This window comes from Myotis yumanensis, unplaced genomic scaffold (genome assembly GCF_028538775.1).
Source record: "Myotis yumanensis isolate MYYU_CA2020_CCGP unplaced genomic scaffold, mMyoYum1.0.hap1 SCAF_4, whole genome shotgun sequence".
Classification (NCBI taxonomy): domain Eukaryota; kingdom Metazoa; phylum Chordata; class Mammalia; order Chiroptera; family Vespertilionidae; genus Myotis; species Myotis yumanensis.
This window is the reverse complement of record NW_027223755.1, coordinates 56,894,650-56,966,738: the sequence shown is the minus strand read 5'-3', so window position 1 is coordinate 56,966,738 and position 72,089 is coordinate 56,894,650. Positions and strand designations below refer to the sequence as shown.

General features: G+C 36.3%; 1 pseudogene; it reads left to right on the top strand.

Annotated features, from left to right (window-relative positions):
• Positions 1–15,186: 15,186 nt before the first annotated feature.
• Positions 15,187–56,456, top strand: LOC139009429 (myotilin pseudogene; annotated as a pseudogene).
• Positions 56,457–72,089: the final 15,633 nt, after the last annotated feature.

Below are 72,089 nucleotides of genomic sequence, written 5' to 3'. Positions count from 1 at the left end.
ACAAACACAGGCACATAGTAGAATTTATTCTAAATGGATACAATTTTACAGGCACTGTGCTGATACATTTTTTGTGGATTATCACATTTATTTCTGGCAATAACTGTATGAATCAGTTAATATTATCATCTCCATTTTACATAGAGGTAAATTTAGACTTTGAAAAGGCATGGAGTTCAAGGTCATGACTAAAGTGTGTTACAGCTGGCATTTGAATCCAAGCAGTCTGACATTAGGGTGCTGACTTCTAGTCATGACACTGAAACTCATTCTTTCAGTTTTGGGAAGCATGGTAATTATATGAGATAAATCGGAAACATTTCATTTTGTTTTATGAAAGCTTTAAACATGAAAATGTATTACTTATTCAAAGAAGAGAACTTGATTAGCTCTAAAAAATTATGGTTAATGGCATCCATTTAGACAAAGTGAAGAAAAAAATAATTATTTGCATAATATAGGAAAGGAAAACAGTTAATTTTTTTGAAGTTTATGTCATTCACTGAAATTTAAACATATATTTCCTCTAATCTTTCTAATAAAACTGTTCACTAAATGATGGTTAAATTGATGTTGAGAAAGACATAGAAATGAATCTAAAAGAACAGAGCTTTCAAACAATGACATTGGGATTATATCCACATTTAGCCATATGATAATGGTAATCCATAATCAGTTTACTATCCATACTAGTTATGAAAATAGAAGGTACATTTATATGCAGAATTCAAATAAACTAGATAATTTCACTTGACTACTGGAATGTTAGATAACTTATTTATTGTGTTTTGGCCAAAATATTCTATAGATAATATGTATGTCTATATAATCATGTATTTATAATCTCTACTGATTACAAAGTTACTTAGAGTGGATATACTTGCAATGCCAATGCTCATTTATTTCCAGGAATAAGCATACAAAAGTCTTCATATTTTTAACTCACTTAATTTTTAAATCTATGAGATAGTTATCTTTGATAGCAAAGTATTGATGCAAGTAACTCTTATGTTATAATAATGTAACTTTAATATATATATTTGAAGGTAGTAAGTTCCCAAAATAATTTCTATGATTGGAGGACAACATAATTTTTATTAATAACAAATAGGTCATGAAATATACCAACACCCAGTTTAATTTATAAATAAATTCCTCAATTGGAATATGTTCTATGGCCCTACTATAAGCTTACAGTTCCTTCTGCATTGACAATTATCACAATTATCAGCCCTTCTGCATTCATGGTTATCAGATAATGAAATCACTCTAACTTGGATCTTTGGAGTACTTTTTCAGCATTTTGCCACACGATGTCAAAAATTTTGTAGAATTTTTAAAAATTGGTTAAATTTAATTGGAGATATTAAAATTAGAATTCAGGAATGGTTAAAAGAAATGTTTTAAACAGAAAGGAAAAAACAAAATAAATCTTGGAATATCAGTAAAGGAAGAATAAAAGGGCAAGCAAAACTCAGGGTAAAGTAAATGTTTTTGCATCTCTTCGTGAGCTTTCTAAATGATGTTTGATGGTTCAAGCAATAATTTAAATACTCTGATATGATTCAAAATGTATGGAGAGATATGTATTAATATATTTGCATTAAAATGGGGGAAGATAAAAGTATATAAAGGGAGGTAAGATTTTGATAATTTACTAGAACTGGTAAAATGCTGACACCAGTAGACTTTAATTTATATATATATATATATATATATATATATACATATATATATATATATATACATATATATATATATATATATTATGTAAACAGACCATATATACACACACAAATGTAATACCTAGAGTAATCCTGAAAATGCTATATGAAGTGATACACTCAAAAACATTACAGAATAATAAAAATAGAATTCTAGCAAACTCCTGCCATAAGCAGGAAAATAAAACAGAAACAAACAAAAGTAACTAACAAAACAAAAAATTACACACTTAACCTCTAATATATCAATAAATAGGTTAAAAATACATGGTCAAACTGCACCAATTATAAGACAGAAATTGCCAAAGTGAATGAAAACACTATTTACTAAGTACAAAAAACTTATTTCAGATATAACATAGGCAGGCTGAAATCAAAAGAATGAAAACAATCTTACAATGTTTATAGTGGCTATATAATTATCAGACAACGTAGACTTTAGAGTGAAGATTGGGACATTGTATAATGATAATGCATAGAAATTTGACAGCTTAGCAGTGGTTCTCAACCTTCCTAATGCCATGACCCTTTAATACAGTTCCTCATGTTGTGATGACTCCCAATTTCATTGTTACAAATTGAACATAATTAAAGCATAGTGATTAATCACAAAAACAATATGTAATTATATATGTGTTTTCCGATGGTCTTAGGCGACCCCTGTGAAAGGTCATTCAACCCCCAAAGGGGTCGCAACCCACAGGTTGAGAACTGCTGGCTTAGATCAAATGAATCAACAGTTTAAGAATTAAAAACTACTACAATTCATGAATATGAAATAGGTAATTCAAATAGACTCATAATTATTAAGGCCAGGTATAGCAAGTGGATGCTGGAACCTGAAATGTGAAAGTCTTGTATAGAAGATAACCTGGAAGGATGATGCAAACTTTTGTTGAATCGTGGCCAGCCTAAGCCAATACTAGAGGAAGGCAGCCAGAGAAACACACATCTGGTGGTGCTTATTCCTCTCTTCCATCTACTGATGTTCTGCATTAGCCAAACACAACAGATAGAGTACAGGGTCAGTTGATGAGCACATATAGGTCTGTCTACTGTAGCAGAAAACACATGGGTAAATGGAGGTATTTAGTAGACTCATTGAGATAAAATCTAAATATTATTTCTAATTTTGCTTCCTGTTGCCAGCCCACCATTCTTTTATATGATGTCCAATATCAATAGATACAACAACAATCATATGATGAACCTATGCTCTTGCTCACATGATTATCCTATCTAATAAAGAGGGAATATGCTAATTGACCCTCAGCTTTCACAAAGATGGCGGCACCCACAGCCAATAAGGAGGAAATATGTTAATTGACTGCCCACCCTCAAAGATGGCAGTGCCCACAGCCAATAAGGAGGGAATATGCTATTTGACTGCCATGCCCTCAAAGATGGTGGTGCTCACAGTCACAAGATGGCCAGCAGGGGAAGGCAGTTGTGGGTGATCAGGCTGGCAGGGAGGGCAATTGGGGGCGACTAGGCCAGCAGGGGAGGGCAGTAAGGGGCGACCGGGCCGGCAGGGGAGGGAAGTAAGGGGCAACCAGGCCAGCAGGGGGGGCATTTGGGGGTGACCGGGCCAGCTGGGAAGGGCAGTTCAAGGTGACCAGGCTGGCAGAGGAGGGCAGTTGGGGGATGATTGGGCCGGCCGGGGAGGGCAGTTGGGAGAAATCGGGCTGGCAGTGGAAGCAGTTAGGTGTCGATCAGGCTGGCAAGGGAGTGGTTAGGGGGTGATCAGGCTGGCAGGCAGAAGTGGTTAGGGGCAATCAGGCAGGCAGGCAGGCAGGCGAGCGGTTGGGAGCCAGCAGTCCCGGATTGTGAGAGGGATGTCCGACTGCCGGTTTAGGCCCTATCCCAGTAGGGCAGTCAAACATCCCCCGAGGGGTCCCAGATTGGAGAGGGTGCAGGCTGGGCTGAGGGACACCTGCCCCCAGTGCACAAATTTTGAGCACCAGGCCTCTAGTATTAATATAAAATTTATGTACAGTAGAAATATTTTTCTTTGCCAAAATAAAATGTTTTGGCCAAAATAATTATGATTATGACTTTTTGTAATAGTGATTGTTTTACACTATGAATGATTTAGCTTATTGCTCAGCATAATAAACAGACCATTAAATATTGCATATAATTCAATATAAATAAATTGCTCTTTATCCAGGTTTCAGTGGGCTAGCATAATTGGCTTTATTAACAAAGACAATTTTTTATAATAGTTAAGGATGATGTGTATAACCTAATTTTTCACCATGAATATTTAATCAATGTTTTAATTGAATATTTTGATTTAATGATAAAATAATTCAGGAAAAATATATAATTATAAATATGCAGGTAAAAATTAAAATAACAGATGACTTTAAGTGTTTTATTTTATAAAATATGTAATTAAGTGGACCTCTGAGGAATTTTTGCATTAAAATGCACTTAATTATAGATGCAGAGAACTGACAGAAGGTAAAGGAATAGTAAATGATGAGAATAGCCTGCACATAGATTTTACAGTAAAATCTATGTAAATAATTGGATGAGAAAAAAAGTGTACTTATTAGTGTCTGGTCTGCCCAAGTTTAGGTGGGTGAAGAGGGCATGACATGTGAAAGACACTTCAATTATTAGTGAAAAAATTCTAAGGGCTTCATCTTGTAGTATTGTATGTTGTAAACAGTATCACTCAATCAACAAACTGTTTTATAAATTCTCTTAACATAAAAATGTTTTTTAATGATAAAACTATTTTTAATATAATACTATCAAAAGTAATTAATAATTTGAATGAGTTAATAATTTCAAAGTCTAGATGCAATGTGGCTGATACACTAAATAACAAAAGATGAAAGAAAATGACAATGATAAATATAATATGTTGGGAATTTTAAAAGATATGGGAATAACATGATTTTCCAAAAATTTGAGCTTCAGACATACATAAGTTTTATTTGGTATGGTTAAAATATATTGAACTATTATGCTGACATAAAGGCCTGCTATTTACTGTAAGACAGCTCTTTAAGAGTAGGAATCATAGAGTTGACATCTAATAACCATCCATCAAGTTCTAATGTGACTATCATTAAAGCAGACTTACTTTTTGGTATATGTAGGTTAATGATTCAATTAGTTTCAATTACCAAAGCCTGTCAGGCAACTAATCAAACACATGGGAAAGACATTCTTATTTTATCCCTAATAATTTTACCTATGAGTCAGGACTGAAAGAAAGTTTGTTCAGATTCTAAGTAAGCAAAACGATACAATGTATATATAAATACTGATGAGAGTATAGCTTTTAATCATTATTTGGCATATTTGATAAGGCACTAGTAGATTACTTATCAAAATACAGGGCTTATGCTTTCATAATATTGACAAGAGATACAGGACCATTGATATATGGAAATGAGAATTGGATCAGACAGAAGAATGAAGTTCCACTCCCAGCTCTGTTTAATTGTGTGATAAGGACAAGTTCATTTAAGAGCAGTTCACTTATCTGTTTGGACTTTGGTAGAGAGAGAGAAAGAGAGAGAGAGAGAGAAAGAGAGAGGGAATGAGAATGTTTGATAATGTTTTTTATTCTCTTTGGTCAAGGTCCTTTTAAGGAATCTGAGGAAATACTATAGGCCATCTGCCGAGATACCAGTAAGTACACCTATGTAGAGACACAGTTTTGCCTATAATTTTAGGAGTTAAAGGATACCAACAAGATTGCCATAGGTCCCAAATTTTTTAAAGTCCCTGAATGAAATTGTAACTTTCAATTGGAGACTTATAATTCTTCTTTTAAAACATCTAATATAAATTTATTAATAACAACTCACAGGCAATTTTAGTCAGTTATGTTAGATATTCTGGTGTTATCTGAGTCTATTTCATGTACATTAGACTTTAATTTCTGACTTTATAATACTAGAGGCCTGGTGCACGAATTCGTGCACAGGTGAGGTCCAGCTGGCCTGCCCTGATCAAATAAAAATATGACAACAGCCAACACAACAATAGCTGTCCAGCATGAATGAATCAAAACGATACTTATTTTTATCAGATCTGCCAAAAATATATATTTTTTCTGTGTTACAGAATTTTGTGAATTAGTTTATGTTATGAGATGAAAAATATTGAAAATCACTGACCTAGAAAGTTACCAAAGCAGGTATTATGAAAGCAGGGAGCAGTTAGAAATAATTGAATGGAAACATATTCTAATTTACAAAATCATTAATAATTAAATGTCATTTTAAATATGCTTGCCTCCAAATATTAGTTGAAGTAGAATGGAAAGCCCGGAATAATATTAAACACCATTTTTGCCTATATTTCATTTATTAATCCTGAAAGGAAAAAAAAAAAAAAAGGTATGTTCTAGGTTTGGGAAAACAAATTTCCATTAAGCAATCATTCTGTTGTTATTGTTGTTTACAGAGTCATGAAATTCAAATAAAAAAATATTCAGTGAATATGCATTTTCAGCATTGCCACATGCATAATTTTTATTGTTTTATTTTGTATCTCTCCTCTATCTACACACTCAATTCAGTTTTTAGACCTTACTCCTCGTAACTCCAAATAAACTATTAGAAATATTATTACTGCCCTGACCTGTTTGGCTCAATGGATAGAGCGTCGGCCTGCGGACTGAAGGGTCCCGGGTTCGATTCCGGTCAAGGGCATGTACCTTGGTTGCGGGCACATCCCCGGTGGGGGGTGTGCAGTTGGCAGCTGATTGATGTTCCTCTCTCATCGATGTTTCTAACTCTCTATCCTTCTCCCTTCCTCTCCATAAAAAATCAATAAAATATATTTTTTTAAAAAAGAGAAAGAAATAGTATTACTTGCATGCCTATTTTGCATTAAAGGTATTAGCAATTAATTTTTTTCTTTTCTTTTTTTTTTTTTTTTTGCCTTAAGATGATGTTTTTGAAAACTATTCATGCTGCATTGATGTTATGGGCACCAGAAGAGATGTTACCAGACAGTCCCCTGAGGGAGAGTGCTGTTCCCTCCTGGGTTCTTTCTTGTCAGTCTCCTAAGAAAGATTTCAAACGAGTGACAGACAGACAGCAGCAACGTAGCAAAGCCAGCAAATTTATTAAAAATACACTTAGCATAAAGCAAAAGAGGGCACTCATAGGCAGAATCTAGGTTAATTATCCCCACATCAGTCTGTCATTCATAAGCTTTTGAGATGGAAGTAGGGCAAGGGGAGTGGGAAAGCAGGTGTGAAAATCTCTTGAGTTGGAAGCTTCTGTCAACCAAGGTAGATCCTCTGGAGAAAAGGGCAGGTGTGAAGATTCTGGAGACTAATGACCCTCGTAGCTGTGGGGCAAGTACACAGCCCCATAAAGGGGAGATGGTAGGGCATCAATGCCGACTGCTGCAATTAGGTTGTTTATTTGCATTTTGCACCATTGTAAGCATTCTATATCTAGCTGGGGAACTGCAAAACTACATTTGACTGAAACCTGCTAAATAACACATCAACTGTTGAATCAGTTACACTTCTGCCAGCAGTGTATGATACCCACAATTTCCTACAACACTGCCTGCACTTCATATTATGCAAATTTCTAATTTTGAATTATATACTGAGTGTTAAATTAGAGTATTTCATTATGGTTTTTATTTTTCAAGTAACTACTGATTTGAGCATCACTTCATATAGATATTGGGTTGGTTACCTTTCTATTAATTGCATGTTCATATTTTGATCATATTTTTCTTTCCTTTTTAACTAGTGAGAATTCATTGTGTTTGTATTAATTCTAGATATTGAAGGCAAGAAAGGAAACATAATTATTGTGTCTCCAATCAAATATTCAGATGGCCATCAGTCAACATAAGATGTGTAAGTAACAGAATATCAGCACCATTGTTGATTTCCTTTTTTATTTGGGATTGATATTGCTATTTTTGAAAGTAGAAAATGTCTCCGCATATCCCAAGTTGAACCTGGATTGTATCTTCTCATTTCCAAGAACTAATGACACATTTTTCTTTGGCAACAGCAACAGTGTGCGTTAATATATAGAGAACTTCCTTCAGTCTAGAAATGACAGGCTTTGACTAAAAATAATATATAAACTTTTGTACTTGTATGGCTCAAGCATTTGCAATAGATTTGTTGACAATGTAGCAATTCAATTCTTTTAAAAATTGTCTGATGGATAACTCATTTTTACAACAAGTATTTATTAGGTAGAAATATGGTATTAGATTTCTTTAAAAAACATAGCAGAAAAGCAAAATGCCTTCTGTCCAAACTTTTCACTAATCCTGGACTTTTGAAAGCATTGTTTGAATATAAATTAAGTATACATTTATACAGCAAGGTATTTTCATTGCATTCTACATGAGAGCAAATGGGGGCTTAGAGAGGTAAAATCAGGCTTGTAAGATCAAAGTTACTTTGAAACCTAAATGTATCTGGTTCCATAGACTGTCCTTTACCACTGCCCTGGCGTGCTGTCCTCTTCTTTCAGAAGTCTGAGATGTGTAGGTTCTGGGTTGGCGCAAACACGGTTCAGAAAGTGATTCAAGGAAGGGAAATCCATTTCATCACTCTTTCTCCTTTGGGATTCAGACTACTGAATCTTTATAGTTTGAGCAAAAAAATTTTTTTTTTTTTGGTCTCAGACAGTCTAGGTCAGTTTTTATTTTTTAACTTTAAGGCAACCCATTTCCTTGTCACAAATTCAGAGCTGGAGCACAGAAAAAGTGTGAATACTGTTACTTCTTTCCATGACAATTGCGTAACTCTGAAACAATTCTGAGAAAGAAAACACATAAAAGAAAAATGTAGATCTCTTTTATTATTTCACATTCCTAAATAATCACATCCAGCTCAGCAGAAATTTTGAGAGATAGTTAACTATATGATGGAATAGAATGCAAGAATGGACCAATATAAAGATCCTATCTAATAAAGAGGGAATATGCTAATTGACTGTCATGCCCTCAAAGATGGTGGTGCCCAGTCTCCTCAGCCTCCCAGCCACCCAGGGCCGGCCTGAGGCACAGGTAATCAGGGCCAGCCGAGGCTTGCGCTGCTGGCAGTGGCAGCAGCAGAAGTGTGATGGGGTGTCGCCTTCCCCTGATCGCTGGGTCCCCTCCCACCCTTGAGGGCTCCCGGACTGTGAGAGGGGGCAGGCCAGGCTGAGTGATCCCCCTCCAGTGCATGAATTTTCATGCACCGGGCCTCTAGTATGTTATAAATCTCATCTAATCTTTATAGATGATTCAAAAAGTATTTCCAAAATATGTAAAAGAATTTCTCCATGATGTAAAGCTAGGGTTAGTTATATTTAGGTAACGGACTGGCAGGTGTCTCTTCTGCTAGAAATGTGATTCCTCCGCTTCCTCTGGCTACCTCAAGTTTATCACAAAATATGTTACCAATGGGAATTTAGACCTGATTAGGATTGATGCTTCTTTTCAGAGAAAAGCTCCCTAGGTGGAATCAAAGTGTCATAAGGGAAATAAAGCAGTAACAGAGCAGAACTCCAAAGAAAGGAAGAGAGAATCACAATTCAGGCTATGGATTGTTTGTAAGAATGATGATGCTATTTTCTAATTAGATTTGACTTTCAAAATTTGTTTTTAGAAATGAGCCATGAATTATTATATTGAAATATTCTAATCTCAATGATATCAGGCTTACAATGAATTTTTAAATGATACTTTCTCCTATGTAGTATTATAGCATAAATATCAATATTAAGAATAATGCCCTACACTTATCTAGTATCTTTAATACAAAACATCAAAGTCACTAATCATCAGAGAAATGCAAATCAAAACGACAATGCAGTACTATCTCACAGCTGTCAGACTGGCTATCATCAACAAATCAACAAACGACAAGTGCTGTCAAGGATGTTGAGAAAAAGGAACCCTCATGCACTGCTGGCCCCCTTGTTTCTTATTAATTTACTTATACTTTCTTCCTTATCATCAGCTCAAACTCCCTCCTGTCTAAAGTCCTTTTTGACTTTTCATGTCAGGATAAATCTCTCAATTCATAGTACCTTGTTTAACACTTATTTTATTGTAGTAAAATTAAGTATTGGTCTCCCTCACTTGTCAGTTAGAGCCCACTGCAGTGAGGTGACTGGTGTATTGGATGGCCTTTTGTTCCAGACTGCCTTCTCAAAGATGTTTTTATCGCAAACAGCCTTGGATAGCAGAGCTAGTGTCTACTGACAGAGCAAGGGCATGTGTTTTTACTCTTCAGGATAATAAAGATAATGTCTCCCTCCCAGGCAAAAGATAAATTTGCTTGTAGATCATTATAAGAGATTTGACTCCCCTAAGCCCAGGGTTCCTCAGCTGTGATTCAGACCCATAGCATACACAATATCGATCTGGACCACTTCATGTTGTCCCTAATGGGACTGATACAAATATAAAGTTAATGCAGCTCTCTGTGCCCATGAGTAAGAATGTGCTTTGGCTCAGTCCTGGGAATCTGTCTCTTCTGACAGCATCCATGAAACTGTAGCCTGCTAGCTTATTAACATTCAAGTAGAGTAAAATCTCACACCCTGCACACTTATTGGCATTAAATACTCAGTAGTTGTATGTTAAATGTGCTTCATTGAATTATCGATGGTAAAAGAAAAAAAATAACAGCCTAATCAATCATCCAGTCTACAACTCTCCTTACTCAGGAAACACATGAGGAATCTGAGGTTCGAAGAGGTTAAGTGACTTATTCTCTGAGGTGATGATTAAAACATATTTATGTAAATACTTAATCCATGGGTAATTACTAAATTTTGTCATTGTTTGTTTTTATTTAGAATATTTAATGAATTTTGAGATCATATAGAAAATGACTATATATGCATATTGCATGGCATGCCAGTGCTGGTATTTACTATTTGCATTTACAGTCACATTGGCACCATGATATAAATCTTTAATTATTAAGAGGGATGAGACATGAAAAAAGGAAGTTGCAGTATACATACTACATTTATAATAAGATAAAACCAGTTCTGTAGTATTTTAGTATGAAAAAAAGTCTAAGAAATATTTTTTTCAAATAATCCCTGGTAGAATATACATACACATTTTGCCAAATCTGTATTATCCAACACATTAAATCCATGGCATTGATTTAAATTTTATTGACTTCTAAATTATGATAATGGTCGCTTGTTAATTTTGTGTTTTTTGCTTTTTTTTAGAGTTGCATGATCTATGATCATAAGATACTTATACTTATATTTTTATATGTAAGTGATATATGCAAATAACCTAAATTAATAAGGGGAACTCACAAGAAAATTTTCTAAAGAAATCTGTACATGTATATTAACTTATACTTTAGAAACTCTGCTGTAAGCTATAAAGCCAGTTAAAGACAAAAATATAGATTATATTAAAGCCAAGATCTTTCTCATGTCATTTTGATCTCCTTATTCTTTACTGTTTCTCTAAAGAAGAATAATAGAAAAATTTTCCTCTTGTTTATTAAACACTAGAGGCTCGATGCAGGAAATTCATGTAAGGGCTCAGCCCTCGCAGCCATGGAGGCTTGCCTTGGCCCGCGCCTCGGCCCTCGCAGCCCGTACTTCCTCTAGAAGGTTGTCCAGAAGGATGTCCAGAAAGTCGTTCAGCTGTCCAGTCTAATTAGCATTTTATGCTTTTATTATTATAGATTATTATTATAGATTGATGAAGTGAAACTTAATTTCAGAATCTGAAGTTATTTTGTTCTAAAGGATAGTAAGTGATCTGATAATTTTTGTGATTCAAATGTTTGACATTCTCTTGACAAAAGAATATGGCAAAACTATAAATCACTGCCTTATTATTACTTATTCTGTATTGCAATGTACTTGAATGCAGATTTGTGAAAATAAACATTAGGCAAATTTCGTATGAAGTATTTTCTTGCAATAAAATCATAACAAACAATATTCTCCCTTCTCAAACATTCAAATGTTTAAAGTTAAAAGTGATGGTTTTGGACATAATCTGACCTTCTAGTAATGTCCATATGTTTTTCTTTGGTTTACTTATTTAAATTATTGTTTATCATGAGTAGATTAATTACTTCATGTTCACTCTCTGATAATAGCTATTTATCCTCATGCCCCTTCCTGCATATGTCTGCTGTCCTCTTCTTACCTTTTATTTTTACTTTACTAGGAGATGGCAGAATATAGTACAACATCCCTAGGACCGAGTCTTAATTAACATAAAATTAATAAAAGTATATTCAAGTTCTGTGTATTTTAAATTGAATTTACATTTTTATGTCGTTATCACTTTTTAAATTTTTTTCTTTATTGATTAAGATATTACATATGTGTCGTTATCGCCCCATTGCCCCCCCCTCCACCCCGCCTCTCATGCCCTCACCCCCCTGGTATCTGTGTCGATTGGTTAGGCTTATATGCATGCATACAAGTCCTTTGGTTGATCTCCCCCCCTTTCCCCCACCCTCCCCTACCTTCCCTCTGAGGTTTGACTGTCTGATCGATGCTTCTCTGTTCCTGGATCTGTTTTTGTTCATCAGTTTATGTTGTTCATTATAGTCCACAAATGAGTGAGATCATGTCCACTCATCAGCAGATGAGTGGATTGAATTTACATTTTGAAATTTAACTCATGAGGTGTTAACATGACTTGTCCCACAATAGTGATGCCAGAAGGAATTTTGCTTTTTGCCAAATGTTAAAGTTTAAGATTTATTTTCCTAAAATGTAGTAACATTTCATTCCCAGTAATTAAAACACTTTTTTTTCTTTTAAATAATAATACATTTTAGGAGTATAACCATGCCAAAGAAGCCTGAATTGACTTCGTGTTTTGTGGAGAATTATTCTGACACTTGTTACATTGAACTAAATCTGGCTTTCTTAAGGATCTATGTATTGGTATCAACCAGAAGGCAGTTAAAAGGAACAAACTACACTTTTTGTGTGAATAAGAATGATATGATAAATTAACAGCCTCAAAGTTTAATTTTTGTGACTCAAAACCTATTGAGTGGTCCTTATTATTGTGGAAATACCTGCAATCTAGTTTCATCAGGAGTGATGGAAATAATATTTAACAATCTCAAGTTCCTGGAGGGGTAAGGGGTGGAGGAAAAATCTGAATGGCCCTGGGGCTGGCTCAATTTCTTTCTCATCTGGAGAGTTTAGTGGAGAACCTGCTCAGTAGATCTGAGTTAGCTCAAGAGAAGAATAGGCTGAGACTAGCAGTCCTGTTTACAGGCTGACCTAGTCTAACCAGGCTGCTTTTTTGACCAGGAAACTTCCATTGTCACAATTTACAAACATTTCTCCTTTCCACCTTATTCCTATAAATGTGTAAAACAGTATGGGAACAGGATTCTTCTCCACTAGGGCATTGGCCATGATGCATGTGGATTATTTTTGCCCAGCATAAGGTATAAGATAGATTTCCTGGATGTGCACTATATACTTACTTCTCTGCTCTCTGTTTTATTCTAATCTGCGCGCACACACACACACACACACACCCCACCATCACCACCACCACTACCAAATACAAATTAATGTCAGAATAAGAGAATGCTATAAATTTGATCTTAATATGCACAGATAAAAGTATATGTTATTTTATCTAAATTTATTTAAGAAAGACATAGCAATTGATGTATAACTTACCTCTATCCTAGAGATATCTAGACAAGGAAGACAGAACTTCTGATAGTATTAATTAGTGGAAATATTACTTTATCTTTAGAATTATTTTGGTTGAGTATTTCTAGTTTGCTCATAGTAAATATTTGGAATTAATGGATTTATGGAACATGACCTATTAGAAAATGTCAGCGTGTATTTTGTAATTGTTTAAGTACAAAATAAAAACATTTTAATTAATGCCCTGTATGCAGCACTTAGAGTCTCAAATATTAAATCTGGGCCAGAGCTCATCCTTATGCTCCAAGGAAGGATCTTGGCAGGCCCAGATTTCTGCATGCTTTGCCTGTGTTTCATTATTTGCTGTATTCTTTGCATTTAGTCAAGTTTGATACTAGAAAGATATCTGATTCTTATTAATAGATTTGACAATCTGATTTTTGGAAGAGTTTTTCTTTCAAAGAAGAATTGTTCTTTGTTCAGAAAAATGATTAATGTTGATATTCTAGCCAATATGGCAGTCTAAAGGGAAGCTTTCCTAAGGGGAAACATTTTGATATAGAGGGATAGCAGCTGCTCACTAGTGTAATCATACATGTCTTGAAAATCCTCCAACTTGTGGGAAAAGTATCTGAAGTTTATTGAATCCAGATTCAGTAAAGCATGGGCCAAGTCTTTTCTTTATATTATGTAATTTATTCATAGTAATGAACACATGAGTTATATAGTAATATTCCCTTTTGAGAGTTAAGAAAACTGAGGCAAGCAAACTCTTACTTGGAAGTACTGGTTGTTATCAATAAATAGGAAATTCTTCCATTCAATGATGTTTAATTTTAGATGACAACTTGACTGAGTCATAGGGTAGCCAGATATTTGGTTAAACATTATTTGTGGTAGTGTCATTGGGAGGAATTTAGAAATGTTATTACCTTTACACATATAAATAGTTTCATAAAACGTGGACTTGATTTTTAACATGAATTTAAATCTAAGAAATTTTTATTATTAATTTGGCATCAGTTTTTCTCTTCTGCACAAGTATTTCTAACTTCAATAAAGTAGCAATTTGCAGTTATTGTTCATATAATTCCAATAAAAACTGAAATCCTACAATGAAAGGAAGAAGAGTAAACATTTTTTTGAAAGATAAAATTCAGCCCTAGCCAGTTTGGCTCAGTGGATAGAGCGGTGGCCTGTGGACTGAAAGGTCTTGGGTTCAATTCTGGTCAAGGGCACGTGCCTGAGTTGCGGGCTTGCCCTAGTAGGGTGCATCCAGGAGGCAGCCAATAAATGATTCTCTCTCATCATTGATGTTTCTATCTCTCCTTTCCTCTCCTTTCCTCTCTGAAATTAATAAAAGAACTATTTTTTAAAAAAGATAAAATTCAATCTTGGCACTTTCAACTTTACTAGAAAACAAACAAAAATTTTCCACTGTAAATTATACTGAACCTTTTTATTTATAACTACTCTGAGCAGGATAGTTATAAATTTCATGGAAATGAAAACTTTATGAATGATTCATCTGGCCAAGAAGAATATCAAATGCTCTAACAATTCTTTCTAAAATAAAACACACACATGAGAGTTTCAAGCTGTTTTATTTTTCTTTTCTTTAAAATTCTGGTAAAAATGGAATGTTTGCATTCTAGCTATTATTCTTCTCTGTTGTCTAATAGAGGGCTTAAATTTTAATACATTAACGTTAGCCTTCTGCCTTTCAAGGGAGGAGCAAATAGACATTCTTTGTTGTAGGGAAGAATCACTAACTGTCAGAATAAACCATCAGAAATATGTATTTTTCTTCACCCTGAATATGCACAATCTCAATGCCTTTTGTGGCTATTGCCTTAAAACCTATCACAGTGGTCAGGGAGCATGGGAAACTGCCCCACGTGAGATTTATGTTGCTCATATTTTTTGCAGGGTAAACCTCAAAAACAAAAGGAAAAACTAGTGTACTGTCAAGTAATACTTATGAATCACTTGAAAAGCTTTAAAAAAGCCCCTGGGATTTGACTTGATTGGTCTTGGGTATTGACAAGGCATCAGAATATATAAAAGCCTTCCAGGTTATTCTACTGTGTACCCAAGATTGAGAACCACTGAAGTAATATTTAATTTTCCATTTCAATTGCAACATTTTAGATGAAAGATAATTATAACATATCTCAATTTCACATGTGATTTAGCTTCATCTTATACCTAAAATGATTAAAAATAAAGCCCCAGATGAATATAGAGCTGTGTCTGTTCAAATAAAATATATTTAATATAACATCATTCAAATTTTTTAAAATATTAAATTTTACATAAAATTGTTATCCTCTTTGAGATTATTCCTTCCTAAGTATTGTATATTGGTTATTCATTCATACATAATTCCTTAGGTGGAAAGATATTTGTGGCACACAGTGGGAAAAAAGAGAATATAAAGCAAAAGAAGGTTAAATTGGTTATTGTTAAGCATGTTCACAGGAGAGATTCTTTGTAGCTTTGTTTTTTGCAGTGTGTATACCAAATAAGCATCTGTCAGAGGCTGGTAAAATGCATTTTAATTTTGACTTTATTAAAATAAATTGGCATATTTTATTACAGTTTTCTCTATACACATAGGCTCTTTTACTTCATTACACCATATACAATTTTCAGTCTAAAAAAGTAATATACCATATTTTTCCGTGTATAAGATGCCCCCCACTTTTCCAACCCAAAATTAAGAAATCAATATTTTAAACATAAAACAGAACACATTTTTATTTAGTAATTACAGCAGGTAATGTTTACATACCAGTACTATGATATTATGCAGCATATCACTTTATTAAGCCTCTGTTGCATCACTGCTCTCTTCTTCATCATTATTAGTTCCAGACATATCAATTTCTTCAACTTCTATTATATCACTGCTGTCTTCTGAGTCACTCTTTATATATGTGAGATCATCCTCATAAACTGGTGGCTTTTTTCTGAGTTAACTTTGTTCGTGTTCTCATGGTCAACCCTTCTCTCCTCATGAAATTGAAGCACCATTTTGCTTTTCCTGTAAAATCAACACTGTTCATTTCGCTTGCAAACATTCTTGCCTGACATTGAATAAGCTTGATTGACATAAGCCACTCTGGTGCTGCTCCATAGTTCAACTCTTAAGCCTCTGCTCCAAGTTTGCTCATTTTGATGGTTTTCCTCTTAAGGCCACCTTCTTTTTTGGCATCTTAAGGAGTTATTCTTCCTGTTTTCTCCACTGTCTAATCATACACCCAGTGGGAGGAGGTCCAAATTGTCTCTCTGCCTCTATTTTCATGCTCTTTGCATAGCTGATTATATTCAGTTTGAATTTTGCAGAGTAAGACAATCGCTTTCCAGTATTTATCTTCTTATTTTTTTGCATCTTTATGGGTTCAGAACACTTCTTTCCCTGTTGCATCTGTGCACTCTCCACCTCCACCTCCACCTCCAATTATAGCATCAGCTGACGTCAGTAACAATAGGCTCCTGATTGGAGGAAGCTTTTTTGACAAGGTATGGGCAGCTACGCACCCTCTCGGCTCCCTCCTTGGCTGACTTGCGTGTATAAGATGCCCCTTGATTTTCAGTCTAATGATTTTAGAAAAAAATAGCATCTTACACATGGAAAAATACAGTACACTGAACAGTGCAGTTAATAATAATTGAATATGTAATCAGTTTACCCACAATTTGCATTTGGATAAATCATTTGTAGATAATTTTAAATATAAAAGATCTTTTAAAGGATAGTTTTCAAAAGTTCTCTATTGCTTTTCATATATTTACTATTAATTTCAATGTTCTTGGAGCAGAAGTAAGTTGTCAACAGAAACAAAATAAGTAGAAGTTGTGGGAGGAATAAATATACTTAGCTCTTAAAGATCTATGAACCTCACCAAGTGACTTGGCTGTCGATATTCGGAATGTGTATTCCTTAAAAATAAGCTTTCCATGGTCTCCCTCTGGTAGAATTGAATATATGTAATGTACATTTATACATATACTAGTGGCCCAGTGCACAAAATTTGTGCACGGGGGAGGGGGTGTTCCTCAGCCCAGCCTGCACCCTCTTCAATCTGGGACCCCTTGAAGGATGTCCTACTGCTGGTTTACAGGGATCAGGCCTAAACCGGCAGTCAGACATCCCTCTCACAATCCGGGACTGCTGGCTCCTAAACACTCACCTGCCTGCCTGCCTGCCTGCCTGATTGCCCCTAACCACTCTGCCTGCTGGCCTGCTCACCCCCAACTGTCCCTCCCGCTGTCCTGATTACCTCCAACTGACCCCCACTGATGGTCTGCTTGCCCCAACTGACCCCCTGCTGGTCTGCTTACCCCCAATGGCCCCGCCCCCTACCAGCCTGATCACCCACAACTGCGCTCCCTTCTTGGCCTCTAACCACCTCTACCTCGGCCCCACCACCATGGCTTTGTCCAGAAGAACATCGGGAAAGTCTCCTGGGAGGTCTCCCAGTCTAATTAGCATATTACCCTTTTATTAGTATAGATAGAGGCCTGGTGTACAGATGGGGGCCAGCTGGCTTACCCTGAAGGGTGTTCCAGATCAAGGTGGGGGTTCCCTTGGGGTGTGGGGCAGCTTGGGTGAGGGGCCTGTGGTGGTTTGCAGGCCAACCATGCCCCCATGGGGTGAGGGTCCCCACTGGGGGTGTGTGGCTAGCCTGGGTGAGGGGCTGATGGCTGTTTGCAGGCTGGCCACAGCCCCTTCAGGGTGGGGGTCCCCGCTGGGGTGCCTGGCCAGCCTGGGTGAGGGGCTGATGGCTGTTTTCAGGCTGGCAACAGCCCCTTTAGGGAGGGGTTCCCACTGTGGGCGGGAAGCTTGGCTTCCTCAATCGCCGGGGGCAACCCAAGCCTCCTGCTTGCTCCAGCTCTGTGGCTGCTGCCATCTTGGTTGGGTTAATTTGAATACTTGCTCCTGATTGGGTGGTGGATAGGAAGAGATTAACCAAAGAACTTGCAGGCATATATGCATAACCCATGGACACAAACAACAGTGTGGTGAAGGCCTGGGTCAGGGGGCAGGGGGAGGCTAGAAGGGATCAGTGGCGAAGAAGAGGGGACATCTGTAATACTTTCAACAATAGAGATTTTTAAAAAAAATTTAAAAAAAAGAATCAATCAGATGCTTCAGAAGTTAGAATTTGTTTGGGGTATATTGTGGATGCAAATAAAGTTACATTAAAAAAAAAAAAGCAAACCCTGCCCCCCCCCCCCCCCCAAAGCCAAGAGAAAGTATCCTAGCATGTACAAGAGCATAGAATTGAATATATTTGTTACTTTCTGATCCATGCTCCACTCTGTCCAGTTGCAGGTGAGATTTGGTCATTCTACTTCTATCCTTCATGATCTAGTTTCATTTTTATGCATGTATCTAACCGAATTTCCCAACACCATTTATTTAAGAGGCTGTTTTGACTCCATTGTATGCTTTTGCCTTCTTTGTCAAATATTAATTGAGTATAATGGCTTGGGTCAATTTCTGGATCCTCTATTGACCAGCGGTTCTCAACCTATGGGTCGAGAACAATGAAAATACATCCTGCATATCAGATATTTACATTACAATTCATAACAGTAGCAAAATTACAGTTATGAAGTAGCAACAAAAATAATCTTATGGTTGGGGGTCACCACAACATGAGGAACCGTATGAAAGGGCCGCGGCGTTAGGGAGGCTGAGAACCGCTCTAATTAGAAAAGAGGATCGGAGTGATTATTTCCGTCCAATAGGACTAGAACCATGACAGAGACAAGCACAGGATGGCACTGGGCCCAGGGGAGGGCACCTCGCACAGACAGGAAAAGGTAATTAGAAAGTCTCCTAGAGTGCATGCCCTTGACCAGAATCGAACCTGGGACCCTTCAGTCCGCAGGCCGACGCTCTATCCACTGAGCCAAACCAGTCAGGGCTCTTCTCCTCTCTTCTTTTTCCCTAGAAGAAGGAAAGGAGAAAGGCAGAGGGTTTTGAATCCATACCAAAAGGAGGGAAAAAGAACTCTACATGGACACAGAGCAGTCCAAGTAAGACCCCAGAGGCTTGAAATAGTGTACAAGTTGGGGAATTATGGTGTGTTCCAACCATAAAGTGACAGAAAGGATGGAAGGAGATGAGGTTGGAGAAAGGGGTCCCAGGCTGTCCTCACGTGGAAGTCATTACAAAGCCTTTCTTTCCCACACTCCTCACTCTTTTTCTCCCTTTCACCAGGTTCATCTATTTTCTTTAAAATAACCCCTCAATTGAAAATTGAAAACAATTCAGGAAGGAAGACTTGCAACATAAATGTTATCTGTGAATGCTCTGGAAATTTATCCGTTAAAACAACCTCATTCTTTTTGAGGTTGTTTTATCTTCCTTCTAAAGAGCCCTGACTGGTTTGGCTCAGTGGATAGAGCATCGGCCTGTGGACTGAAGGGTCCCAGGTTCAATTCCGGTCATAGGACAGCATAGGAGGGAGAGGAGAAGGGAGAAAGTTTTAGGACTCAGTTATAGAACTAGAATTTCATGCTGATATTAGAATAGTCATTCTTGCATTGTCTTCTTAAATCATCCCCATTAGGTAAAACAAGAACTCTATTGCACTCACTGTGATAAATATTGGGTATTGAACAGTGGAACACAGGAGTCTTTGAGCCTGGCAGCTCTGCGTTGGAGTGCTGTGTCTTACACTTAATAGCGAGTGACCTCCTCCAAGTTGCTTAAGTATATATGCAAAGTGGGGATAAGAATACTAACCTTGATTTTTGAAAAAGAAAACAATGAGTAAGCAATTCTATATAATAAAAGGCTAATAGGCAAATTGATCAAATGGTGGAATGACCGGTCGATAAGACACGCACTGGCCACCAGGGTGCAGATACTCAACTCAAGAGCTACCTCCTAGTGGTCAGTGCACTCCCACAGGGGGAGCACTGCTCAGCCAGAAGCCTGGCTCATGGCTGGTGTGTGCAGTGGTGGTGGCGGGAGCAGGCCTAAGCCATCAGTCAGATATCCCCCAAGGTCTCCCAGACTGCGAGAGGGCATAGGCCTGGCTGAAGGACCCCCACCTGAGTGCATGAATTTTGTTTACTGCACCTCTAGTCTATCTATAGAGCACTTACTGCATATTAGTTGTTCAACCTACATTCCTTTCTAATCTGAGGAGGATGTATGCCCACACTAACCTTTTTTTCAGTCCATGGAGAGTTCTTGAGGAAAACTTCCCACCAAATTTAATGTAAATCAAAACTGAAAAAAGCCAAAAGTTCCAGGACAAGAAAGACTGAATCTCCTGTAAGTTGAGTTCTAATTAAGGATTGACTTCAATTAAATATTTATTACCTGTTTACAGTTATTGTTGATATGGTCATAATTTCAAAGTGCATTTTCCCAAAAAAGATCTGAAAATTAGAAAATTCTTTGTTTTTCAGCGTATCATGAGAAAATGCTTTTGGAATATTAAGGCTATGGAATTTTGGAATTGTCCTTTGTACAAATTCCTTTCTTTTGAGTAACATTTTAATCTTTGTAACAACAGTGTGGGCTATCCTGGGAAATTATTTCTTTGATTATGGTGTTTGTTTTTTAACTAACAATGCTGACCCATTGACACTTAGGGCTTTATTTATCCATCTACACATCTATTTATGAACTACATAGCTCCTAATTTGACTTGATGAGTCACTGCCCCCAATTCCAATAACCCCTCCTGACAGATTGCCAGAATTTTTTTCAGATCCTTTATGGGGAGGCCTTCCTATCTTTCGGGGACCCAATAAAGGCTTTGAATTGGTGGTCACATCTTGTATTTACATAATGACTCCTTAGATCATAAGCCATTATAAAGGGATCCAAAAATGTAACACTGTCAAGCCCTTCTATGTGATAAACAAGGCCAGGACTGTACCTTTTTCAGCCTCTGTCTCTGGTGGAATGGCTAATGAGATGACACATAGTTAAGGAAGGTGCTGTCAGTCAGCCACTTTTATTAGCAGGTAAAGGAAGCAACCAGGCACACTGGAGAAAAGCAGAGCTGTCTCTAAACACTAATTAGTAAGATTCAGTACTTAAAGCAAGTACATGGAGAAAGGAAGGAAAGAAGAGACGGCAGATGGAGGGAGGGAGGGAGAGGGAGGTTCTGACACAGAGGGGCCTGGGGACAATAGCAACAGGGGACCCCAGAGGAGGATGCAGGTTGGATTGCTGCTGGAGCAGACTGTTTTCTCAGTCTCGTTCGTTAAAGTAACTGAGGTTCTGTGGAGTGCAGGAACTGGAGATTTATGTGAACATCCACTGTATGTCCTTTAAAGTTCTTGCAACTAACTGTGTGTGCCAAATTGTATCTAATTTCCATGAATGATTTCAGTCATTTTCAAATGCCTTTCTTCATTTTCATGAACGCTTTGAGTATGTTCAAATGGAGATACATGGTGAAATGACTCCTACTTGTTACTGTTAAGGCTCTAATGTCAAGAATGGTAAAATCCAGGCAATCTAAGCCTTCCCACACCCACCCTCAAAATTCTATTTTAAGGAGGTCTAATTATCAAGATTCCTGGGTCTTCGAAAATAAAAAGCAGAAGTGCTCCATAAAACCAGTAGGAGCTCCCAGATATTGATTTTGGTTAATTGGTCCCTCAAGAACCTTTCTATCGTAACACTTTTATTTCATTCAAAAATTTTAAATAGGAAATGGGAAGCAAGAAAGGGATATTAGTTAAGGAAGGAAGTGATCAAGATGGCACAGGTATTCAGAACTAGCTGCTGTCACGAATAATACAGAATGGTTCAAACACCATGGAAGTTTATTTACCTCAGTTCAAGGTAGTTGCTCCTTCTCAGTTGGAGGTTGGCTTACCTCCATCACCCAAGTGTCACTCAAGAACTCAGGCTAACGGGGCTCTGCCACCTTTATCATATAGTTTCCAAGGTCACTATAGTCATCTCCATCCCAAGGGAAACAACATGGAGGAATGTTTATGGGAGATTTCTATGGGCCAGGCCTATGAATTCGGTTCACATTAAATTGGCTAGAACTTAATCACAGGGCACTACCCTACTATAAGGGATACTGGGAAATGTAGTCTTAATTATATGCCCAGAAATGTGAGGAGACAGATTAGTCAATAGTTAGCAGTCTATAACACAGAATATTTTTTTTATATATTCCCCCAACCCTCCCAAAATGCAATACTAATGCTTCATTTCTAAGACCATTCCAAAGTCAAAAGATGGTTATATTTGCTATGATAAGAGTAAGGTTAAGAGCTACCATTTACTGAACACTTAAATGCACACCTTATCTGATTTAATCCTCACATCAACCCTGATGTTGCAGACAAGGAGACTGAGGCTGAGAGAGGATGAGTCATCGTGCAAGGTCACAAACAATGACAGAGCTGGGGTTGGAACCCAGGCTGTCTGAGGGATGGCCATGCTCCTAACCATTTCATTGCATAACCATTACCACATCCCAAAAGGACCAAAATATACATTGTAATCTTCTGCAGAGTAAAGATAAGGTTCTGTTTTTTTAAAAATATGTTTTTATTGATTTTTTACAGAGAGGAAGGGAGAGAGAGAGTTAGAAACATCGATGAGAGAGAAGCATCAATCAGCTGCCTCCTGCACATCTACTGGGGATGTGCCCGCAACCCAGGTACATGCCCTTGACCGGAATCGAACCTGGGACCTTTCAGTCTGCAGGCTGACGCTCTATCCGTTGAGCCAAACCGGTTTTGGCTAGGTTCTATTTTTAACACCAGAAAAACCTGCTCCTACTTCACAAACCTGCTCCAAAAAACCCTACAAGACTCTATAGGCAGCTGGAGCTGGAGCAAGCAGGAGGCTTGGTTGCCCGGGCAATGAAGGAAGCCAAGCTTCCCCCCTGCTCTGAGCTGGCAACAAAGTTTCAATTATAGAAGACAAATAAATCCAAGATACCTGCTTCCAGCCAGCCTCCACTGGGAGCTTGGGTGGCTGGGGGGTTGTGGCCAGCCTGAAAACAGCCCTCAGCCCCTCACCCAGACTGGCCAGGCACCCCAGTGGAAACCCCCACCGTGAAGGGGCTGTGGCCAGCCTGCCAACAGCCATCAGCCACTCACCCAGGCTGGCCACACCCTCATGGGGTGAGGGTCACCTCTGGGGGCCGTGGCCAGCCTGCAAACTGCCATCAGCCACTCACCCAAACTGGCCAGGCACTCCTCTATAATAAAAGGGTAATATGCAAATTGACCCTAACAGCAGAAAGACTGGGAATGACTGGTCACTATGACACACACTGACCACCAGGGGGCAGATGCTCAATGCAGGAGCTTCCCCCCAGTGGTCAGTGTGCTCCCATAGCGGGAGCTCTGCTCAGCCACAAGTCAGGCTGATGGCTGCCAGTACAGCGGTGGTGGTGGGAGCCTCTCCCTCCTCAGCAGAGCTAAGGGTGTCCCACTGCAGCTTAGGCCTGCTCCCCACTGGCAAGTGGACATCCCCCGAGGGCTCCCAGGCTGCCAGAGGGTTGTCTGACTGCCAGCTTAAGCCCAATTTCCAAGGCAGTGGGTCTAAGCTAGCAGGTGGTCATCCCCTGAGGGGTCCCAGACTGCAAGAGGGCACAGGCCGAGTTGAGGAACACCCCTCAAGTGCACAAATTTTTGTGCACTGGGCCTCTAGTTTATATATATAAAAGCCTAAGCAACCAGCCAACCATTCAACCAGTATCTATGATGTGCACTGACCACCAGGGGCAGATACTTAATGCACAGGCATGGGAACATGGAACAGACTGATCTCAGAGGGGGGGGGGGGGGAGGGCAGAAGATATTAACCAAAGATCTTATATGCATGCTAGAGGCCTGATACACAGATTCAGGCACCGGTGGCATCCCTTGGCCTGGCCTGCAGGGATCGGGCTGAAACTGGCTCTCTGACATCCCCCAAGAGGTCCTGGAATGTAAGAGGGCACAGGCTAGGCCGAGGGACCTCACCAGTTCACAAATCTGTGTACCAGGCCTCTAGTTGTATTATGAAAGTGAAAGTAAGGACCAATTAAAACTTGGCAACATATAATGTGAAGATATCTAGTCAATGAACAGGATAGAATTTCAAATAAGTGTATCTGTGGTGTGTATGTTGGGCTCATAGACAGTATTATCATTTGAATAATCATAACTATGCCTCTCCTATGTGCCCTCATCATTCCTGTTTTTTACTCTTTTAGGGCATCAATTATTTTTATTGCCATAAATTGGTAAATATGTCACTAACTGATGACTAAGATCAGGTCAGAGTTGATGACTTTGAGCTAAAAGGTTTAATATCCTATTATAGATCAACCCCCAGTCTTCTTTCTTTCCATTTGTGTTTTTTTAAGCTATTATGTGCATGCCTGAGTATTGTTATTTAAAGATACATTAGTGCTCTTAAGCATTTACTACAAACTCTAGTTGCTCTCTTGTTTCCAGGAGGATATGTATTAAATATTAACCACCAGAATAAATAAAAACTACTTAGCCTACAATTGTGATTATTCTAAAATAAATTTTGTTGCATAAGTGTAACAAACCCCCTGTCAGCACTCAGAGATATGTTTTTATCTGCAGATTAAAAACAACATTGACAATATAGTAACATTTAAAAATATTATTTTATTCAGGAAACAACACGTTGTCGTCTTTGAGCTAAGTTAGCAAGAAAAAGTCTGGAAAGGGAAATGTCTGTTTTCCAAAAAGTAAAGTTAGAGCATGTATCCATCCATCCATTCATTTGTCCATCCAAGAAATATTTGTTCATATCTGCCATGTCTCAGGTACAGTTCTAGGTGCAGTAACAAAATAAAGCCTCTGCTCTTATAGGAATAATATATTTCCCATGAATTTACTTTTTGGTTGATTACACAGAGAATATTTCTATTCTTTCTAATATAGAGAATGCTTGATGACTCACAGGGATAATGGATATTCTGGACTTATTTGACTTATCTTTTATCTTTGTGCTCTCTCTTCTCTACCTCTCTTGCTAAGTCATCCTATGAGAAACATGTAAATTGACCATCCCTTCGCTATGCTCACCAGCCAATCAGCGTGAATATGCAAATTAACCCGACAAAGATGGTGGGTTAATTTGCATACACAGGCGCCAGGCGGAAGCAGAAGCGGGAGAGCCAGCAGTTTTGGGGGATGTGGCTCCCTCGGTCACTCCCTCGGTCACTCCCTTGGGGGGACATGGCTCTCTTGGTCACTCCCAATGTGGGGAGCACCAGGAATGCTGGGAATCGTAGTTCTGGTGGCAGAAGGATTTCCTAGACATTAGAGCAGTTGTTCTCAACCTTCCTAATGCCGCGACCCTTTAATACAGTTCCTCATGTTGTGGTGATCCCTAATTTCATTGTTACAAATTGAACATAATTCAAGCATAGTGATTAATCACAAAAACAATATGTAATTATATATGTGTTTTCCGATGGTCTTAGGCGACCCCTGTGAAAGGGTCGTTCGACCCCCAAAGGGGTCACGACCCACAGGTTCAGAACCGCTGCACTAGAGTAAAGTGAGACTGGAGCAAGTTACTGTTGCAGTAGGGGATGGAGGGAAATCAAAGATGAGAGACATAAGTAAAATCAGAGTGTCTAGGAAAATTTAAGAGAAGATATCCTAAAACTTCCAGGAAATCTCCACCAATGAAGCAAAGAAAAAAGAATGCCTCTATTATTCTGTGAGCAACAAACCAAACTGGGTTGGGGGTCTCAGACAATTCGTTCATATGATTTCTAAGACAGACAGAAACTTCCGGATTGGAGAGGGCTCCCAGATTGGAGAGGGTTCAGTTCGGGCTGAGGGACTCCCCCCTCCCTGCACGAATCTTTGTGCACCGGGCCTCTAGTTCTATTTGTGTTTGTCCTCTGCCTTCTGTTTGTGTCTCTCTAACTTACCTCATATTTCACTACTTTATTTTATTATTCACAGCCTCTTTTTTACTTTCAGCAATTATGTTTTTATTGCCATAAAAGTTTTATCACAAATATTTTAAAATTATACTTTGATTTCATTTTATTGAGAGTATAAAATGGCTATACTTAGGAAAGTTGGGGTAAAAGAGGTCACTTTTTCTGTTTTCTCTTATTGTAATTTCTAATTTTCAAGTTTTCTTCAAACATAGGAAAGGAGAAAACTATAATAAAATTCTATATGTTATTAGCTTTTTAAAATTGAGGGACAAAAATAGAGTGGTATAAAGTATTTTTCTGGAGTATAGTTATTCACAAGATTGTATTATTAAGTATGGGTTGAAATTTTCTTCAATTTATGTACTGATGTCAGAAAACTGTGTTTCGCAACACTGAACTCATGTGTCTTTGCAATTGACCTTGAAGGCTGGCCAATTAAATATGAGATAAAATCCGTCAATCATTTCAGTGCCATATTCCCCTGCTGAAAATGTTCCAGCCAGGGATGACTTGATACCATATGGCATTTGATTGTTTATTGGAAAACAAATAGGAAGATTATTCTGTTTCTTCAAAAGAAACATTTAAAATAATTTCTGTTGGTACCTCTATGCCCTTTAGAACCACAGTCCTTAATATTACTACTCTGCATACATTCATCATTAATAAACATTAACAATATTTCAAAAAATGACAACTAAGTATATCCAAGAAAAGTAGAAATACCTAATTTAATTTATTATTCAAAAATGTATGCTATATTTTGTGAAATTTGTGAGAAGAGATCTTAAATGATAATACTTTGTAAGATTTTATAAGTCACATAATTCTAATTTTCAAAATGTAATGTATATTCTTTTAAACATTGTTTTTATTCTAATAGAAACATACATCTATATTTTAGTATCATTCAACATTCTTCTGTTGACTATCTTCTTTGGGATGCTTATTTAGCTTTGCATAACTTAGATGTGTGGAAGCATCAGTAACCTTTAATTATTAGGATGAGGCACAAATATTTAATATTTAAAACCATAATAAAAATCATTATTAGGAAAGTTCCTTTTTGGTTGCCACTGTTTTTTGTATCAATGCATTAATTCCTGCATAGCTCTTTTTACTTACCATATACCATTATATGATGCTCATTAGAAGCTATATGATCTCCACTTGCAAGTGTGTCTACATGGAGCAAAACATTTTAATTTAAAATTCAGGAGATAAAGAAGTTGTTAGTAAAAGTCCCAAATGATTGGCAGGAGAGAACTCAAAACAACACTCAAAACAACAAATGAAAGTACTATTGAAGAGAAAAGTAAAAAGAATAAATTTGTTCAAACACTTCCATTTATATTATTGTGAAATAGTTTATATCCTAGCAAAGTATCATTGTAATACCAGCATTTGCCCATGTCTCAATCCCTAAATTTGGTAGTCTAGCCTAGCTTCTGTAGATCAGATAATGATCAAGACTGGAAGTAAATTTTGCTCTAAATAAAGCATTACGGGAAAATCAGTTTCCTCTTCTGGACATGCAGTCAGTCACTGTTTCCTGATTTCCTTTGTAGTTAGGCATGACCATTTGACTGAGTTTTTATGATTAAAATGTGAATTGAAGTGGTGATCTAAAATGTCTATTGGAATAGATTGATTATACTATCTAGCAAAAAATCCATTTTTATCAAGGTAGGGCTACTACTATAACAATTATACCTCCCCAGAACAATAGAAATTTAACGTCATTTCAAAAACTTCCTACCTGCATTCTTTATTTCTCACTTCCAACTTGATATAGATAGTAACAAGTCCCATGGGGTAGGGGAACACCACTTGAAAAGGGCATGGTCTCTGAATTTCTTCTTGGAAAAGAACCACTCAAAGATTTATAACACCTATTTTGGATGGTTTTAAATAAATAATCTTCCATTAAAAAAAAAAAAACATTGTGCATTCTTTGAGTAGTTTTTTGTTCTGTTTCCAACTTTATGTTTGTATACCTTTGTTAAAGATTTTTTATTTATTTTATTTTTTCCCATCACCATTTATCCCTGCTATACCCTCTTCCACTTCCACCCAGCCCCTCTCCCTGACAATCACCACACTGTTGTCCCTATCCATGAGTTCTTTCTTGTTCCCCTTTTTTGCTTAATCTCTTCACCACCCCCCCACCCCTCAACCCAGAGCTGTCTGCCTGCTTTATCTATGAGTCTGTCACTATTTTGTTTGTTAGTTCAGTGTTCATTAAATTCCAGATGTGAGTGAAATCATATGGTGCTTGTCTCTCTCTGACTGGCTTATTTCACAGCATAATGTTCTCCAGGTCTATCCATGCTGTCACAAAAGGTAAAGTTTCGTCCTTTGTATGTCCTAGTACTATTCCATTGTGTAAACGTGTGATAGCTGCTTTATCTACTCATCTACTGATGGACGCTTGGGCTGCTTCCCAATCTTGGCTATTGTAAATAATGCTGCATTTAAATAATATTTCTGCCTACCTAGGTGAACACACATCATTTTGGCTCAGGAGAGGTTTCCTTGCAAGTTCAACTTCATTGTTGGTTTAATCGCCTTTTGTAGTTCTAGTTGTTTTGCCAGCTTTTGGCCTTGTAAAAGGACTTCATCTGTGAAACGTTCTTACCTAGTTTCTGATTACTTTTCTGGTTCTTAAAAGACTGTCTTTCTTCATGTCTAGCATGCTCCTGGCTGCCTTCTAGTAATGATTAATGGTGTGCTGTACATTCATAGCTTGACTCTTGACTCTTCTTACTCTGAACTCCACAGTAGCTGCAAACTCTCTGAGACTCTCCTGAAAATGTTTGGCCAGCTCCTACATCTGTCTGGTATATTTGTACCCCACTTAGCCTCACAGTCTGACTTTCCCAACTTGTCTTGGATTGAGAGTTAATGTATCATTGTATAAAGTCCTATTGAAAGACTGGCAATGCTCACAGCTAAGGTTGCTGTGTCTAGTAGAGTGTATCTGTGGCCATATAAAGGCATGAAGAGGGACTCAGGTTAGCATTCTGCTTCAGAGGGTAAGCATCCAAGTTAAGTCACCGGGTTTCTAATCCTACTTTTATCACTCGCTAGTTGTAAACTAAAAGTTGGAAGTGACCCAGGGAAAGTTTTCAACTTACTTAGTTCTATAACTTTGATACATATCTGAGTTTATCATCTGTAAAATGTTGTCTTTTTCGTTATAAATGGATCACCTCCTTATCTTGTGTCTGGAAAAATGTGCCTAGAAAACTGCTTTAGGCACTAAAGAAGCATCTGTTGAAAGAGTTCAATGAATATACAAGATCTCCTCCAGCTCAGCATTCTTAAATATATTTAATTTGAGCCATTTTAATGATTTTTTAATGTTTTCTTTCTTTGTAAGAATAGTGTTTATCAGCTATTCTAATATTTTACTCATTAAACGTTTGGGTAAAATAATAACATAGTAATTAGAAAATAACATAAGAAGAATTGAAAATGCACATTTCTCTTTTTATTGCTATGTAATCAACATATAACATTATATTGCACATTTGGATTTATAATTCTCAAAATATTATTGCATATCCTTTGGAGTCTTCCTAAGTATTTAAATGAAGTAACAATGCATCTGAAACTCATCAGAAAATTGATTGACTTGTAATTGTTACCCATTAGACTATAGACTAACTTGCTGAGAAAAATAAAAAATAAAACAAAACAATTTCCATAATGTGGTTTGAAAGTAATACAGCTTTATTCCTAATTCATGTGACAGGGCTGGGCAAGTGAAAGGGATGGCAGAGTGGTCCTTCCTCAGGTTATCATGAATGGTTAGCATTGGATTTCAGGGTCCCCCTCAGAAGTATCTCTATTCCAGTTATGAGAAGGCAGATGATCATGGAAAAGCTTCCAAAAAAAGTTTTCATTGTCTATCCTGGAACAGCTCTCTATTACTTCTGCTCACATTCCAACTGGCCAGAAGTAAATTCAGTGGAAATATACTCTAACTTTTTCAAGGAAAAAGAGAGAAGGTCTTGGATTTTGAGGCAATTTCTATCACAAATATCTTTCCATCTTAAGTTTATATTCTAGTGATTCCTGCTCCACAGAAAATTAGTCTAATTAATATGCATGTTACTAATCTTAGATTTTTCAAAAAGTTCACAACTTGTGAATCCAGTAATCAAACATAGAATTATTTAAGCAAATTAATATGCTAAACAATAATGCTCTTTACCTCATTAAAAACCTATCTATATATAATATTTTAATTATGGTAATCATAAATTATGAATGAGTGATAACTTAAGCAAGTCTCCCATATTTACTGTTTAACTATTTTCAATCATTGTAAACAATTTGAAGTTGTATAACACTTTTAAAAGCCCTTACAATCTTTTTATAATCTTGAAGAGATAATTTTCTGTCTTTTTAGCAGTGTTACTAAAATATGCATGTCTAGGTAACAGTTCAGTTTAATGGAAAAATGAATTATTTAGTAAAAGTTGCTGATGCAAAGGGTTAGCCATCTGGAAGAAAATATAGTTTGACCATTAAGTCATATATATTCAAAAATAAATGTTGATGGATATGAGACTTAAGTTAATAAAACAGATGAAACTCTGGGAGGTAAGTTAAATAAAAATTTAAAAAACCTGATCCTGTGAAAAAATATTTTAATATAAAGTGTACTATTAAACAAAATGAAGCAAAAGATAACTTGATAGAAAAACAGGGCAACTGTAGGTCAGATATATAGTTTACAATGTGGAAACTTTTGCAGTTAAGTAAACAAAAAACAAACCTGCAAGATGTTTGGTAGAAACAAAACAAACTCAAAAGATAGGCATTCAAAGAACAGCAAATATAATCAATAATCATAAAATCATTTTCAATAATAATAGCGAAATCCCTTGTAAAGTAAGACATGTCTTTTTCACTTCTCATAATTTTTAAAATTGTGGTGTGAAAATACTTAGAGTTTTTGGGGTCTAATACATCATGGATGCAAATGCATATAAGTACAGATATTTTGGAATATTATCAGATGATCTATTAAATCAAAAAATGCATATGCTCTCTGACCCAGGAATCATACTCCATGAACTTCTATCTTATGCAAACTAAGCAACCAATATGTAATATCATAGGAACAGTATTAAAGCATCATTACTAGTGTAAAGAACCTGGAAAACATGAATAAGGAAGTAATAGAATGGCATGCCATACCATGAATACTTTGCAGCCAAAATACAGTGGGGCCTTGACTTACGAGTGTCCCGACTAACGGGTTTTTCGAGATACGAGCCGTCTCTCGGCCGATTTTTTGCTTTGAGTTGTGAGCTAAAATTCGGGAACATCACAGTGAATGCCATAACATCAGCCCAGCATCACGTGTCTCACTCGTTCACAATTTATTTGACATACGAGTAATTTGAGTTTCGAGCTCCATCACGGAACTAATTAAACTCGTAAGTCAAGGCCCCACTGTATATGACTTAGAGGTTTCTCATATTTTCTCAGAAGGGTTCCAATGATGTATTTTTTGAGTGTGAAAGCATAGATGCAGAGAGTTGTAGATAAAATAATCCACTTTTGTAAAGTAACTGATGATACATTTCTACTGAATGCATAGTTTAAAGTGTACATATTTAAATTGTCTTATACTTCATTTGTGGGTATTGTGGGCGGACTGAACCTGTAAGCAGCAAAATAAGAGATAAAAAAATTCTATTCCTGTCAATATATGCTGTATTGATTTTCTCTTTTTGCACAACAAATCACCACAAACTTTATGGTTTAAAATACCGTAATTGTATAATCGCACAGAGTCTGTGGTTCAGTGATTAGGGTATGGGATAGCTAGGTTCTCTGCTTGAAGTCTCACCCACCTACATCAAGGTTTTGCCTGGTTTCCTGCTGCCTTCTGGTTGTTGGAGTCCTGTTTGAAGACTGTAACTTAGTTATTGATAGAATTCAATGCCTTGTGGTTATAGGACTAAGGTCTCTGCTTATTTTGTTTATGTTGCTGGTTGTCATCTGGGGACACTTTCAGGTCCTAGCTGTTGCCTAAATTTCCTTGCCAGAGTCCCCATAGGAAACTCACAGCAAGGTGGCAGGTTGATCCTTCTTTGACTAGAACAATATCGTCCACTGAAATTCTCTCTCTTTGGCTTCACCCAAAATCAACTGACTACTATCCTAATCACAGAAATGATATCCCATCACATTCACTGGTCTTGCTCAGTCTCAAGGGGAGGGAATTGTAGAAGGTATGTAAACAGAGGGCAGGAATCATGAGGGCCATCTTACTCTGCCTACCACAACTGCTCAGAAAATAAAGTATGTTTATATGATCCAACTTTGATAGAAATGCATATAGATGGACATATAGTTAGATAAAAATGCATGAAGGATGGCTATAAAATGTTGTTGGTAATTGATTTGGAAGAGTGAGTTTTCTCTTGGTTTTCAGGTAATTATTGCTTCTCCCCTAAAATTTAATACATAACCTAGAAGTTTATTTTGCTTTACAATGAATATATATAATTTATATGATAAAAATAAGGTAGTTAATTTTAATATTAAAGATAGAAGAAGCCCTGTGTGTTATGCTTACATTTAGGCTACAAACAAATATTTTAGAAAAATATGTCATGAGTATAAATGGGACTATTTTGAGTAACATCCTTTGGTAAGTTATAAAATCACATAGTTATATTGCCTTTTCATTTCATTCAGAGGAAATGAAGAGTTCTATCAAATTCAATGCTGCTATTTAATCAGAGAAGTACTCTTCCACATCAAAAATTCTGATCCTATTCTTCATCAATAATCTACACTAATAAAAGAGAAACATGGTAATTAGCGTACGATCGCTACCCTTTTCATTGGCTAATCAGTGAGTATATGCAAATTAACTGTCAGCCAAGATGGCAGCCGGCAGCCAGGCAGCTGGAAGCGAACATGAGGATTGCTTGCTTCAGTGAAGGAGGACTCCAACGTTCCCCGCCTGCCTTGCCAGCCTCTGAGCTGGCAGTTTGAAACTTTGTAACAAATATAGAAGCTAAACAAAACCCCCGGGATCTCAGAGCTGGAGTTATACATTGTTTTGATTATAGAACTCAAACAAACCAGATACCAGCTTTCAGCAGTGGAAGCCTCAGAGCTAGAGCCAGAGCTAAAGCTGGCCCAGAATAAAAAAAAAAAAAAAAGAAAAAAAGGAGCGGTTGGGAGCTTCAGTCAATTGGCAGCCTGAAGGCAGCCCTCAGCCCCTCACCCAGACTGGCCAGGCACCCCAGTGGGGACCCCCACCCTGAAGGGTGTGTGACTAGCTGCAAACAGCCATCATCCCCTCATCCAGGCTGGCCAGGCACCCCAGTGGAGACCCCTACCCTGGTCCAGGACACCCTTCAGGGCAAACCAGCCTGCACCCGGGCCTCTATCCTATATAGTAAAAGGATAATATGCCTCCCAACACCGGGATCAGCGGAGCTGTGAGGCCTCCTGGCACCGGATCAGTGTGACAGGGGGCAGCGCCCAAACCCCCTGATCACCCTGCGACTCTGTGTGTGACAGGGTGCGGCGACCCAACCCCCCCCCCCCCCCCCCCCCCCGCCACAGGCCCTGCTCTGTGTGTGACAGGGTAGAGCCATAACCTCCCCATTGGCCCTGCCCTGAGTATGACAGTGGCGGCGCCCCAACCCCCTGATCGGCCCTGCTCTGTGGGTGATAGAGGGCAGCACCCCAACCCCCCCTCCCCCACAGGCCCTGCTCTGTGTGTGACAGGGTAGAGCCATAACCTCCCCATTGGCCCTGCCCTGAGTGTGACAGTGGTGGCGCCCCAACCCCCTGATCAGCTTGCTCTGTGGGTGATAGAGGGCAGCGCCCCAACCCCCTGATCCGCCCTGCTCTGTGTGTGACAGGGGGCGGTGCCCTAACTCCCCTATCTGCCCTACTCTGTGAGTGACAGGGGGGAGCTCCTCAACCCCCTGATCGGCCCTGCTCTGTGCGTGACAGGGGGGAGCTCCCCAACCCCCTGATGGGCCCTGCTCTGTGCATGACAGGGGGCAGCGCTCAACCCCCTGATTGGCCCTGCTCTGTGCATGACAGGGTACGGAGCCCCAACCCCCCTGATGGGCCCTGCTCTGTGCGTGACAGGAGGCAGCACTCCAACCCCCTGATTGGCCCTGCTCTGTGCATCACAGGGGGTGGCGCCACAACCTCCCCATCGACCCTGCCTGGAGTGTGACAGGGGGCGGTGCCCCAACCCCCCAATCGGCCCTACCCTGAGCATGACTGAGGGTGGCATCGCAACCTCCCAATCCGCCCAGCTCTGTGCATGACAGGGGGCGGCGCCCTAACTCCCCAATCAGCCCAGCTCTGAGCCCGACCAGGGGCTGCACCTAGGGATTGGGCGTGCCCTCTGCCACCCGGGAGCAGGCCTAAGCCAGCAGGTCGTTATCTCCCGAGGGGTCCCAGACTGCGAGAGGGCACAGGCCGGGCTGAGGGACCCCCGCCTTCCCCCCCGAGTGCACAAATTTTTGTGCACTGGGCCTCTAGTTAATATATAAAATTCAAGCACCATTAAATATATTCTTAGTTTGCTTTGATATTTTTTTGCAGACTGGTGCTTATGTATTATTTCTCTAAAATTGTGATCATTTAGTTATTTATCAACAGACTAGAGGCCTGGTGCATGGATTCGTGCACAGTGGGATCCCTTGGCCTGGCCTGCACCATCTTGCAATCTGGGACCCCTCGGGGGATGTCGGAGAGCTGGTTTTGGTCTGATCCCCAAAGGCCAGGCCAAGGGACTTCACCAGTGCACAAATCCATGCACCGGGCCAGTTTTGGCCCCATCCCCACAGGCCAGGCTGAGGAACCTCATTGCACCAGGCCTCTATTATGTATATAAGATCTTTGGTTAATCTCTTCTTTCCCTCCCTTCTTCCCCCCTTCCCTCTAAGATTCATCAGTCTGTTCCATGTTTCCATGCCTGTGGTTTCCACTCCTGCATTGATTGTCTGCCCCCTGGTGGTCATTGTGTGTCATAGCTACCGACCAGGTGGACGGTTGCTTAGGCTTTTATATATATAGATGGTAATTTAAACATAGATACATATATAGAATTATAGTTATCCAGTTTGCTATATATTTGCAGGTTTAGTAAATTTTAGTTTGCAGTTCCTAAAACTTTTATTACTACAAAGACATTCTATTTATTAAACTTGGCCCTAGTAATAAATTTAGTAATAAGTATATTTAGGATGCGATGTAAAGTGAGTGAACTATTTTTCTGAGATGAAATGATTCATCTTTCTGAAATAGATAAGATTTGTGGTTGTATTTAAATATAACATTATTTGTACCAGAGCATGTGTGTGTGTGTGCATGTATGTGTGTGTGTGTGTATTTGTGTATGTATGTATGCACACACATATAGTGTTCCTAGGAGGAAACAGACAGATAAATTTTAAAAACAGAGTTAATGTATATATTTCAGGTAAAAATTTGGCATTTATCTTGTCTCATATTATTTTCAACCTGTATTTGGAATTTTATTTCTTTTATGCTGATCTAGAAAGGAAATAACCTGAGTAGTAGAAGAATTTCTGAGCATCTATTGTTTTTATCTACTCAAGAGCTATTCTTCACTCTCCTGGTGGTAGAACCTCATGTTTAGTTTGGAGGTTGTATTCCCCCCATGGAGATGCTTGGAGGGGCTATAAATCAAAATGCTCACTCCTCCACTTGTCAACGGATGCAAAGGGCCAACTTCCACTCTATCAAATTCACCCTCAGTACTCACTCAGGATAACACAAGAGCTGAAGATCATGAGAATTTTTTATCCTGAAGACAAAGGGCACTGTCTACTACTTCTTGCTTCTCTAGTTTCTATATTTTTATGAAAATCCAGGCTCTTTATCTCTTCCTTTAATAACCCCATATCAGTAAATTCTACTTAGCTTTTGTTTTGTAGTCTATTATTAATAAAGTCCATCTATATGTATATATAAAAGCCAAGCAACCAGAACGACTGGTCGCTATGACACACAGTGTGGCCAGCCAGCCGGCCAACCAGCCCAGTAGGGGGCAGCGCCGGCCAACCTCCCATGGCCCTTCCCCTCTGGCCAGCCCCCATTGGCCCTGATTGGGGCAAACTGGCCAGACCCCACCTGTGCACAAATTCATGCACTGGGCCTCTAGTTATTAATAAAAAGTTAATAAACTTATTAATAAATAATGTTATCTGATAGAAGATGTTGTGCAGAAGATACTTGCAGTTAAAAAACAAACAAACATATCCAATTGGAAAAACATGTATTTCTGAGCCTATTGAGATTCAGGGAATCAGTTACAGTTACCATACTATGTGTACCTCCAGTCCTAACTGAGCCTTGGTGTAGTATTTTTTCTCCATAAAACTGTGCGTCTTAAATTCAATTTAGTCATTTGTTTCTTTATCATATATGGGAAATAAAAGTAATACTTGGACTTCTTCATCTATAAGCATTGTGGTTATAGCTATGTGCAGCCTGATTTGATTGCATTAGTGTTTTTTTAAACTATGCTTCAGGATATTTTGTAATCATTCAGCAGCCAGGCAATCTTCAAATAAGTCCCTAAGGATGCTTTCAAATAGCTTGTTTTGTCTTTTACATCCCATATCATTCCTTAGATGTAGCATTTAGTAAAAATCACGATGTCTCCTTTTAGTTTTACATATTGGAAAGAATAAGTGCACTTTTGGAAAAGAGTTACACTTTAAATACAACTGACAGTATTTAAGATTTTCTCAGGAGGCATACCAATGGACATAATTATTTCAAACAATTATTTACACAAGTAACTTCAAGCACTTTTACAATCAAGTCATGTATAGCAAAAATATTATTTAAGTAAGAATTAAACCATGAAGAGAAGCTCTTTTGAAAATCAATTCCTCAGTAACTCTCTAGTGAATCATTGTTTTAGCCAGACTCAATTATAAAAAGGTATATGGACATTTCAGCTTAAAGTCTAGGAAGATATACCTACTAACAAGAGAATGTTAACTTTGTATTTAGGAAAGAAGGATGAGACATTCTGTAAAGTCACAGAAATTACAGAATAATTTCTTTGTATAATATTATACCTCACCCTTCTGTTATTTTCTTATAGATGGCCTCATAAGTCATAGGATCAGTTGATTAAAGAAAACACTTGATGTCGAGATAGCTGAGATCCACTTTAAGTCCAGACTTTTCTTGATGTGCTTAACCTTGATTTGAGATTCTTTTCTAATATGCAGAACAGCCCTGCATACATCTTTATGAGAAAAATCTTTTTCAATAACTTATCAATCATAAGATAAATACAATTTGGGTGGGGAAAGGAAAATAAATACATATATCTGTGCACTTTTAAAAATGTTTGCTTTGAGAGGAATAATAACTCTATTTTATAGTCTGCCTTTCCTCCATCATTTACTTCTATCAAAGGTTCCTCAAGAAGCAAGAAGTTAGAGGAAGAACAGAGACCATGAGCAAAATAGTTTTTTAATATATCTCAAATGAGAAGGCAGGAATAGTCTATATGTTGTAAATGAACAGTTAACATGTACCATGTTTTTATATTTCATTTTATTTTTTATTATTGTTTTACTATTTTATTGAATTTATTGGGGTGACATTAGTTAATAAAATTCTGTAGATTTCAGGTGTACATGTCTATACTGCATTATCTGTATATTGTATTGGGTGTCCAACACCCCAGGCCACATCACACTTTTAAAACAAGAATGTGTGTCATATTCAGAAAAGACACTTTATTCACTCACAAAGTTGTTTTCCATGAGCCTGTCCTGACCCCTCCTAGAATGACAATATTTCTAGAAAACCAGGGCACAAAACAAGAGATAAAGAGCAAATATTAAATAAACACAGCTGATAAAAAGGTGTGGACATCTTGAGAACTCATTGTAATGACATTTCCTCACTCTAGGTAACTGAATCTGTATTCTTAGTGGGTTTTATATTTAGAGAGTTATATTAATATTTTGGAATTCCAGAATAATAAATAATAATAATAATTAATAATAATAATGTACAATAATTCTACCTACCTTTTAAGGTATGTATAATATGAGTAACCTGATCCAGAAAGTAGTGTATAAACCCAATATTTATGGCTAGTTAGAAAAAACAACCTTCCATTTTTTTATATGCTATTTAGGAAAGAGTTGCTATCTTAGGTGTGTTTAAGCACTCTTGAATGCATACTTTACTGTTTCATCAGCCAAACCTAAGAAAGAAAAATCAGAAATATTTAAATAAGTAGATTTTCAAAATTATGAGATAATTGGACACCACAATTTCCTGTTTTCAGGCTATGTTGGTAATAATTTTTACTGATAAATATTCAAAATGCTATTTTAAAATTTGACCCTACGCTGTTACCTCAGAAACGACACATCATTTCACATAGCTTCGTGGTTCTCTAATGACAGGACAAAGCGGCTCTTCTGCTGACCTGAGCTGCACCCAGAGAGTAGTGATTAGGCTCGCCATCAGAGAGGTCTTTCCATCCGAAAGCCACACACAGGGGCAACTCTTTAATGTCCTGCTCATCTTTCTGAAGGGCACAGGTATCCCACTGCAGCACACAAGGAAGCCACCAGTATGAAGTATGTAAATATTGGTTAGAACCAGGAGCAAAAAATTAGGGAAAAATGGCAACAATGGCAACAATGATAGAGAAACCTGACAAAGGAGTCTCTCATACTTTGTAAATAAATAATACAGAACAGATTACCTCCCACTGTACTATATAAGGTCCTATGTTACAATATTTTAGTCCCCTTCATTGTGCAATGTGATGCAAAGAGCTAAGTTGATGAACTAGATTAATTTCATATAAGGCTGTGGGAATATGGGTGAAAAGAAAGTACACAAAAGCTTTGAGCATCCTTTAATCTTTTCTATAATTTATGGGGAATTCTTTAAAATGTTTGCTGTCTAAAACTGCATTACATAGTAGTTAATACAAAGCAGTATGAAATTCTTCTGGGTTCAAGAGTAAATATCTAGAATAGTGCTCAATAATTATTTGTGAATTTATATTAATTTTCACATAGTCAATGCTAAGTGATGATAAGCTTTTAACATCCTATAATAATAATAATAAAACATATAATATCTGTAATAAATTTAATATTTTTCATGCAGTTTTCACTCTAACAAAATTAACTGTTCCCAAGTATACACACAAATATCCAGTTATCAACCTTCACTAGAAATAAAGCCTGAGAGTGCAGCAGTGGATTCACTATTTACATGCCTGTCCAGTACGGTTTTTATTTGTGGGTATGTTTCAGGGAGAATACCAGAAGGAGTAAGTCTGATGACTATCTTTGTAATTATGTTTCTAACCTTGTATACATGTATATATATCTTTTTGATATATGAAGCAAGATAAAAATGTAAGCTATCAAACTGGAAAAAAAAAAGAATACATAGAAAGAAGTAAGTTGTATTAACCGAATGCTATTTCCCTTTGAGAGGTAGTTTTGGAGTCTTTGCATCTCTGAGAATAGATTTTAAAATGTGTTTATGGTGCTTTGTGATCAGCATAGTTTTCCAGAGACGAGAAACTGTTTCCGAGTTCTGTTCATCTTTTGCAAGCAACACTTTGATACCAGTGACTCTCTCACCACTTGCTTTATATTTTATTATGGAACAGTCTCCTGGCTACTGTCACCTTGTGATAGGGAAGCACAGTTCCTTTGCTTTGCCACATAAGCCAGCCTTGAAATTCAGTCCGAGTTCATTATGCTGCTTCTGCCTCATTTAGGCCCAGGCGTGGAAGGACATAAAACTCAAAACTTAGCTTGAGGCACAGATGAAATGGATTTCAGTTTTGTAAGGAATTAGAAATTGCTTTAGGATAGATGGATTTTATACAGATAGGAAATAAATGTCCTTAAAGAAAAACTAGCCATAGAGGGAAAGACTGTAAAGCACAAGGAGAATGCTGGCAGAAGGGACAAGCACACAAAGAGAATGAAAATGACAAAGAGGTGTATGTGAAAAACCATTCAGAAGGCATATTATGAAAGCGTGCATACTAAAACAAACAGCAAATGTAGCACCAGCAGTCTGAAAATAATGCTCGTATATCTGGCCAGAACTGAGAAAGGAAATAAATTTGAGAAAGACAGTAACTATTGAGCATGTATACAAAGCCAAAGAAGGCAACGATATAGATGTGGTGAGGGACAGAGGGAAGGGCGGACTGGGTCCGGGTGGAGGCGGGCCAAGGGGGTGGGGAGGGATAGGACATCTATAAAAATGTCAACAATAGAAATAAAATATAAAGAGAATTAAATCTACACATATATATTTAAGATTTGGAATGACATGTACATTGTTCTAAGGGTGATGGAATGAGAGTAACTGAAAATTGACAGAAAAAATGTATAACTGGAGTATCGATATAGCAAAATATAAGCAATTTTTGGGAATACTCAGAGGTAATGAGAAGATTTAATTTAAAGAAACATACTCCTCTCGTGGCTATTACTTTCATAGAAGAAAGTATATTATACATATATTTTATACTAAACTGATTGCCTTACTGAATAAAAACTGAAGTTAAATTAAATTGATATTCTTTGTCAAGGTTAGGTAATAAAAGGAACCCTAAGCATGCTTTTAATGAGGCTGAGTTTTTAGTGCTTCCCAAGAGCACACTGTAATTTTTCTTCTCCTGTAATTTGTAGATATTTCTCTTTTCTTTTCTTTTTTTGCCATTATCGCCTCTTTCCCCACCATTTGTAACATCACAATCACTGCCACTTTTTCATGGTGCTTTGCTTTCTATTTTTCTGTCTGCTCTCTTCTATCTATGTTTCTATGTATCTACCTGTCATTTTTCTAATTCTAATGCTACCTATCATCTATCTAATACTATACACACAATACATATATGTGCAACACATATATGTTTATTATTTAAAATTTCTGTTTGTTCTTGTGCTGGCTGAGAAGGTTTTAAACTCTTTCTGTAAGGAATTTAATGATACGATTTGAGAAATTTCTGGGGACTCCAAAGCCACCTTATGAATGAGATCCTACTCTACTTTACCACTCTCTTTGTATTTGCCCACAAAATAGTTAAACTTACGGTTAGAGGTCTACAAGTAGATAGCCTGGTTTTTATTGTCACACTACACTTTCTAATTTTCTGATAGTAGATCTTTAAACATCATCCACAGAAACCCATATTGAGTGCTACCTTTGGATAAGAAAGTTAAAAAATTATATATGTAAAACACATAATGTGGTAAACTCTGGTGTATAGCTTCAAATCCATTGTTTTTTTTTTTTAGTTGTCTGAATGAAGCAAATAACATCACATATCTACATTTCTGGTTTCATTGTATGTAAAACTGAACATATAATAAGAACTACCCTGAAATTGTTTTTATAAAATAAATGTTATAGCACAATGTTTGCAATGTAATGTGCTCAATGAAAGCTAGCTGTTATTATTATGAGATGATGATATACATATATGTATATATAATTAAAGAGATATATAGTAAACATAGAAGGTGTTTTATATTAAAATTTCAGAACATTTCACTTAGCACATGAGTGTGGAAGATGTCCAGGTGGTTTACAGAGCTTGGCAGAAGCCATCTAGACAGTAGGGTTGATGGGATTGATACAGTAGAAGAAGAATGTGGAAGGTTTAATAACAGAAATGCAAGGTGGACAATGCCACAGAGAATTTAACATCCTGTGATCCTAGACGAATGAGTATGCAGAGTGTTTTGGTTTTGCAACGTATGTGATTGCTTTAGATACATGAAGTTTTGAGTTTAGTGATTATATGTATCCTGTCAATCTTGAATTTTTTGGAGGGCCAAGGTGGAATCTTTTGTAGCATGTTCAGTAATGTGCTTTGACCCAAAAGACAGATGAAGCAATTCTTCAATTGTTGCAGCAGTAAGGTTTTTCTTTTTAAAAAAATAATTACCAGTGTGGCAATATTTCCAAAAACAGGCTATTTGTCTTTGCAGTATTGCTCACCCCCCAAATTTAAGGAAAAGGTCCAGTTTAAGTTTTTTCTTACCATGATTTTTTCCTGTCTTCTTGAAACTCTCCCATGTCTTACAGTTTCCTTGAATTTTACTAAATTGTGAAAGGTGATCTTTGTCAGAAGTGAAACACAAGAATGTGATGCTGTGTGCTAGCAAATTCATGGATATTCATAATCTCATCAGAGTTGATAGACACTGTTGAGAAAAGATGTAAACAATATTTCAGCAACCACTGTGGAATTTTCTGCTTCTTTTGTGATATGAAAAGAAGTTTCTTGTTTCTTCAAAGCAATGGTTATAGCATATACCCTTCCCCTAAACTCTGGAGTTGTTTAAACTTCAGAAGTTTGTTTCTCTGTGGTTTGCACTCTTGTGTTGCATTAGTTGCAAAAGCCTTAAAGTTGAAAGCAAATCGAGAAGTATTGATTCAGCATAGGCTTACAGAGAGAGTGGCTTAGAAAAATAAAATTCATTTGATTGCATCATAGATCTTTGTTATAAAGCAGTAAGTTCTTTCTTTGAACCAATGTGCTTTCTAAAACAAGTTTGAAATAATTCTTGATATAGAGTTCATAGACAGTTTTTCTCAAAATGTAGGTACACTGTATTATACTGACTTGATTACTAATGTTTAAATGCAGTATTTAAACTTTCAAAGTGATTTTTATTTTGTCTTTAAAATACAAGTTCTTTGTAGAATACATGGTGACCAGCTATACCAGTTTACCTGAAACTGAGAGGTTTCCTGGATTTGCCTTTTAGTGCTCAACCAGGATAATCCTGGGCAAACCTGGATGGTTAGTTACTCTAAATATTTTGCACAAAAAAACATACAGAGTATATAAAGCAAATAAACATCTGTGTGGCCTGAATCTGCCATATAACCACAATTTAAATTCAACTGGTAGTAATTGGTTCATATTCTTACGATAGGATTCACTATATCCTGATTATTTTTTGGCATGAATATATTTCTGTAAAAAGCAACTACTTGGAGTATTATGTTCATTTTCAAATGAAATATATATGCCCCAAGGAAATCACCATTTAGCATTAATGATAATATTAATAAAGTTCTTCTATTTAAATTAAGGTTAGATAATTATTGAATTATGAGTCAGATTAAAAAGGAAAACATGTCATATAAAACTGAGCAGATGGTGGTCACAAATACTAAATGAAAAAAGAAGGTAATAAGGAAAAACATATAGTTTAAATCTATCCCTTTCCTGTTTATTTCTAAACTCTCATTTTATTTCCAGAGTCCTTTAAAATTTAAGGTAGCAATTTAAGAAAGGCTAAGACAATCAGTTGCTAATCTAGGATAATTTGTTTCAGCTGGAATATTGATTGGGCCATCCAATATTTGTAGGTAAATACTTTGCATTATTTATGAACATTAGCTAGTAAGCATTTTTTGTATTGCTTGAACTACATTAACAGCAAAAAAATAAAAATAAAACAAACGAAGAACAGTTAACAGATGCTTAGAAAGTTCTGAAAGTCATTTGAGACATATTTTTTATATATGAAAACTAATTAATTGACATAATTAATGATCCAAATAGTGCTCCATTTCTTTGGTTTCTATCACTGCAAAACTTTTCATATGTTTATAGATAATTCAACATTGTAAAGATATAAGTTCTTCCTAAGTTACCTTGTAAATTAAACATCATCCTGAAAGATATACCAAAATTTTTGTATATAGTTGGACAAATGGATAATAAATTTCATATTAGAACACAAGCATGAAAGAGTTGATGGAACACTCAGAAAGAAAAACTGAGAAGAGGCACTAGACCTAACAAATATTAAAACATACTATAAAGTCTCTATAATTAGAATTTAAGAGGTGATACATAGAAAGAAAATATATTATTGGATTTACATAAAAAGCCCAGAAATAAAAATATAGGAAAATTTTGTATATCATATAGTGAAATCTCAAATTATTGGACAAAAAATCTGTTTAGTAAATTGTGTACCAGTATGATTCATATCTCAAACCACACAAAGGATAAACTGCAAGTGGATTATAGATCTACGGTAATATAATTAAACTATACAGGTACAACATTAATCTTGGGTGAGTGCCTCTTTAACATTGATGTAGGAAAAGGATTTTTTAAGCTATTACTCAATATTCAAAGACAAGAAAATAAAATATTGATGTATTTTACTGCACTCAAAGCTTGCATCGCTAATAACACCAACAGCAAAATCACAGTATGGAAAATCACAGGAGAAAATAAATAGAATATTAACCACAAGGTGAGGGGCAATGGGGCAATAAAGACATATATATAATATCTTAATCAACAAAAAAGAAAAAGAAAAAAAGAGTCCTAAAAACTGATGGACATAGGAACAAAATACAAAAATAAAAATGGGGAAAAAGGTATGAACAGGAATTTCATATATACACAGAAAAAAGGTGTAGAAATGGACCTTAAATGAAGAAATTTCAAACTCTCTCACCTCTCATATTGGTAAAAATTAAAAAGTATGTCAAGTATGAGGTTATAGGGAGTAAAAATGAAAATAAATGTAAACTGAGAAATATAATATTAGAAGATAAAACTAAATTAAAATGGCAATGAATAAAATAATAGATACAGAACAAGACTGAATATGGCATATTTGTTTAATAGAGAATATTTTATTTATATCTCATTTAATTTATTAGATTTGCTTCATAAACTATCACACTGCATTCATTATTTCTTGTCAACCTCCTACCATAAAAATGGCTAAATCACAGATTTAATGCTACTCTGTCCCTAGTGAAAAACTCGTAAAGCTCAACCTGTCCTGAACAGGCATAGCAAAAGGTTTTCATTCTTGGGTTAAATCCATTATTTGTTCAAGAGACCATCTTGGCTCAGTGTGGAAGTGTCCTTTAATCCGTGAGAAAAATAAATATATGTGGTTTATTTGAGTGGGTAGTGGTAGTAAGAATACGAGTATATGGCATCTTTATCCTTCAGGAATGGATGTTAGCTCCTTACCAAGGGATATATAGTCTGTCACATGTTGGTGTTCGCCCTGTCCAATCTCCCAGCTTCATCTGCAGGAATGCCGTGTTAGGAATCTATCACTCTCAGCACCCCCCACCTATCCTGCTTCATGGCATGGCTTGTGATCTTTGCTCAGCCTAACATAGCTTTGTCACACATATCCTACCTCTGCCCTTCTTTCACTTCCACCTTCCCCTTCCCAAGAAACATTTTGCCCAGCTAATTCAGCTTACCTTCTAATGACAACTTCAACAGAACTCATATTACTTGTGATTAATTTAATGAACAGGGTGCCTACTGTTGTTAAATACCATTCTAGAGCCTGGAGGTAAGGCTGTCACAATAGAGTTCTTCTTTTTGTTCTCATGGACCTTACAATCTGAAAATAATACATTTATACAAGTAATGATACATTTTTACTTGAGATAGGTTTTATGTATGAGAAAAGGTCATATAAAAAGCATTCTGAAACCTTCTAGGGTCTGCAAAGAGTCTCTCTTCTATGCCCACATATTATTCTGTTTTCTCACTAGAATACAATCTTTGGGGGGCAAATATAAAGTACTGAGTACAGCATTTCATCACTAGCAAGTGTTTAATAATTGTTTAACTTAAAAATGTGAAATGATCAACCATTAATCATATGTAAATGTTTTCTTTGATATTTTTTAAAATAAAAATATACCTTAAAAAATCTTTGCAGCCCTAGCTGGTTTGGCTCAGAGTATAGAGCATCGGCCCATGGACTGAAGGGTTCTGGGTTCAGTTTCAGTCAAGAGCATGTACCTCGGTTGCAGACTTGACCCCCTGCCCTAGTTGGTGTTCCTGTGGGAGGCAACCAATCTATGTGTCTCTCTCACATCTATGTTTCTCTCTCTGCCTCCCCACTCCCTCTCCCCTTCCACTCTCTCTAAAAATCAATGGAAAAATATCCTCTGGTGAGGATTAACAAAAGAAAAAATCTTTGCAAATGATGCATTAAATTTCACTTAGGTGGATTTTCACTCTTCACTGAATCCTGGGTGAAAAAAAAATGCCACTTTACTCTATGCTATTTTCCCCATAAATGAAACTTTCTATCAAAGACTGACATACACAGTTCTCAATATATGGACACCCTGGAGCATGCAAGAAACAGAAAAAGCATGTCAAGGCATAGCAATATCTGAAATCGCTTTTTAAAAAAAAGTATTTAGATGTGATTTTGTTATTGCCTGTGGCATTAGGAAAAAAATATCTGAAAGAACATGGATGAACTCTGTTATTCAGTTTTCTTCACTAATTCATTAGAAGATATCAAAAAACAAGCCTCCCTATAATTACTAAGTGTATCCATGTTTGCCACTATCTATTATCTGTGTACTTACACATAAAATAAAGATCATTATATACATTTGTACATGTCTCTTAAAAATCAGCCCTAACCTCCACTATGCCCAAATTTGCAAGTATATTCATGCAACTCAACAAGAGAGTGAAATAAAGTAAATTTAATTTATTAACATTGCTCAGATATGATCAAATATTTGCCTGATATTTGTTGGTTCTTGCATCTATCTCCATATTTAAAAGAGATCCTAAACCAGGACATAAATATTGTTTATTAGATTAGAGTGTTAGGTAGAAACTAAACATACGGTATTTGAGACATTTCCCAGAATTATAGGACTAATTTTCTATGCTGTTTTTATTCAATGTAAAATTGAACCCTTAGGACACACCAAAATTTGGTACCACAAAAAAAACAGACTACAACATAGATGCAAAATGTAAACTGTCATACTGGGGTTACCAGCGGAAAGAGGGTGGAGGGGTAGATAGTAAAGGGCAAAAGGGGCCAAATACTATGGCATTGGAAGAAGATTTGATTTGGGATGATGGGCACACAGTACAATATACAGATCATGTATCATAGAAATATATACTTGAAACTAATATGGTCTCATTAACCAATATCATCCCAGTAAATTTAATAAGAGTGTATGTTATCCAATTTAGCTATAATTTCAAATATTTAAAAAGTATTAGGTGAAAATGTTATATGATAAGTTTAGTATGTTCTGATTGTAAGTGGGAGATAATATATTTAGGTACTACTATATTTGTGGCTCCATTTATAATTTTCCTTTCTTATATGAATATTCTTATATATTTATTATATATTTTTCTATAGATTTAGTTGTTTTAATTATAGACTTTAATACAATTATATTTTAGAACTAAAGTGGGTGGTGTTACATTGCTGTTGAATTGGTTCATTTGTGTCAGAGTCCATTACCAAACTAGATTGCTAGTGTCTTGCAGGAGAGAAAATGGCTTTTACCACTGAAATACCTGACAAAAATTACCATTCTATTTTACCTTTATAATTTTTCTTGACTGATTGATGCACTCGTTTAATAAGGAATTATATTACCCTCCCACTTCTTTATCCAACTTGACACTCATATGTAGAGATTAGAACTCTCTAAGGACAGTAAGGATATGCTGCCTTGGTAATTAATTCTAGGCAAATTTTCAGGGGGAAGAGACCAATGACTATTGATAATCACCCTTAGAATATCTACATAGTTTATATCCACAGTGTTTAGAGGTCATGCACTAAGAAAACAAAACTATGGTTCTGTTACTATGGTTTAAGTATAATTGGTTAAAGGTTACTTTTATACTAGTGAATACAGAAGCTCTAAAGTTTTTTGGTTTTTTTTTTTAATTTTTAAAGTGTTCTCTTTCCATCTATGATCAGTCCGCCAGGCAGGTCTGTTCCAGTTTGCAGATAGTGAACTCTTGTGATTACTATTACAAAATCATTTTCAATAATAAGCAATAGCACTAATATTAAGTTCAAATACTCAATGTAAAGTTCAAATAGTAGGTACTATTATAGCTTTTATGAGTGTTTGCAAATACGTGATATGGACATGAATTTTATGATAATAATTGGTCATAAATTATAGATTCTTTGAACTCATTCAACAAGTATTCAATGAACCCTCTTATAAGTAATATATGAAATAATGGTTGTAGGTTCTTGAGGCACCCTAAAATATGTTTAATACCTTTTATCTCACCAATTAGGCACCATAACAGCCACAATGTTGTGCTCATAAAGACAAGAAGAATGGTGATTTATGTTGGTAAATGTGGCTCACTTCATTTACTTCAGTCCAATAAGAAAAACTCAGAATTGACATGAAAACTGAACATTATGATAAATAATTATAAACATTTACAGGTTAAATGTTAGGATATATAAATATATGAAAATAGTCTGGTAGGGTGATTGGAGAAATTAGGTGGGGATTTAGTTGACGCAATATTGGCCACGACTTATTAATTGTTGAAGCTAGATGCATGGTATATTTATATAACTTTATTTTTTCTTTATTGTTAACAGTATTACAGATGTCTCTTTTTCTCCCCTATTGACTCCCTCCACCCCTCCCCTATACACTATTGTCTGTGTTCATGGGTTATGCATATATGCATATAAGTTCTCTGGTTAATCTCTTCATAATAAAATGTTAAAAAATAGAAAAAAAGATCATTTTGCAATTTAAAGAGTTCACATCCAGCGAGACAGTTTTTTGTCTTAATATTATAGTTCAATTCGGCAAGTACCTGAATTTCTCTTTCTCAAACAAATTGCATTTAGTATTCATAAAATTGCACAATTTTATATTTGCTTTTGCCCATTTAAAATAATTGTGGCTAACAGCCATTTAAATTATTCATTTTATATCGTGAAAAACAGGTTATTCTTAAAACAAGTGCTGTGCTCCTTTAAATTGCTTTTCTTCATTCTCCAGTTGGCCCAGACCATTACTGACTTGTGTTCCTTAATGAAGAACACTGCCTCACTGAACTTTGCTTTGTCTGCAAATCAGAGGAATAATTTGGAATTCCTAAAGTCCAGAAATGAAGTTCAAAATGAGACAGCAAAATGCTAAAATTTTGTATCTCTTCGCTAAAGGCCTTTTTCTACAGTGTGCTTTTTCTTTCTTCTTTAGAAACAATACAGTGTCAGAAGGTGTATTTTAATTTTATAAACCTGGATATAAATAGTCTGTGTGAAAATTATTCTAGAAGATATATTTGAAATCTATAAACCTGGATACAAATTGTCTGTGTGATATTTAATATTCTAATTAATTCAATATAATTAAGATTTCTTTTAAATCTATAAACTTGGATACAAATAGTCTGTGTGCCATTATTCTAGGGAAGTTGATTTTATCAATTAATACACACATGAACTTATGGATAGAAATATACCATATGAGGGGAGAGGGGCAAAAAAGGGCATAGAACAGTGTTTCTGCTTTCTACTCCCACCTCTCCCCAGCACTTTCTTTGTAGAGGAGAAGCTGCTAATTGAATTGTCTGAGTCCAAGGCACTGATAGGGTTATACTCTTTAGGTAAGATCACTGTCCAAAAGCCAATGGGCTTCTTCCATTCTCTTCTATTTTCTACTTCCCTTGTGTATCATCCACTTCATATCATTAAGGTTTGCCAAAGGCTATACACATCTGATGATCTCATTTGCCCTTTTACTTTGATTTTCATTTAGGGAGGCAGATGAAGAAAATAAAGCCAAAGTTTAAGGAACAGGGAAATAAGGGTTTTCATTACACTATGTACTGCCTTTAGCAGAACTTATGTCATAGTATGGGTTTATTCTATGTGCTGATAATTTGGAATTTAAGTTGGATTTTTTTTCATATATCCCTCTCTTCATGATGTGTGTGTGTGTGTGTGTGTGTGTGTGTGTGTGTGTGTGTGTGTTTAAGTGAGGGCCATCTGAGGTGATTGGTGAAATGTTCCTAATATCCTAGTTCAAAATAACATAAAACTACTACCAGAAACCTTAACTCTACAAACTCTAAGTGCACACTCATCAATAGTGTTAATTTAACACTATGTTAATTTTTTATTTAATGGCTGAGGATACGGATTATATTATTCAATTATTTTGGTGAGCAAATAATAATTCTTAAACTTGTGGGCTTGACAATGGCTATATAAATAGTTGGTGCAAACATACCATATTGGAAGTTGAACCTTACAAAATCCAGAAATGTTTACTTTAAGTTTGCCTGTGTTTGCCATCCCTTCCCTAAGACATGGAAATCCCTTCTCCTTCTTTGCTCCCTTCAGGTGCCAGAATTGACTTTGCAGTCAGCAGGAGCATGATGCCCAGCTGGGCCCTTTCATTTCTGCCTTTCCCATGACTTCACCTTACAGTTAGAAAGCAGTCATGTAACTCCAACAGTGTCAATACTGTAGTATTCCAAAGGTCTCAGCTGTGCATCTCCATGCTTCCCCGGACCTCCTGACTATTCTTATGATCAAGGACTCATGTATGCCTAATCAAGTGCCTTTGTACAGAGACACTCATTTAGCTAAATTCTCATGCATTATAATAAAAAAGTAATTATTTTAATGCAAAATTTTTCACTGTAGTGATAAATATTCATATAATATTTACATATGAAGTGAAATTAAATAAACATGTAAACACAATTTATTATAACTGATGAATGTAATAAATTAGCATTCTTATAGTATATAATTTTTAAATGAGGATTGTTGTTTTTTTTCATCCACTTTGGTTATACAGGTAATGAATTTAAACTTAATTTAAAATAATAAGTATGGAGGCATAATCAAATATAAAGTCTGGATTCCAAAAGTGAAGTTCTTTTATCCACATTCATTCTCACTTATTTTTAACCAGAGCAATTGCCTCAGTAAGTAGAGCTGAAATAAATAATTTATCAGCCTATATGGATAATAGTTCTGAAAATCCTGTAGTGGTCAAATGTATTGCACTATTTAAAGTATTTTTAGACTTATTTGGAGTGGGATGTGTTTAAGGGATGTGGATACAGCAATCAGGTTTTATATCTCTGATATACTGAGGCCAGGGGTGAGTGAAGTGTGCTAGTGGAAGGAATAAATACAGGCCAAAGCGAGCCACAACTGGTAATTCCAGTGCTTCAAAATATACCAGCAAGTATTCATCTCTAAGCCTACTACAGTTTCTGAGTAGGAATTCATGTTTCCTGTTTATATACTGATTTTTAAAAATAAAAAGCTATAAATCTTCACTTTATAATTGTGATATCAGAACATACCTACCTTTGGCTTGGAGTATCTGGCTGTTCTCAGGGCGGTAGGTATGATGGAAAGTAAGAGAACTAATTGTGTAGAGAGTATTTATACAAGGCTGGACACTTAGTTTTATTACTGGGAAATAGTCAAGTTGTTTTTGATAAAACAACTGGTGTACTTAAGCTTTAAGAATGGATATATTTTCCAGGACCTCCTATCAGATAAATTATACTTGATATATGCACCTCATATCTACTCATTTACATATTGTCATACCTATGTGGCCAGCTGTACTCTTAAGTGTTAAAGTTACAACTGTTGGCTGTAATATGAAAAATATGAGTTCTCCTTGGTTATTTTACTGAAAACAATTTTATGCCTATTGTTTATGAAAGGGGTATTATCTCCAAGGATCATCTCTATTCTGTGCTGTAATTGATGCGGGCTCCACCAGCTCCCATCGGATCAAACCACTTGCTTCCTGTCTTAGCATCCTTCCATTTACTCCCGGCACAGGTTCCAAAACCATCTTTTTAAAATACATATTGACCATGCTACTTCTCTGCTCTAAGGCCTCTTGTGGCCGCTCATGAATTTTAGAATGAATTCTAGTTCCTTACCAAGGCATTTAAGAATCCACATAATCTGAAACTAATCTATCATTATTTCTCTCCTACAATCCCACTCTGTTGGACAAATTCAATGCTTTACCCAAAATATTTGGAAGCTTCATCAGTCAGGGTTGAACTCAAGTGATAGAAAACTCTCTAGGTATTTTAATAAGAAAGACATTTAGCCCTAATCGGTTTGGCTCAGTGGATAGAGCGCCGGCCTGTGGACTGAAGGGTCCCAGGTTCGATCCGGTCAAGGGCATGTACCTTGATTGTGGGCACATCCCCAGTAGTGGGTGTGCAGGAGGCAGCTGATCGATGTTTCTCTCTCATCGCTTCTAACTCTCTATCCCTCTCCCTTCCTCTCTGTAAAAAATCAATAATATATATATATATATATTTTTTAAAAAAGACATTTAATACGGGGAATTAAGTGACTGCAAAATGGATGATGGCACACCACAGGAGCTAATGTTAGAATCCGAAAGCCTCTACCACAGATGACAATGACTCTCAGAATACTGAGAAACGGGCTAGGGAACAGAGCTGCAAAAATACTGCCACTGAAACTGGGATGAAATGTGGTCTCTGCTTCCTGGTGTCCTTTCAGTTATCCTTTCCATCATCGCTTGGGGAAAATCAGCTTCCTCCTTTGGGCACAGAACAATCTCTGGGAGACAGTGGTTGTTCTTTTCTAAACCCTTCTTTTTTAATTTCGGGAGTTTCTTTTTCAGGTATATGAGCATTTGATTGAGTGAGGTCCTCAAATGTTCATCATACAATATCAGTATTCTAAGAGGGAGAAGGTGTTCTCAGATAATCTAGTTAAAAGATAAATAAATATAATAAGAGTGAGAGATCAAGAAACAATTCATACGTGAAAATTTGAATGTATTTTAATGGATTCTGTTTCTATCTATAATAATAAAAGGGTAATATGCTAATTAGAGCTGATGTCCTTCTGGACAACCTTCCAGATGAAGCTGGGGCTGCGAGGGGAGCCCAGGTCCCGGGTGCCAGAGGGAAGCAGGTTCCGTCAGCCGGGGAAAGGAAGGCCTACTCTTGCAAGAATTTCGTTCATCAGGCCTCTAGTTTCCTAATAATTGAGCACTGTAAGAAAGACCATCTGTGACTGGGACACTTTATACAGTTTATCTCAATATTTTAACCACTTTCTATCCACCACTATTGCAGGTATTTTTATCCCAATTTAATAGATGAGGTAAAGAGATTTTCCCATTTGAATAAAAAGAGTAGCATTTAAAGCTCATTATGACTGCTACCACAGCTCCTTTGTCTGTAAAATGACACCCATTTTTATGTTTAAAATTTATGCCAGTAGAAAACATTAAAAACTTGTAGTTTTTGCATTGTTTAAAACTATGAGAGGAAAGTAAATGGAAATAAACATGCTTCAGTTAAATTTAATATAAAGGTAATTCTAAGTATATCATTGTGAATGAATTATTTACATTATTGTATTTCTATAAATATTACATTAAATATTTAAATGTTGTAGAGAGGATTATTTGGCAAATACTTCAATTACTCACAGGGGAAAAGCAATAGTATTTCACATTGTGGACAATTATTGGTACAATGTGTACTTTTTCCCCCTTAATAATTGCATGTTCCCTTTTTTCACATCTGCACAAGGCAGACTAATTAAAATACATTAGCTGCATTATGCAAGGGACATTTGGCTTTAATTAACATTGGACAATAGGAAAGGCAGTTTGCTTTATATGACCATTAATTATTTGATGCATACATACACACAGAGATACATAGTCTGTGCATAGAAAGGCAACCATGTGAAATGTTAGAAAGCTTCTCAATTTGGAATTACAGTAAGCCTATCTAAAATATATAGAATGTTTTATGCACAGAAATTCCTTTCTTCTCTCTGACATTCTAGACAATTGTGTGGTATTCTAATGTACAATGATTTAAAACCAAAAGCCAGTTTTATATAATGATTATTCCAAAGGTGAATTAGACAGTCAAAGCCATCTGGTGTTCATATATCAAGAGCAGAATTCAAAACTCAATGGAGATCAAAATCACAATGCATATTTATTTTAAGTTAGCCCTTAAAGAAGCAAGACTGAAATTTTGAACTTGATTAATACATTTTGGTAAAAAAAAGAAGTTTATTTTATAATTGAGTAAACTGTCAATTAAACCTATTTTATATAGGGTAGGAATGCATTTAGATTACTTGTGTGATAAACTAAGGTAACCTTATTCCCCTGTCAGGTGAATATTGACCATATGTACCAGTTAGCTTTTGTGCATAACAAACCACTTCATATCTTAGTAGTTTAAAATAACAACCATTTACTTAACTCATTCTGTGTTTTGGAAATTGATCTATCTTTACCGGGCAGGTTTTCTTCTCTCTATGGGGCTCACTCGTGTGTCTGAGCTTGACAGTAGAGCCAGCCAGGAAGTGGCTATGTGTAATGGTTGCAGCTAGAAGAATGTCTGCTCTCCATCATCTCTCTCTCTTCAGCAGGCCAGCTGGCACAGTTTACCTGACAGTTGGGCAGAGTTGAAATGACTCTGAAGTCCTGAGCCCTAGGCCCAGCATTGGCGTGCTGTCCCTTATACTACATTCTATTGGCCAACCAAGTCACATAGCCAGCTCATATTAAAAAAAAATGGAAAATGTCACTCTTTGATGGAAAGAAATTCAAAGCCACATTGAAAGGGCATGAACATAGGGAAGGTTGAAGGATTATGGCTAGTTTTTCAATCTACTACAGAACACTGGGAAACAAATTTTGTTGGTGAGTTAATTCTCTTGGTAATAAAGTGTCCTAGGGAAACATGAATGTGAGAGAAAATATTTATTGGTTGCCTCCCATATTTTCCCTGACCAGGGATCAAACCCAGGACCATTTTGGTATAGGGGAAAACGCTCCAACCAACTGAGCCACCCCACCAGAGCTAACCTCAAAAAAAATTTAAGTGTATCCTTTCTGCCCACCCCCCAAAGTTGATTCCCCGAGGATCTCTTGTGAAAACAGATTATTATGTATTTTTCATGTGGTGTTTTCATGCAGTATTTTGCTTATCACATCTGTAGTATTCTTTTCAAAATTACTTCAGACTTTTATATATATTCTCTACATCAAAGTCTTCCCTGCCTAAGATTCATTGCCTTGAAAATGCCTTCCATGATTAGCTGCACTTAATTGTTACCTGCATTTGAATTCACTTAAAAAGTATATATTGTCTTCACAGCATGATGTCAGTAGCAGCAAAAGTCTTTACAAGGTTTCAACTTCCAGTCACCAGTAAATGATAAGCCATACCAAACTGCAAAATCTAGACTCATGCCAAGGACTCCTGGTCATAAAATATAGAATCCCAAACAAATAAGTTTTGATTCAAGATTAAGATTTGGAGAGAAAGCTGAAATGTGAGGACAACCTTCTTCATCATGGAAATCAACAGCTAACATCTCGTGGATCGCGGTGTCAAGTTCCTGAGACAGCGGGACACAAGGTTTGGCCACAGCACAACTCAGAACATGCACGACTGCAAGTTACTGTCCCCAGAAGTAGATCATTCTCAGAGGAGATGTGGATGAGCAGAGTTGATCCAGGAAAAATTTTACCCACCACATTTGTTTCAAATAGCAGTGAACACATCCATTGAAGAAAAAAGATTTTGCAGAATGGACATCAAAGTGGTGGGCTGCCAGCTCTGATGTGCCCTGCTATCTAACTGGAAGACCAGTTTAATCAGATGATTTTCACAAAGTGATATTGCCTTGGAAGGGTTTTCATTCACTCGTTTTTGAAGTGGTCAGATCTTCAGAAGCTGGGAATTACGTAGATACTGCCATCAACACAGCAGGAGAAGCCACCTTTACTGTGCAGCTGGACACCCTTGCCAAAGAACATAGAACACCAGTGTTTATCTGCAAACCAGAAAGCAAAAATGTGTTTGAGGGAGACTCAGTGAAGCCAAAGTAGAATGCCAGATCTCAGTTGTACCTCCAGCAAAGCTGTTCTGGAAAAGAAATAATGAAATGGTACAATTTTACACTGACCATGATAACTCTAGACTTGTTACTTTGCTGATAAAAGGTGTAAACAAGGCAGATGCTGGGTGATATATTGCCTGCATTTAATGAAGTGAGTGACCACCTGTGACACAAGATTAGGTGCTGCAGCTCCTCCAAACCAAATTCTTCCAACTTTCAGCAAAAATTTAGCATTTAATAGGAAAGGTTTGGTGAAACAAGCTTTTAACCCAGAAAAAAGATTTTCAGCATCTGGCAGCTCAATCGGGACTCTATAAAAGGGGAATATTTGTAAAAATTTATCAACATTAGAAAACACACCTGCACTATTAGTAATATACATACATATATACACATATGCATATGATATAGCTTATTATACACATATGTATGTGTATAATATGTGTAATATTAAACTTTAATATTAAATATATAAATGTGTATGATGATATTCATCTTTTGACTCTGGCACATCCTAGCTACTTCTCTGGTTTGTGAAGCCAGCGGAAAATCTGGGTTTGTAATGGTAGAATACTATATTAAAATAAGAGATTTTAATATTTAAGTCACACGCATTTAACAATTGCAGTTTATGAATTAATATCAACTTTTTAAAAAATATTTAACACTTCCAATAACGTTTACTATTATTGCTTTTTAAATGCTGTTTAACCCAATTTCTGTTATGCTTAATAACATGGTGTAAGTTATATGAGTGTTCCATAGTTTTATTTCAAAAGGGAATAGAATTTCAAATATTTGAAATAAGCAACATACATTATTTCTTACACCAAAACAAGTTGCTATTTATCTAAGTGAATTTTTTTTAGGAAAAAAATTTCCAGAAATGAATTATGATTAATATTAATCTGAGTCTGAATTTTATCTTCTTTCATATCTATTTATAATTTTTCTACTACTTCATTTTCCATCAGACTCATTTTTTTAAGCAAAGTATGTTTTAGAGGCCCTTATAAATTTTAACTTTTAAAATTAGAAAAGCTAACAATGAACTTCAGGAGGAAACTAAGTATAAAGTCAGTCAATTAGACATCATCTGATTCTTAGATTTGCTGATTCGTAGGAGTTTTTACATCAAGATGCTAGCTTTTTTTCTCTCTCTCTTCAAAATATTATATGTGGTTGGCTTGCTAAAGTCAAAACATACATACTTCTCCTTAAATTTCTAATTCAAAATGATGTGTAACGAACATAACTTACATTTTAGCTGCTAGGTTTGAAGGTGAATACCATGTTTCGAGGGTTTTTTTAATTTTATAATTACTGGGTTGGACATTATGGTGCTTTTCATTTATTATCTTATTTAGCTTTCAAAAACTATTGCTAGGTAAATGTCATCCCCACTTTACAGATGAAAAACTAAGACTTAGAAAACTGAAGTCACTTGTTCAAGAAGATGTGTCTGTTACTGGAAGTACTAGGATTGTTTCCTACTTGGCATGATTCAAAAATGAATGTTCTGATGTCATGCAGCCTTCTTAGGACAGACTTTTTGATTTTTTATTTGAGTTGTTAAAGTCATATTTTCAAAATATGGTTATAATAGTCAGCTAAAATTCAAAGGGCATTGACAACCAAGAGATTTATGCAAACTGAGTGTTGTAAGTCATATTTCTAGGTAATTTAGGAAGCTATCCATAGCTTCATGAATGACAAGATAATCTGTTCCATTTCATTTGGGTACAGTACAAAACTAATCAAAGAAGGAGTAATTTTTACTTTAAAGTATTTCTCCCTCATTTTATCTTGTATATGAAATGTAAAATCCTATTTCTCATGCTCAAGTAGATGGAGTTCAAGTAAGGTGAACAAGGCCTGCAGCAGAGACAAGGAGCTTTATTAGATTTTTCAGAGCCTTTGAAAGAATTGTTAGATGTTCCCAATGTGACCAAAGTCTTCAAATAAAGATAAAATGGGTGAAGGTCAGTATTATAAAAACCTTCACAAAGATAAATGTTAATTGCTCAATTTCAACTAATAGTTCAATCTAACTAAAAACTGAATTTCAAAATTAACTTAAAAGTTAAGGTATTATATAATATAATGTGATATATTATAATATTTTTAAATAAGTAAATTTGAAAAACTTATCTGCATTTTTATGATATTCTGCTTCATTTTATGACATAAACAGGAGATTAAAAATGAATAGTTCCTATTAAATTTTGTACTACTTTCAGAAATATCTAAGAAATAAGAGTATTTAATACAGATGGCAGTTGGATTTCTCTTCTGCAATGGGAAACATTTGTATCATTTTTATTTTCAAGTGCATTATAATTTTTTAAAATTGCATGTTAATGTTCTGAGTAAATCAATATTTGTCAAAAGTTATTATTAATGTGAAAACACTTTTCTCAGAAATCATAATTTTTTATTTTTATTGAATGCTTTTGTAGCATATAGTTTGTTCCTGTCTGTGGTTAGCTTCCTTTTTTTCAAGTCTCTAAAAGGATGTGGGCAAATGAATTTTAACCAATGTAAGTTTATGGTTGGTTCACTATAGCCGTTACTTCCTTATGTAGTTGGCCTCCAAGAGTATTATTTGAAAAAATATCCATTACATTTGACTAAAAATAATTTCATAGGTGGACGTATTTGCTTTTATGTCACCTAATTTGTACATTGAGCAAAATATTAAATGGTTAATTAGTTTATTATTTTGCATTATTTTCAAAATTAAATCCTTTTTTACTTGTAGGATTCTAAATTTTCCTTTTCTTTTCTTTCCTTACATTTCCTTCTTTACTCTGTGACCTCCCTTTCTTATGTCTTTCACTTTTTTTCTGAAATAGATATGCAACTCTAAGGATATTTTTAGATTGGTAATTGTAGTTCACTAACTTCTTTTTTAACTTACTATGGAGATGGCAATACCTGAAAAAACCTTCAGTGGTAAAAATGGGAGTCCTCTAATTATTGAGGTTGAATTTAATCACAGACTGCTATGAAGAATTTTGACTGCTGCTTCCTATGTATTCATAGTTAAATGAATTAATAATGGGCCTTGATTTTAGGCATGCCAATTTTGGGGTATAATGTGTACAATGGTAAAATATTAAAAGGTGAAAGCTAAGCTAAGAGTTCATAGGCCCATTTGATATCATTTATTGTCATATCTTTTTCAATATCAAAAGTTGACATATTTTATTAACCAATATAACCCCTGAATCATCTGCTAGCTTTCAGCTACAATTTTCTCTTTGGGGCTATCATTGCTAGTACTATAATAATAATCTATGGGTTTTGAGAAATTCCTTCAAATTATAATTATGACAAACTAAGTCATGGAACATAGGAGACTATGTAATTTAATGGTTCAGTGAACACTGCACATAAAACCTAGTTTTTAAAATTACCCTTTTGAAGTTTCTTTTAAAGTTTATGAAGCCATGTTCACATGTATCTGTTATAAAAATGAATGGTTTCTGCCAATCACATTAACTAAAACCTTGACCCATTTGAAAAATTCTTGTACTCTTTGATCCCACATTACCTTCAATTTATTTGACCTTCCTCCCAGGCTCATGAGAATAAATTCTTATTTTTATTTCAGTGGAATGTTATAGATACTTCTCTTTGTATTTATATCATTGTGCTATTATTATTTATGTATGTTCTTTTGTCACGTTTTTCAGGGTGTATTTATTGAGGGCAAGAGCTTTATGCCATTTTTAATGTATTTACTTAAAAGCTGAAATGTACTGGAAGAATTTTTCACTTTTCCTAAACAATTTTTGATCCATATTAGGAGCTCAGTTAATATTTGTTGAATTGACTATATCCCTTTCTTTCATATTGAAAAAATATCATGAAATTGAGAGCATTTGACTACAATGGCTATAAGTACTAGATGAGAGACAGCTTTCCTCTATTATATTTTACTAGAGGCCTGATGCACAAAAATTTGTCCACTCGAGGGGTCCCTCAGCCCGGCCTGTGCCCTCTCCCAGTCTGGGACCCCTTGGAGGATGTCCACCTGCTGGCTTAGGCCTGCTCCCTGGGGGGATTGGACCTAAGCTGGCAGTCAGACATCCCTCTGGCAGCCTGGGAGCCCTTGGGGGATGTCCACTTGCAAGCAGAGAGTAGGCCTAAGCTGCAGTCAGACATCCTTAGCGCTGCTGAGGAGGCAGGAGAGGCTCCCGCCACCACTGCTGTGCAGGCCGCCATCAGCCTGGCTTGTGGCTGAGCAGAGCTCCCCCTGTGGGAGTGCACTGACACCAGGGGGCAGCTCCTGCATTGAGTGTCTGCCCCCTGGTGGTCAGTGTGTGTCATAGTGACCAGTCATTCCCAGTCTTTCTGCTGTTAGGGTCAATTTGCATATTACCCTATTATTATATAGGATAGAGGCCTGGTGCTCTGGTGGGAGCAAGCTGGTTTGTCCTGAAGGGTGTCCCGGATCAGGGTGGGGGTCCTGCTGAGGTGCCTGGCCAGCCTGGGTGAGAAGCTGAGGGCCCTTTTCAGGTTTGCCATACCTCCTTCAGGGTGGGGTTCCCCACTGGGGTGCCTGGTCAGCCTGGTGAGGGTCTGAGGGCCTTTTTCAGGCTGGCCAAGCCCCCCAGCAGGTACCCTCACCCCATGGGGGTGTGGCCAGCCTGGGTGAGGGGCTGAGGGCTGTTTTCAGGTTGCCCAGAGCCCCTTCAGGGTGGGGTGTCCTGCTGGGGTGCCTGGCCAGCCTGGGTGAGGGGCTCTTGGCCGTTTTCAGGCTGGCCACGGCCTTAGGCTGGAAGCAGGTATCTGGGATTTATTTATCTTCTATAATTGAAACTTTGTAGCTCTGAGCAGAGTGCAGGGCTGGCCAGGACAGGCGGGAAGCTTGGCTTTCTCCATCACCAGGGGCAACCCAAGCCTCCTGTCCACTCCAGCTCCATGGCCACCACCATCTTAGTTGGGTTAATTTGCATATCCACTCCTGATTGGCTTTTGTGGGTGTGGCTTGTGGGCGTGGCTTGTGGGTGAAGCAGAGGTAAGGTCAATTTGCATGTTTCTCTTTTATTAGTGTAGATGAAAATAAACCAGAAAAAAATGGTATAGTAAATAGGGCATGTAATAGAATGAAAAATTTCCAAATCTATTTTATAGTTAAAAATAATATTTCTAAATGATTTCAACCTGATTTAGTAAGAGGTATATTTCAGTTATGATTTTATATTTTGTAATAAAATATTACCTCATATTCTTAAGGATATTATTCCTAGTATTTAATAATAGGACTCAGTAGCATAAACTTTATATTAGAAAATATTTAAAATGAATGCATATAGATATTTAATTTCTCAAAATAATCTAGCACAAGTAATGTGGAAAGGATGAAAGTTAGTAGTGATTTTTACTTAGCAGAAACTAACCAAAAAAAGGCATCAATTAACATAAAATTAAATTCTGCAAAATATTACTTACAATGTAGAAGCTATTCCAGTAGTTGTAAGGGGCTGAAATTATTATAATAAGAGGAAATTTTAAAATTCCATAGGAATAGAAGGGGAACCCATGTAGATATCTTATTATATGTTATCTGAAACATGGATAGTGGGGTGACTCTCTAAAACATGTATTAGGTACTGTATTATTATATAATATACCCTGAGATGAAAGTTTTACAATTTCCCTCTGAAGCCGATCTAGTACTTAAAAATTATCAGGAGTCTATTAGTCTGTCCTTGCAGAATATTCTTTATATTATTTGACCCCATTGTCATATAGGAACTATGAATGAGTCTTTGTTCTCAAAATAAGCCATTTTGAAAATTATAAATTATTATTTGGTCTCTTAAATATGTTGTTTCAACAAATCTGTACTAATTTTCTATTAAACATTTTTAAATTATTCTACTGTCTGTTAATGTTCTCTTTAAATAATTTTTAAACATGAAACTAATAAAGGACTGTGTAAATTTTAACAAAAAAATTATAATTTTAGGCTTAAATGTAACAGGAAGGATCATTTGAATTAACCCATCATTCTGTCACCAAAAATTATCAATATGTAGTCTCCAGCTTCTTCGTTGCTTAATTAATGATTATTTACGGTACTCAATTCTAAATTAACCAAATAAACTTTTTGCCCATTGGTTCCTACATCCTGTTTTACTCTCTTTTTCACATGCTAGCCCTCTATCTATTTGAAGAGTTGTCATGCTCCTTTTGAAGATTTCTTTCTACTCTTTAGGATAAATCTCAAACAGTCACCTCAAATGTCTTTAATATGAAGAGGGTTTAAAATTTTTTCAATGTAACAGTTCCTTTTGAAACACCTAGGCATTCTTAAGACTTATTTTTTAACTATGTCCCCTCCCACCTCGAAGACTAGAAAGACTGCATGCTTACAGTTGATTGCTTGATCCCAAAGGTGGTACCGCACATGAACCACTATTTTGTATTTTGAGAACTCTAAATTCTTACTCTTGCCAGAACATGGAAAGCCATCAGTAAACATTGCTTAGCAGAGAAGTGAATGGGTGAAGGAATAAAAACAATACATTAGTTTTCTATGACCACCTCCAGATAAAACCAAGTTGGCTTCCCTTCATATTTGCAACCCTTTTCAAAGAGACTACTTTAAATTATTTATTACAGAATTCTCCTTGAGAATACTAGAAATTTTAAACTTTATGTTTTGGAGGTTGTACTCTGTTTTAATCAGGGTTATTTTTCTTCATCTCCAGTCTTCCTTTAGCTCCCTCACTCCCTATTAGTATCTTAGTTCCCTGACCTTAGTTTAGACATCATTTGTCTAGATCTGTGGTCAGCAAACTGCGGCTCGCGAACCATATGTGGCTCTTTGGCCCCTTGCGTGTGGCTCTTCCTAAGCCTTAGAAGTACTCTAATTAAGTTAATAACAATGTACCTACCTATATAGTTTAAGTTTAAAAAATTTAGCTCTCAAAAGAAATTTCAATCATTGTACTGTTGATATTTGGCTCTGTTGACTAATGAGTTTGCCGACCACTGGTCTAAATGATAGTAATCTTGTGGGAATGTAAGTTGCCTGTCAATGTGTTTAATCCATATGTCTCTTTCTTAAGGCTCTCTATTCTGATTTGGACTCAAGAATCCCCAAATACCATTTGTTATGTTCTTTGCAGCCTTATGAGTATTCTTCTGGACAGAATAGTCAGAAATAAAATGGAAGCTGAGGAGTTAATTATTTTTTTCTCTCTTGTTTCATTAATTGCAGCATTTATCCTAAGCTGTAGATAGATGAATACCTTATGTTTCTGCTTTCCGGGAGGGTAACTCATTATACACTTCAGCTTTCTAATAAATTTTCTTATATGTTAATGACACTCATCTATCTTGCATCTGAGACTCACGATCACTTTACATATTCACTCAAGTTGCTCAATACTGGTATGGAAGTTTCTCATCAATAGCAGGAATACAGCATACAGTACCTCCAGCTTACTTCTATATTGTGATTTTACTTCTCCTTTATTTCAACTCAAGTAGTCTTTGGTGTTTCTCCAAACTCCTATTTTTCTCATGCATCAACATCACTTCTAATAATTTTATTTAACATAGTATACTTCTTTATTGCTTAATTTTTCCTGTTTTTAATCTCTTCTTTGCTAATTTACATTTTCATTCAATGTATATTTTATTAAGTAAATACCGTTTTTTCATATTTGCACACTCAGTGACTAGTTGCATGGAATTATTTATTTGATATTTAATTTATTTAATAATATTGATTGAACACCACCTGTGTGTAAGAATTTTACAAAGTCACAGACATAAAAATAAAAGTGACAAAATTCCTGACCTTAATTATCGATTACAAGAATATATAAAATTTGAACAAATATAATATGTGTGCTTCTCTGTTAAAAGAATGTTTCCTTTCCATTCTAGATATTATTTTTATTTTATTTTTCTGGCTTGACTCAATTATAATATAAACTCTTAGGATCCATTTCTCTCTCAGACTGAGTGTGGTAATCAACCTTTGTGGTATGACAACACCCCATGCACAATATAGCTAAGCTACTTATGAATTATAATGTCCTCCTTGCTTGTCCATCCCCCTCAGGTCTGTGGGTTCCTGGAATGCATAGTACAGCTCTGTATTCCCAGTGCTTAGATGGCAGTGAAGATACCAATACAGTACTTTACAGTGCACAAATGAATTAATGGCTATTTTCTGTAATAAAGGTTTTAAGTACACACTTATTGGCAAGATGGATGGATTATTTTCATTTGCATAATATTTTTGGTTTTTATTAGAATAGGTTCTTCATTTTGCTCATGATCATACTTTTATTTGTCCATGATAAATTTAAGAAATATCTTTATCAAATTTAAGAAATGTATTTTGTGGAATATAGATTTGAGGATGATTTCTATTCTTCTTCTTAGATTATAACATATTCTATCTGAATTAATCCTTAGAGATTTTGTATATTATTGTATTATTCTACCAAATTATGATTTAAAAACTAGATGCCTATTTTTACAATTACATATGCCACACCCAAATAAAATTTTCTCTGTTGGTTAGGTAGGTATCATGACTGTCAGTCAAAGGCAAATGGAGTTCTCATATTGATATTATCATATTAATTTTCATTTAAGAAAACCTTCTGCCCTGACCGGTTTGGCTCGGTGGCTAGAGCGTTGGCCTGTGGACCGAAGAGTTCCGGGTTCGATTCCGGTCAAGGTCATGTGCCTTGGTTGCGGGCACATCCCCCGCGGGGGGTGTGCAGGAGGCAGCTGATCGATGTTTCTCTCTCATGAATGTTTCTAACTCTCTATCGCTCTCCCTTCCTCTCTTTAAAAAGTCGATAAAATACATTTTTTAAAAAAGAAAAGAAAACCTTCTTAGCAATCTTCATAAGAAGCCCTTCAGATAAACACCAGGCCCATCATAATCTGTCCTGAATTGAATAAATCAGTGGTTTTCAACCTTCCTAATGTCTCGACCCTTTAATACAGTTCCTCGTGTTGTGGTGACCCCCAACCATAAAATTATTTTTGTTGCTACTTCATAACTAATTTTGCTACTATTATGAATCGTAATGTAAATATCTAATATGCAGGATGTATTTAGGCGACCCCTGTGAAAGGGTCGATCGACCCCCAAAGGGGTCGCGACCTACAGGTTGAGAACCGCTGGTATAAATGTTTCTTGCATACTTTATATACCACTAATAGGATCATTAAGATGCTGATTCAAACTTAACTTGTTGCTATGCATTATTCTAAATGTCCATTGTGATATGTGCTTTTGTCATTTTCTTTCAATTAGGTACCTAAATAGAGAAGCACCCAGGAAACATAAGAGTCTAAATGGTTTGATATTTTTAGAGATAAAAATGAAATGTTGCTAGGAAGAACAAATTAGTTTTAGCTTTTTATGAAAATAAATATAGGAAATATATTTTAATTTCCAAGATTTAATTTCATCACTGAGAGTTATAAAGTTATAAGCAGAGTCAAATGATGCTGATTCATCCTAAAATTCAGTTGTGCTCCAGATTTAAAAAAAAAAGATATTAAGATAAGAACAGCTATTTTTTTGTATCTATCCTCTTCAAATATTTATAGTTATATATCTAAATAATGTCATTTGCAAAATGAAGTATCCTGATATGTTGAAGCTATCACTGAATTAACCTAGTTTCTGCCTATCTTAATTTGAAAATCAATATGCAAGTTAAAAATCAGTAAAGAAAGGTAACAGGCCCTGACAGAATGATTTTCATCAGCTCAGAGGTTGGAGGAACTACTGGAATACCAATAACTCTTGAGCACTTGATTCATGTGTTGGGTACTGGGACTTTCTCCTGCTATCACCAGCCCCTTGAGAAAGTCAATAGTATTTTAAGAGAGAGATTGCAGGAGAGTTAAATTACACATTAGATTAAGAAGCAGAGCTGATGCAAATAGATTGTTTAGATGGCTAATTCTTTATCCAGCTCTGAGTACAATGTTCTATGTAGCAGAAATGGGAGATCAAGTTTGAGGATAATTAAACATTTTCTGCTGTCAGAAAAATGATCAATTAATGGGATAAAGTGCCACAGAGCATGTTCCTGTCTTGAGGTTTTTACAAATCTGAGACAGTACATTTAGGAAGATCGCCTACTCTGTCTTTTAATTAAAAATAAGCATGAATAAAATTGGATATCATTAGCCTTCCTGCCCCACTGCGTAGAAATAACACCAACATTGCTACTACTAACACAAAAAATTAATTATACTATAGAGCACCTTTATTTATGGCAGAATTACATGAAGACATATTTTTGCCTTATGACATTTTGCTTGATAAACATAAGCACAACAGATTTTTATTGATTGGAATCATAAATTTTAGTAGGAACTTCTATGATGAGGTTATATATATATTTTTAATATTAAATGCTACGTTTCCATCGGTAATGGGATATGTTTTATTTATTTATTACTTTTGAATCTATTGGGGTGACATTGTGTTATTGGTGGGGTATACTCCATGTCCCTTCTGGTTGGAAGTGGGCTTCTTGAGGCGCCTCTGGAATAAGAATTTCCTGAGGCCCCCACAGGAGGATGAAGTATCATGGAAAGTTTTATTTCTGTGAAATTAAACCCTTGACTTTCCAAGGCCTCATCTCCCTATGTCCCATCCAGGAAAAAGTCCCATTTTGTCATCAGCAGAGCTGGGATTAAAGCCACTGCCCAGAGCCTACATTCATAGTGAAGCACAGTCCATCTGGCTTCACTTGTGTTCCCAGGAACAGTTGCTTGCCATGAGCCATGCGACTTCTAAGGCCACATGGATGTGGAGGGAACAGGGGCGAGTTCAAAGAAGCAGGAGTGAAGAAGGAGGACCGAGAGAGAGAGAATTCCTTTGTCTGCAGATTTATCATTCAAAGATTTGGAGCACTTGCCATGGCTCAACCTCTATAGCCAATGACCTGTGTTCCCAGGTTAGAATGACAGGCAAGCACCTTCCAGAAGTCACCCCACCTTCACTGCACATGAGCCCATCTTCCTTCCCCCAGTGATTTGCAGGGAAGGGACCAGTGGTTCCCTGGGGAGTGTAAAGTTGCAGCTTCCTGATGAAACTGCCCAGATAACTTTACTTGTAATGTTTAACCTCCCTTTACTTTCTTCCTATTATTAATAGCTATCTAATTACAATGATAGCAAATTGGTTCACAAAACCATACATGTTTCAAGTGTACAACTCAACAAAATATTATCTGCACACTGCATTGTGCACCCATTGCCTAAAGTGAAGTATCTTTCTGTCACCATTTATACCCCCCTTTGCTCACCTCTACTTACCCCACCCCCTTTCCTTCTGGATAGCACCACACTGTTTTCTGTGTCTATGTGTCATTTATATATACATATCTATATATAGATACAAATATAGATATGTATATATGTAATGGACATGTATATATATAATGGATATATAAAATATGTATATGTATGTATAACTCTTTTGTTTTGCTTAATCCCTTCACTTTTCATCCAGCCCTCCAACCTTCCTCCCCTCTGACAGCTGTCAGTCTGTTCAATTTGTTCATGTCTCTGTTTCTGTTTTGTTTGTTAGTTTATTTTGTTCATTAGCTTCCACATATAAGTGAGGTCATTTAGTGTCTTTCTCTGACTGGCTTATTTCACTTAGCGTAATAATTTCCAGGTGCATCCGTGATCCAATAGTGTTCCATTGTGTAAATGTAACACTGCTTTTTTTATGCACTCATCTACTGATAGGCCTTGAGTTGTTTCCAGATCTTGGCTATTGTAAATAACGCTCTATGAACATAGGGGTACAGATAGTCTTTTGAATTAACATTTGGGGATTCTTATAATATATTCCCAGAAGTGGAAGCAAAGGGCCAAAAGCAGTTCCATTTTTAATTTTTTTAAAGAAATTCCATACTGTTTTCCACAGTATCTGCAGCAATCTGCATTCCCACCAGCAGTATAGTAGGGTTCCCTGTTCTCCACATCCTCCCCAGCACTTGTTTGTTGGTTTATTGGTGATAGCCATTCTGACAGGCATGAGGTGTTATCTCATTGTGGATTTAATTTGCATCTCTCTGATGATTAGTGACATTGAACATTTTATCATTTGTCTATTGGCTCTCTGTAGGTCCTCTTGGAAAAGTGTCTATTTGGATCTTTTGCCATTTTTTAATTGGGCCATTTGTCTCTCTGATGTTGAGTTGTATAAGTTCTGTGTATATTTTGGAAATTAACCCCTCACCAGATGTATCATTGGCAAATATGTTCTCCCATTCAGTGGATTCCCTTTTCATTTTGTTGATGGTTAGTTTTGCTGTGCAGAAGCTTTTTAGTTTGATGTAGTCCCATTTTATCCTTTGTTTCCCTTGCCCTAGGAGATATATCTGCAAAAATATTGCTACAAGGAATGCCTGAGATTTTACTGCCCATGCTTTATTCTGGTATTTTATGGTTTTTGTGATTTACCTTTAAGCTTTAAACCATTTTGTGTTTATTCTTGTGTATGGTGTAAGTTGGTGAGTCTAGTTTCATTTTTTTTTTTTTTTGCATGTATCTGTTCAATTTTTTGTAATGGGATATATTTTTAAAACATTAAAGCAACTTGGGGAAAATGTCAATGGATTTAAAGTGATAACTTTTTATCTATATGTACTCATACTTTCCATTTTTATTCTATCTAGCCTTGTCCTTTTAATGCCCTCAACTGAGCAATCACTTTATTTCCATCAGGATCCACCTTTCATAAACACTGCCAGTTCTTACTCTCTCACACAAAGCTGGAGTCTTCACTTTCCTCCTTACCAGCTAAAACTCCACAGTTAATTATTAAAATCACTTTTCCCCATTTACTCACAATTCCTCTACCCTTTTCATCTCATGTCAATATCTGGCAAAATCTCAACTCTAGTTAATTCCATGTTCTCTCTATTTGTGAATGAATCTTCTCAACAGACTTTGCTGGTGAAAATTACTGTTGGTCTCATTTAAAATTTATAAGATCAGAAATATGGTTAGCTGAAGAACAAGTGCCCAGAGGAACACTTAGAATATAGAAAGAGCACAATAAATATTTGTTAAATACATCAATGTCGAATTTTCCATTAGTGTAGCCCAGCAAACCCACTGTTTCCTTTGCCTCTTTTCCTAGCCAAGTATGTCTTATTTTTTTCTCTCAAAACACTAACAGTTTCTTTTCATCCTAACTTTTAGCTAATGACATTCTTATCATTTCTCTGAGAAAAATAGGACACATACAAGAGAACACATATAAGCTCCCACTACTTCTAAACCTAAATGCAATGATGGTTAAAAACAAACAAACAAAAACACTAGAAATTATACATTAAAGTTTGATGATATCAAAATTATGGAAATTTTTAAATATGGAAAAATAATTTTAAAGAATAAATGAAAACAATGTAAAAAGATATGTAAGTTTACACAAAAGCCTTTGAAAATTGTGCACAATAGAAATAATAAGCTAAAATATGTGAACATTCATATGAAAAATAATTCAAGATGATCAATATGCACATAAAGAGTTATTTAACCTAATAATCAAAGTAAGTTTAAATGTTTCTCCTCATTATATTGATGATGATTAAAAATATAAAGAATGCTCAGATTTTGCAGGGGGTCAGGCTGTGAAAATGCTCAGGCTGTGGTGTGGGGATCACGGGGGTTACCTGGAGTGCAGTGACGCTGTTGGTGTTAACTTTGCTGTATGAGGCCTTGAAGGCTGGACTTCATATCTAGGATAAAGAATAAGCATCTCTAATAGGGACAACATGGAAAGATGGGGGGGGGGAACAACACAATTATTTATCATTTGGGTCTTTTCGGTGGCTTATTGCTAACAATGGATATTATAATACTGATTATAATGATCCTTTTGTGACTTGTTATAAAATGAAGCTAATACACTTCCCAGAAGTTCGGTCTGGTAAAGAAAGTAGTTTGAGATGGTCAAAACATTGAAAGCAGTGTTATTAAGAAAAACTTAAATAAAAGTATCACTTTCACAAACCATATCTGCCTTTAAAATTCAGTCATTTCTCAGCTTATATATTTCCATATCGTCCATTTCCATCCAGGGACAGGGAAAGGTATAATAACACCAGGCTCAAAGTTAATATCATCCTAGGCATTAATTGACCATCAGTCTGTTTGTTCATGAGGAAAACTAACACAATATTATAATATAGTAATAATGATCACAGCAAGAGAGAGAAGACTGGGGAGAATATTAAATTATTCTGAGAAAACTCATTATAATTATATTTAAAGAAGATTAAATTTCCACCAGTTAAATTATTTATAGAGCCAAATTTATTGTTTTCACTATATCTGGTATCATGGTGACAAATAAGTTATTCTCAATTTTTAATGTATATATAGCATCTAATAGCAAGAACAGTCCATTCCATGCATTGTTTCATGTGCAAACTTTCTCTATGTCTATTAAATTGGCATTTGGATAATTGTGCTCTGATAATTTGGACTTTTTATATTCATTGGAAAAAGAAACTTTAGCATTCAAGAAATAGCAGTAAAGATCTCAAAAAGATATCTTATTGCATGGGAATATATTTTATTTCCCTTATTAGCATGTATTCTTACACTCGATTTTTCTTAGTTGAGGCAAGTCTTGTTCGATCTGAAGATCCTATATTATCCTCAAACTTAAATCTTGTTTTGAGCTAAAGATTGCATTCTTTTGAGCATCTTAGCACACCTTGTATTGCATATTGACTCTAACATTTGCAGTATCATTTAGTTATGTAAACTAACAACTGTTGAAATATTAATGAATATATTTATTTATAAGCCTAGAGAATTGTTGGTGAGTTTATATCCAGCTACATCTATATCCCATCATATAAGCCTTTCCTGGTCACAAGCTATTATTTTTTTTCATTATTTATTTATTTTTAAATATTTTTTAAATTTATTTCAGAGATGAAGGGAGGGAGAGAGAGATAGAAACATCAATGATGATAGAGTCATTGATCGTCTGCCTCCAGCACACCCCCTACTGGGGATGAGCCCCCAACCCAGGCATGTGCCCTTGACCAGAATCAAACCCGGGACCCTTCAGTCCGCAGGCTGACGCTTTATCCACTGAGTCAAACCAGCCAGGGCGACAAGCCACTATTTTTAGAGCTATAAGGCAAAAAAGACCTATGTGAGAAGTGGTCAGGATTCAAGGAAAATCAAGCAGCTCGCTTAGTCCTTTGTTTTTCTCACTTTTGATAAAAATATGGGAATAGAAAGTGTTATCAGTCGAATTGTGCCACCACCCAAAGGAAAGCCCTAACACTCAGTACCTCAGAATGGGACCTTATTTTGAAATATGATCATTGTTGATAAAATTAGTTAAGATGCATTTGTAATGGGGTAGGGTGGACCCCTAATCCAATACCTTGATTTCAAACTTCTAACCTCCAGGACTGCAAGACAATACATTTTTGTGGTTTTAAGCCACCCCAGTTTGTGTTACTTTGTTATGGCACTCCTGAAAACTCTAATAAAGATTTTGGTCCTAGAAAGCGGAGTCCTGCTGTAACAAATACTTAACATGTAGAAGTGGCTTTGGAAATGGGATATGGGTAAAGGCTAGAACAGTGATGGCGAACTTTTTGAGCTCGGCGTGTCAGCATTTTGAAAACCCTAACTTAACTCTGGTGCCGTGTCACATATAGAAATTTTTTGATATTTGCAACCATAGTAAAACAAAGACTTATATTTTTGATATTTATTTTTAATATTTAAATGCCATTTAACAAAGAAAAATCAACCAAAAAAATGAGTTCGCGTGTCACCTCCGACACGCATGTCATAGGTTCGCCATCACTGGGCTAGAAGAATTTTTAGGTGCATGATAGAAAAAGCCTAGGGTGCCTTGAAGAGACTGTTCCAGAAATATAGATGGTAAAGGTGATTCTGTTACAGGATCAGATGGAG